The sequence below is a fragment of the Anopheles arabiensis genome, chromosome 2 (genome assembly GCF_016920715.1).
Source record: "Anopheles arabiensis isolate DONGOLA chromosome 2, AaraD3, whole genome shotgun sequence".
In the NCBI taxonomy this organism is placed as follows: domain Eukaryota; kingdom Metazoa; phylum Arthropoda; class Insecta; order Diptera; family Culicidae; genus Anopheles; species Anopheles arabiensis.
The window spans coordinates 60637818-60698765 of record NC_053517.1 but is presented as its reverse complement, the minus strand read 5'-3'; the positions used below and the strand labels follow the sequence as shown (position 1 = coordinate 60698765).

The 60948-nt window shown below is 40.5% G+C and overlaps 3 protein-coding genes and 1 long non-coding RNA gene across 11 annotated transcripts; 2 read left to right on the top strand and 2 right to left on the bottom strand.

The window, feature by feature from the left end:
* Positions 1 to 305: 305 nt before the first annotated feature.
* Positions 306 to 5841, top strand: LOC120905998. Of its 6 annotated transcripts, XR_005739979.1 has the most exons (7): positions 375 to 391; positions 654 to 740; positions 1694 to 2131; positions 2490 to 2718; positions 2817 to 5244; positions 5306 to 5384; positions 5454 to 5841. It is a non-coding gene; the product is annotated as an uncharacterized LOC120905998 (long non-coding RNA). The 6 variants fall into 6 exon arrangements; XR_005739981.1 differs by lacking the exon at positions 654 to 740 and having other exon boundaries at positions 306 to 391; XR_005739982.1 differs by lacking the exons at positions 375 to 391; positions 654 to 740 and adding an exon at positions 1469 to 1502.
* LOC120905972 (selenoprotein V-like) lies at positions 1632 to 2493 on the bottom strand. Its single transcript, XM_040317340.1, has 2 exons — positions 2231 to 2493; positions 1632 to 2068 (listed from the first exon to the last, which is right to left on the bottom strand). The coding sequence occupies exon 2, from the start codon at positions 2037 to 2039 to the stop codon at positions 1659 to 1661; it is 381 nt and encodes a 126-aa protein (XP_040173274.1). The 5' UTR covers positions 2040 to 2068; positions 2231 to 2493; the 3' UTR covers positions 1632 to 1658.
* Positions 5842 to 14317: 8476 nt separating the features above from the next.
* Positions 14318 to 17923, bottom strand: LOC120905870. Its single transcript, XM_040317146.1, has 3 exons — positions 16612 to 17923; positions 16476 to 16553; positions 14318 to 15122 (listed from the first exon to the last, which is right to left on the bottom strand). The coding sequence occupies exons 1-3, from the start codon at positions 16981 to 16983 to the stop codon at positions 14682 to 14684; spliced, it is 891 nt and encodes a 296-aa protein (XP_040173080.1). The 5' UTR covers positions 16984 to 17923; the 3' UTR covers positions 14318 to 14681.
* A 13446-nt stretch (positions 17924 to 31369) lies between these two features.
* On the top strand, positions 31370 to 47008 carry LOC120905841 (U4/U6 small nuclear ribonucleoprotein Prp3-like). 3 transcript variants are annotated; one of them, XM_040317088.1, is made up of 3 exons: positions 31370 to 31528; positions 31651 to 32867; positions 46199 to 46312. In XM_040317088.1, coding segments are annotated over exons 2-3 (909 nt in total). In that variant the 5' UTR covers positions 31370 to 31528; positions 31651 to 31959; the 3' UTR covers positions 46200 to 46312. The 3 variants fall into 3 exon arrangements, with proteins under 3 accessions (XP_040173022.1, XP_040173005.1, XP_040173013.1); XM_040317071.1 differs by having other exon boundaries at positions 31378 to 31528; positions 31651 to 32857; positions 46199 to 47008; XM_040317079.1 differs by having other exon boundaries at positions 31378 to 31528; positions 31581 to 32857; positions 46199 to 47008.
* The last annotated feature ends 13940 nt before the right edge of the window (positions 47009 to 60948 follow it).

Sequence of the window (60948 nt, the reverse complement as noted above, 5' to 3'; positions counted from 1 at the left end):
ATTAGCAACATTCATCGCATTTGACAACTGCCGTCGATCCTGGTTTTGTGCTTTTTTCTAAAGCCTCGATGCCCAATTGTTCTACATGACGACACCTCCTTTCTACCCACTTTGGGCTCCGGTATAAAAATCGGGGAGGGCTGGTGCGGGGTAATGAAATTTGTATGCAGAGAGTGACAGATGTCCCCCACAATGTCGCCCAGCAAAAGCGATAAAAATCAACCTTCTAAATACATTATCCTTGCGGTGTATGTAGAAACGCTCTCATCCGAAATCTTTTTGACAGCAACCCGAAAACTCAAAATGACAGCATTGTAGGTGTCAACAGGAAAAGGAAGAGCATTATCACAACAAAACAAAATAAAACAAGCATAAAGCCGGCATTGTAAAAGTACGGTTGTTATGTTCTTTCAAAATATTAAATAAACACGATGTGTTTAGTTGGAGCTTGGACGCTAAATCATGCGCAGCGCGAGCTGCGCAATCCTTTTTATTCGAAACTGACAGCATGTCAAGACGGATCGCTATCGCTTAAACCGTGCACAACGGTTTCAGGTCATGGCAATGTTGGTCATAATGCCATAACACGGTATTAATTATCACTTATTTTCTGTGTTAATATTAAATAAACATTCATGTGTATATTATTTTAGCAGAACCAAACAAAACATTTAAAAAAAATGAATGTAAATCAGAACGGATCAGGACCGGGAACGGCGTCAGGACAGCGATCGAAATCGGTAGGGGAAAGCGGGGCAAAATGGGCATGTGGGGCAAAATGGGCACCCTCTATTTAAGCATTTTTTGACTACAAAGATACTTTCCAATGCTCAAAATGTGTTCATTAGAGTGTTCTATAAACACCATGTAGTTTTCATAACCCTTACATAACAAATAACTAAGAAAATTGCAAAATAAGGTTTAGCAGCATATTGATGTAATTTTTGCCACTTCGAAAATAAGCTTAAACTAATGTCACAGGGATGCGTTGACGTTTTTCATGATATATTTTTAAAGATATGATATTTCTTTACAATTTGTCTGAAGAAAGCAAGGCGATTGAATGCGTATTTTTTAAAATATAACAAAAAATACAAAAAAGCTTCACGTGGGGCAAAATGGGCAGTTACGCTTGGGGCAAAATGGCCAGATGCTTTTGACATACGGCGCTTGGTGAGGGTATGGTGTTGTATTTGTCGCCTCAAAATGATAACAGACACAGCTTCATAAGATTCGATTTTGTATATTCAAACGTTTAAAAACTGTTTTAATCTTGATAACATATTTTTGGAAGAATTTTAAGGGGTTTTCTGACCAGCAAATCAAAAGATAGAACGAAAAATACATTTCACGAAACGTGCGCAAAAGCATAGACCATTACCTAAGCGCAGTTGTTGTGGCCCAAATTGCCCCAGTGTTTTGACGTTTCACAGTTTGTTTACATATAAGCATTTTGCCCCAGGGCTATGCCCATTTTACCCCGCGTGTCAAAATAGCTTCTCGTAAAACATCAACTTTTATTTTACATTATTTTCATGTTTTTAAGTTGTTTTCATTCTATGTGGCAATTTAAATCCAAAGATAAATGGTTGAGGCATACATTTATGAAAGAAAAATTGTGTTTTGTGGAATATTCAAAGGAATATTCAGTAAACTGCTTAACATGCCCATTTTGCCCCGCTTTCCCCTACAGCAATCGGGACCTGGACTAGCAACGATATCAGTACTGACACCGATATCAGGACGAGTACCGGTATCTGTACTGGCACCGGTATCAGGACGGGCACTGGCATCAGGACAGGCACCGGTATCAGGACGGGCTTCGGGAATAGGGCTGGCATCGGGATCAGGCCTGGCATCGGGAGCAGGACTGGCACCGGTATCAAGACTGGCACCGATTTCAGGACGAGCATCAGGATCAGGACGGACACCGGTATCAGGACGCGCTTCGGGATCAGGCCTGGCATCGGGATCAGGACTGGCTTCGGGAGCAGGACTGGCATCGGTATCAGGACTGGCACAGATTTCAGGACGGGCATCGGGAGCAGGACGGGCTTCGGGATCAGGCCTGGAATCGGGAGCAGGACTGGCTTCGGGATCAGGACGTGAACCGCGTAAATATATGCGTGAGGTGAGTATGGGTGTACTTAATTAACAACGGCTGAGTGACTATGTTGGATGAGGTTAAAACTAGATCGCTGCAACTGCCGTTGCTCGTAGTAGTGCTTACATGGTTTAAGAATTTACCCCAGGGTATCGCCACACTTATCTTGCCTCTTGCCTCTTGCCAACTTGCCTCTCGTAAACTCATTACTAAACCGGTTTTTTTTAATTTTTCCTTTTTTCCTGCACCTGTGTCTATTGGATCGTGTTCCTCCATGAATCCAATTATCTCATTTTCTATGCCGGTTTTCTTTAGTTATTATCCTTATTATGTTTTAGAATTAAAACACCGTACGTCTTATTAATTTTTTTAACTACTATTTCAGGACGTGGAGCTCTGCTTACGGATGGCTAATGCGGTAGAAAAACAGAACATCATCTACAATAAAAAATCTCCGCATTACAAAAACCGAGACCGTCAAAAAGATAATGGATGTGTGTCGCAGAAGAGGTCGGGTTGACCATGGCAGAGGCCAAAAAAAATGTGGCACAACATGCTGGCCAAATATCGGTCACACCGATCCAAAGTGCGCCAGAGCATGCAGACCGGGTCAGGTAAATTGTTTTTGTTTTTTTTTTTTTTTTTGTCAAGCTTCGTGCTGAACCGTATTTTCTTTTGTATTGTTAAAAAAAACTATCAATCCAATACATAGCTTATCCTGATGATGATGATGATGTTGAAATATCCCACACCATACATAATGCTACTGACGGAAGTGTTGCTCCGTCGCAGTGCCTAACGCTGGTGCTAAACACGGTTATATTTTTCCTTTTGGATACCGGAGAGTGTCTCCGAAGAACGTGCGATTTTGTTAATGTTGTGTAAACGCGCTTTCGTTATTTAGGCTCTGATAGCTCATATACTGTTAAGTTGATGACCGTATATAGGTTAGCTAACAGTGCACTTTTGTTGGAGGTTTTTTTACTTTTTCTTGAGGTCGTAAGCCGCCATAGCACTTCTAGGTGCCATAGCACTTCACCCGTCAAAGGATCTAGGTTGACGAATCGTTAAGAGATCATTATTATTTAAAAAAAAAAACAAAAGTAAAATACAAATGTTGCTATAAGCAAACATACTCAGGTGAACGCGTCTGCATTTCGATCCCGCAACTCCTCCAAACATGACCAAACCAGCACTGCACACCACAAAGAATCCAGCAAACCAGCACCTTACCCGATTCCCGCACTAAAAATGCTTAATCTTCCATATCATCCCATTAAGTGGTGGTGGTGATGAGAAGAGAAATTAGAGATGATTTAACATCATTTAAAACTCTTATTAATCCGTGTTTTTTCCAGGCGATTTCTATGACTGATGAGGAAACTCTTCAGCTCATTGATGTCATCTTTCGGCACTCCGCTATTTGGGACAGAAAACACCCACAGTATAAAAATATCAATCGCAGAAATGATGACTGGAGCGTAATTTCTGTTGAAATAGGGCGTCTGTTGCGTACGACCTCATTATGAAGTAAAAGCATTTATGCGGATGTAGCGAAGTAAAACACTTCAAGATAAAACACCTTAAGTTAAAACAAAGTTCAAGCAAAACACGCCTCAAGCGATAGCGCGCGCTTCAGAAAGCAACAAACATAAACAGGTAGTCAACCGTTCTCACGGTTCAAACGAGGAAGTAACTTTACGCAATTCATAAACCATAAACATGTCACATGTCGCATTAAGTATAAATACATCTTGTTATCAAAATAGTCATAGTCACAGTTAGCTGACCTATATGCGGTCAGCAACTAAATAGCATATAAGAGATGAAAACCTAAATAAAGTAAGCGCATTCGAACACAAACCTCAGAATCGCTCGTTTCTTAATAGTCGGAGGCACTCTCCGGTCGACGAAGGAAAAATATACCCGACTCGGTGTAAAGCACCGGCGTTGGGCGCTGCGACGGAGCAACACATCCGCCAGCAGCATTAATGGTGGCTCCAGAGAGGAACTAACGACCTCCTCGTAGTGAATAGCACGTGATTCAGACCAGCATAAGCGCCGAAGCACCGTGAGTGAAATAGAACGGCAACTAAGTGCGTAAAACAGCAAGTCCGCCAAAAAACCGCGAGTGAAAGTGCGTAAAATAGTGAAGATCACAACCGTGAGTGAAATAGATAGGCAACAAGGTGCGTAAACCAGCACGACCGCCAAAACACCGCGAGTTAAAGTGAGTGAAATAGTAAGGATCACAACCGTGAGTGAAATAGATCGGCAACAAGGTGCGCAAACCAGCACGACCGCCGAAACACCACGAGTGAAAGTGCGTAAAGTAATAGGAATCAGCACCGTGAGTGGAATAGATCGGGAATAAGGTGCGTAAACCAGCACGACCGCCGAAACACCACAAATGAAAGTGCACAAAGCATTAAAATCAACACCAGGAGTGAAATAGAACGGCAAATAAGTGCGTGACTAAGCACGACCGCCGAAACACCATAAGAATAAGGTGACATCATAAACAAAACCCGAGAACCGTTAGCGAACACAAGAGCACGGAGGGTACCGACAACGATATAAACAAACCAACGGCAAAACGTCAAAAAGCCAAATCACCCAAATGACAATGGGACCCCCTAAAAATTGGTCAAAAAATGACAGATTTTTGACAGGATCGGATTTTGGTTCGGATTGAATCAAAATCCGATCTTCTCAGAGGTGAGCGAATCAATAGTGAGAAAGCCATGGTGAGTAGCCATAGTGAATTATCGAAAAAAAGCCAAATCTCACGCCTTTCAATGTGCGTTTTTGTTTCGTGTGGCCATGGCTGCATATACGTCATATCTGTTGTACCTGCGGTGTGTGTTGTGTGGTATTGTGTGTCGGTGTGAATTTTGTGCAGCGTGTGGAAGTTACTGGTGGAAAGTGGGTGGAAGGGACAATGTGTAAACTTTTATTGTGTTGAATTTAACCGCGGTGTGGCTGGTGTCGATCCATGTGCTGGTGTTCATCATCCCGGGTGTGCTGTACATAGGCTATTCCTCGCGCGCTAGGACGATGCAGTTACAAAGCAGCAAAATGCGGCGCTCAATGAACGACGGTAGTGCGGTAAAATCATGCATAGCCTGTTACGCGGTAAGGTACTGTTGTATAATTTGTAGTGCTTTATATGTGTGTAAGGTTTTTTTATACTATTTGCAGGTGCTTTTTGAAGCGTTTGTTTTAGATTTCTGCTCTGATTTTATAGTTAGTAACAAAGATCAACCTAAATCTGGATTATGTAGGTATTTATGGTGTTTTTTTGTTTATTATTTAATTTCGTTAAAATTATTTTTGCTTGGTATTTCAGATTAATGATGGTAAATTTGGGATCGTCAAATACGGCTAGTGTGGAGTAGGACATGTCCGTCGCGGAGTCGTAAGTTCAAGTATAGAGTGGATCGAGCCCCGTCCGGCTGCAATGACTGATTTATCCAGCTGCGTCGTATTGAATGAGTCTCAAACGTTGTAATAGGCTGGCATGATCGAGCAGGTCGTTACACCTAATCGATAAAGTTTTAAAAATAAAATGCGATAAAAACTAATACGGTTGAGATAAATTTGAAAAGAAACCCCGATTTGTGGGGATGATTTGTTTTATTTAAGTTGTATTATAGAGCGCAATATATGTATACGTTGAACTTAAGTTTAGTAAAGTAAATATAACTATTAGTCAAATATATTGGGAATACGCTTAATCTGTGTTCTTTGCGTGTATAATATTCACCGTAAAATTATGTTTTGTTAAACCCGACCCTTTGGCACGAATCGAACCAGACATCCAACTCGAAGAAACGTATAGAGTTATATGGAGGTGCTCTGATAGACATCTCGAACAAACAAGACTCGAACCTGTTGAATGAATGGAATATTTTTTTATGTTGGATGTCGTGTTAGATTAGTACCAGAGGGCCGGGTAGCTATCGGCTTCAGTTTTCCTGTTGAGTGCTATACTTGAACTTGCACTCCAGCTATACTATCCCTAAATATTAGTGTAATAAATAGCTTGATTTAGTTTAATATATATTAGGTCGCAAATACACGATATGCGTTTCCGCGGGCGCGTTCAAACGCGCATAACAGTTCCGCAGAGATATTCAGAATGAGCATCTTTGCGTTTCCGTTGTAGCACATTCGAATGACATTTAATTCCTATGGCTGGATTTTATACGCGTTTCCGCGGGCGCGGAAACGCGCGTCGTGTATTTGCCGCCTTAACCTTTTTCAATCTGTCGTGTACCATTATGTTACAATACCTTCTCTGAATTAAACATATAGCTTTGATCTCATTTGACTGAATATTCTATCCTATTTTCTATATTATCCTATCTGCTTGTAATCGACAAGACAAATGTAGTCGTCCTGCGAGTCTATAATGAGCATGTCTATTAATGATGTGTTTGGTTGATAGATAGCACGATGCTGGGCAAGATTTTCGTATTGTATGTTATCCTATCTAGCTACTGTTTTGACCCTTTCCTCATATGTCTATTATATTAAAATTTCAGCTCATAGCGATAGCACTTGAACGTCTTATGAAACTTGAAAAAAAAAACGTTGTCAAAAAGTAAGCTGCATTCCGTTATGTATGCTGAAATGACCATATTATTTTTTTAATTATTTAATTACGTCAAAATTTACCATGTACTGGAAAGGTATAGTTTGGATGATCTTACCATTTTAAAATTGTACAGTCTGATCATGAGCAATCGAATCAGAAGGGCGCGAGGAAATGGTTGGCAGACCGGGACAATTTTGTGCAGCATACGCTAAATAAAGAAACAAAATGCATTATTAATATTATTTTTAGTAGGTTCAATAAAAAGAAGACTGTTTTTTTACCTTAACAGTATAATTTCCCTTATAATTGTTGGCACAACACGGGGATGTATAGTAGTTTAATCGAGTTGGTTTATGCCGTCCGTCCATAGTTGCATTCTTTTTTCACTCGCTTTTTGCCATCAAATATCCGCTGTAGAAGAATCTGAAACATTAGGACGATAAAGCATAACTAATTAATCTTTTAACAATTCCTGTTCCGAACATCTTCCACTGTTTTAAATGATAATTTCTTATACTTATCTGGTTTATCCAGCTATTGCATTTTGCTGTCACCCTGTTGTCTTACTGCTTTCTTCCTTCATTATACGTTCGGCTATTCACGGATATATCTTGCAAAACACTTGCACTGCAGTAAAATGAACTAAATAAACACTGTAATTGCCACAAAACCGGTATATTGCACAGGGAATCGCACTAATTTTAAATTTCAGCATGAAACCTTCTTCCAAACAAAACACTTTATGCCGTCTCGCGAATCATCACATATACACACACATCACACAGCCACACACGGAGCCCTCACCATACGGCAGACCGTTCAACTCATATGAGCAAGATCGGCAGCCGATCCAAAATCCGACCTCACTATCATGTGGTAAGGCATCTCATCGAATCGACGGGGCGCGCCAGATCGTCTCATGAGATAATTTGGCGCTAGCCAGAATGCTCACCATACAAACTTCTGTAACTCACCATGCCGATGAGAAAGACAATGCTCGCTCAGTATGGAGGAGGCAGCCGAAGACAGCGTCTCAGTATGGAAACGTCAAGCTGTCATCGGGCTCGCTATAGTGAGATGCTGTCCGATTGTCATTTGGGCAGCAAAAGGCTACGCCAACGTAGTGACCATTCGGTGGTTACACAGCAAGGTCGGCGACAACGAAATAAAAACAACGAGTAACAACAAACAGCTTAAGTTTCAATGGAAATAGCTGATTAAAAACATCGAATTAAACAACAACGAGTAGGCTTACTCGGTTCGGAACGGACAGCAAGCAGTGACTCATCGTCAGGTCCGACAAACAAAACGAACAGCGAGCGACAAGCGGCAAGTCCACCGGCGTCTCCAAGCACCAAGCAGCAAGCAGCGACTCATCGCCAGGGCCGGCGAACAAAACAAACAGCGAGCGGATAACGGTCAGTGGACCAGCGACTTCAGGCAGCAGACAGCGATCGCAGACGTTCCAAGCAGCAGAGCGGGTCCGGCAATAACGTGACTGAAGAAAGCATCCAACCTACTAGAGACGACTATACAGCAGTAGCCGGACCAGAGAAGAACCCACCAGATCGACTAGCATCATCAGCAAGCGGACATCCGTGATACGGCATACGAAAGCATCTCAAACGCTGAGTGAGTAACAATGGAATTTATTACTAATCCAAACGGTCATTGTAAACTTTGTACTAACAAAGATGAGTGGGGGAAACAAGTTAGTTGCACGGAATGCGACAGGTGGTTTCACCTGAGTTGTTTGGGGGTAAAGAGTACCCCAAAGAATTTCGTATGTTCAAAATGTAAGAAATCTGAAGAAGAAAGGAAGGAGATAAAGAAGGCTCTAGAAGAATCACAAAGACTTTGCGAATTATTAAAGGAAAAAAGAGAGAAAGAATTAGAACAAAGTAATAACAATAAAAAGGATTTGGAGCGGTTACAAGAGGAATTAAACGAAGCCGCAAACGACGGGAAAGAAATGCGAGAAGCATTAATTCAAACAGAGAAATTATTGCAGGAAAAGATAGATAATGAAAAACGAAACAAAGAATCACAGAAGCAGCAAGAAGAAGAAATAGAAAGATTGCAGAAGACTCTTGAAGATCAAATCATAATAGAACCAAAAAAGCAGGAAACAAAACAATTGCTAAGCGATAAGGCTCTGAAACCCGAAACAAGCGAGGAAAATATTTCGCTTACCGAAAATATTAACAGACTTGTAAGCGCACTAACTGCTAGTTCTTCTGCTGGCAAAAGTACGCTTATGGAACTTTCTGAATTTGATGGTAGTTATAAACTATGGCCTCGATTTAAAACGGCCTTTGATGAAACAACTAAGAAAGGACATTTTTCAAAGCTGGAGAATCTGAATAGACTACAGCGATACTTAAAAGGGAATGCATTAAAATCAGTCAGTGGTCTCATGTTAAGTCCTGATAATCTTGATAAAATTATCGACCGATTAGAAAAACTTTATGGTAACCCCGAAAGCGTCTACAAGTCTTTGCTTAACGATCTCACAGCTTGCAGGCACATTTCAATAGAAAATCCAACATCAATAATAGAGTTTTCCAACGCGTTGAATAATATGGTAGATAATATGAATTTACTGGGGAGAACACAATATTTAAATGATCAGAGGCTCCTGAGCGACCTCATAGCACGGCTATCAACAGATCTTAGAAATAAATGGATTGCAAAAACATTAAATGACCAAGAGATTCACACATTAAGTGATCTGGCACTATGGATAAAACCAACCGAGGACCTAGCGGCAGTTTTGGTAGCAAATGAAAATGGTCAGAAATTTCGAGGGCACCGATTAAATGCGCACTTACATCCAAAGATGTATTCTAAAGACAATCATTGTCTGGTATGTGGAAGAGCTCATGAAACAACTCAATGCCAAGAGCTCATAGATAAGCCAGTATGGCAGAGATGGAAACTGTTAACCCAAAAGGGCATTTGTACTAATTGCTGCAAATACAAAAACCATAAGGCAATTAGCTGCCGCCTTCCTGCTCAATGCAGACTGGAACGTTGCTCACAAAAACACCATACGTTGCTCCATAGGAAAGAGGAACAATCCCCCTCATACATTCCTCCACAAAGATTAAACTTCCACAAAGAGGACAGAAAGCTTTACTATCAAATCATACCGATCACATTATATCACGAATGTGCGGAAATAAAAACATTTGCCTTGTTGGATCCAGCGTCAGCAACAAGTCTTATTGTTGATGATGTAAGAAAACAGCTGCAACTAACAGGGCCCAATATGCCTCTTAAATTATCGTGGACGAATGGAAACATACAAGACGAACCACATAGTCAAATTGTTTCTTTGAGGGTTCGTGGCCCAAATAATAAAATGCTCAACATCAAGAATCTACGCTCGGTGAAGGAACTCGACCTCCCCAGACAAACGGTAGATGCTAAGAAATTAAGCAAAATGTACAAACACTTCAAAAATATCGATTTAGAAAGTTACTATGATGCCATTCCCACAGTTTTATTAGGTCTCCCACATGCTTATTATACTCAAAGCATTGGATATCGCTCCGGAAAACCTAACCAGCCGGTAGCTCAAGAGACTCCTCTAGGATGGACAATATTCGGAGGAGGAAAACATTATTGGCAAAATGATATAAACAAGTGTAGTCCACTATTTACAATCAAAGATCAAAAAAGAAGAAGATGAAAAATTAATGTCATCACTTATGCAGAAATTTTTCTCAACTGAAGAATTTGGAGTTAAATCAAACGAAGCGCCAATGCCAAAATTAGAACAGCAGGCGTTGGAAATTATGAAGGATACTTTGGCATATAAGGAAAACCGATACGAGATAGGATTACTTTGGAAGGAAGACAAACCACAGTTACCAAATAGCTATCCCCAAGCCCTGACAAGATTAAAATCATAAGAAAGAAAATTCGAAAAGGATGTTGAATTAAAAGAATGGTATCACCGAATTATTGCGGAATACCTAAGCAAAGGATATGCTCGAAAGGCTACCCCTGGGGAGCTGCTCGAACATAACCGGAAGATAAACTACATTCCTCACTTTGCTATAGTAAACAAGAACAAGTTTCCACCTAAGCCTCGTCTAGTATTTGATGCAGCCGCAAAAAATGAAGGAAGGTCACTGAACTCATTTCTCCTATCCGGTCCTGATGCTACCACCTCTTTATTTGGTGTACTCATCAGATTCCGCGAACACGAAATTGCTTGCTCTGGTGATATAAAGGAAATGTTCCACCAGGTAAAGGTTAAGCAAGAAGATCAGTGTGCCCAACGTTTTTTGTACAGAGAATCTCCTAACAAAGACCCTCAGGTCTATGTTATGCAGGTAATGACATTTGGAGCGACATGCTCTCCAGCATGCGCACAATTTGTAAAGAATCAAAACGCTCTAAAATTCGAAAAACAAAACCCAAAGGCGGTGAAGGCAATTACCGATAATCATTACGTAGATGATTATCTGGATAGTTTCGCCAGTATTGAAGATGCTGCCAAAACAGTAAACGAAATCATGACAATTCATGATAAGGCTAATTTTGTTATACGAAACATTGTGTCAAATTCTCATGAATTGATAAGTTCTCTTCCTGAGAACAGGAGAGCGAATAAAGAGATGCATTTTATCGAAAACAAAGATGATACCTACGAGAAAATTCTTGGCATGCACTGGGACACGAGAAACGATACTTTCAGATATAAACTTAAAATTCCACCACTAGAGGATAATCGTCAGATCCTATTCAAACATTAAGGGAAACTGTCGCAGAGAGCTGCATACATTTGTAGATGCCTCAGAAAGGGCTTTCGCAGCTGTGGTATATCTAAAAACAATACAGGGTGACACAGTAAATGTCAATATTTTGGCAGCTAAGTCAAGAGTAGCTCCCACAAAACCACCTACAATACCAAAGTTAGAACTTCAAGGGGCAATACTTGGTGTAAGACTTGCCGATACCATTAAAAAGGAATTGAGACTGAATATAGATGAAGAATTCTATTGGACAGATTCAAAGACAGTACTAGGATGGATCAATTCAGAAGCTCGCAATTACAAACAATTTGTGGCATGTCGGATAGGAGAAATTATCCATCGAACATCAAGAATTCAGTGGCACTGGGTAGCTTCAAAAGACAACCCAGCAGACGAAGCCACGAAACCTAAACAGGGGCACTCGATATGGCTAGAGGGTCCAGATTTCTTGGAACAAAAAACATTAGCAGCCCCCAAATCAGAACAATTTGCTACAAACGTAGAAATCCGACCGGTACACATGATTAGAGAAAAAACGGAGCAAATTAAGGATAGGAAAACGCGTTCAATCGACTGTTGCTCTAGTTGGACACGCTCCAAAAAGAGCAATCGCACTAGGCTTAAAGTTCATTGAAAAATCAGAAAAAGTAGTAAAGCAAGAGTACTCCTCAACAATGGATAAAACAATCCTAGACCGAATAACAACGCTCGCGCTCATACCATTAACTATACTTGCGATTTTTACGATTAAAAGATGTAATAGAAGACGTCAACGTCCTCCGCCGTTTAAGGCACCAACAGAAGCGTAACCTCTCACAAGAAGTTACGGGGGCCGGGATGTTGCGTACGACCTCATTATGAAGTAAAAGCATTTATGCGGATGTAGCGAAGTAAAACACTTCAAGATAAAACACCTTAAGTTAAAACAAAGTTCAAGCAAAACACGCCTCAAGCGATAGCGCGCGCTTCAGAAAGCAACAAACATAAACAGGTATTCAACCGTTCTCACGGTTCAAACGAGGAAGTAACTTTACGCAATTCATAAACCATAAACATGTCACATGTCGCATTAAGTATAAATACATCTTGTTATCAAAATAGTCATAGTCACAGTTAGCTGACCTATATGCGGTCAGCAACTAAATAGCATATAAGAGATGAAAACCTAAATAAAGTAAGCGCATTCGAACACAAACCTCAGAATCGCTCGTTTCTTAATAGTCGGAGGCACTCTCCGGTCGACGAAGGAAAAATATACCCGACTCGGTGTAAAGCACCGGCGTTGGGCGCTGCGACGGAGCAACACATCCGCCAGCAGCATTAGCGTCCAATCACCGTTTTGAAGGAAAAATGGGCATTTCTCCAATCATGCTACAGAAAATACAGGTCGACGTATAATCGGAGTTTTGTGACGGGTTCTGGTAAGTATCATAACAATACATATCCCATCATGGTTTGCATATGATGCAATGCGATTTCTTGATGCGACGACGGATTGTGGAAACACTATGAATACAGTAAGTAATCTTTTTCGACAATCATTAAGCCAAAAACTATCTTCGGACAATTGGATGCCTCGATAAAGAGACTTGAACCAATCGTAGGAAAGGCTATGATAGTTCAAAAGATCTGTGTACTTACATGCTTGCAAATGTTATAACGTGTCTGTAAACATTGTTCATAAGGATTGGTATCAAGGCGTATGAAAAATGGTGTGCCTGTCTTTAAAATTATTTTCGTTGTTTTGTTTCCTGTTGTTCCTTAATTTTCCATATAGTTTGCTCCACGACCTTGCTCAAGCGCGCGCCATATCTTTCTCCTCTCCGATCGGCACTCACGCATCGTGCCGAGCGCGCGTTCGCTGACCTCCCGATAGATCGCACACACACTTCGATCTACGTCCGATGAGTGTCCTCGGTGACGATCTACGCGACCATCAGGTTGGCCCATGATTTAATTTCAGGCATTTCTAGAACTATACTAAAGCACTCAAGTAACAAGCCGTTAAAAAAGTGTGTCTATGTTATGTCTTCGTTATCTTTGGTTTCTTTTTTATAGACGTAACAAGATAGCAGGATAATAATGTAATAATTACAGGATGGGCAGGATGGGCCGGTGGTACAACCGTCAATTCGTACGACGTAACAACATGCCCGTCATGGGTTCAAGTCCCGAATAGACCGTGCCCCCATACGTAAGACTGACTATCCTGCTATGGTAACAATAAGTCACTGAAAGCCAAGCTCACTTCACTAGTGGGGGTACTTGGCAGGCCTTGACCGACAGTGGTTGTTGTGCCAAAGAAGAAGAATGTAATAATACGTAATAATTGCTTTAACGATATGACTGCCGCTCTGTCTCGATTTTCAATTTTTGAGCCTTTCTCTCCGCAGTTGAAACGATCGGTTGATCACGGTTCGTCAACTGTAGTATAATTGTCTACTGTAGAAAGAGCGCGTGAGCGGCTAATAGCATTCTTTCATCCCAAAACGATAATAAACGCAATACAAGCTTAAATACTATGCCGCGCGCCTCCATGTCCTACCTGTACTCCAGCTCGACCGGTTGCTTCTTACACAACCTCGTGTCTGCTCACACGACAAGCACTATGCAGTTCGTGTTTAGCGTGCGATCGATAGTGTGCGCGATACCATTGTTGTGACACGGCCAACAACAGTTTATTCAAACCAATTATCGTGATTTATTGTGATTAGTAACAATTTCAAATATCGGCTTAAACAAACACAAACACGGCACTGGCAATATTCACAAACATGCAACCGCTGTTTCTTTTTTTGTACACAAGATTTTAACACTTATGTTTTATATTAGAAGGAAAAACATATTTTATTTTTGAACAGTGGATATAAAATTAAATTCAATATTGTTGTAGTGGATAATTCAATTATGTTTCAGAAAATTTGCAATATGCATTCGGATTTGCATCATATCTATGCTTGGTCGAGATCTGTTTGCATCCATACTACGCATATTTACATTATTTTCAACTTCATTTGACATAAATTGTCTTATATCTTGTCTTCTTGCATGCTCAGTCCTACGTAAAAAGTTGTGCAAGTATATTGTAGCCAATACCACTTTTTTTGAATTTTCCTCATTTAATTCGAGTGGCTTCCTTAAAACTCGAAATCTCGCACTATGAATCCCGTATGCCATTTCCACGGGACGCCTGGCGATAGAGTGTCGCTGGTTAAAAAATTCGCTCAACAGATCCTCTTTCCGTAAATCCACTGAATGGCCTAAGGCAGTAATGTGTCAATGGGAATGCTTTATCCCCTAAAAACATATAGGGGACATGGATGCGGGATGATTCATGTAAAGGAGTAGGATTTGGAATATCTAATTCGTTGCGTTCTAGTTTTTTGTATAGTAATGAATTTCTGAAAACTCCGCCATCTGAAATTCTGCCTTTGGACCCAATGTCTGCATATATAAAATTGCAGTTGGAGTCAACCACTCCTAACAGTACGATACTAAAAAACTTTTTATAATTAAAATAGTCCGATCCACTATGTGGGGGAGATTTTATCATGACATGTTTGCCATCAATTGCCCCGAGCGTATGAGGAAAGTTCCATTTGTCTTCAAAACCTCGAACAATGTCCATCCATTCGTCTGATGTTGAGGGTAGCTGTAAAAAGAAGTAAAGCAGCAAATTAAATTATTGTTAATTGTGACACTATAATGTCTAATTATGTTCTTGTGTATCAGCTTGCTCTTTTGGAAATTGAGGTGTTAGGAGATAATAACCCTCAACTTGGGGAGTCCGAAGTGGAATTCCCACATTCTGGTACATCCCGTGAAGGGTCGCCACATCCAGGACCGTCTGGTGGATCGCCGTCACGTACAGAACTGTCGCATGGATTCACAACTATTGCCGGGCTGTCACCACGTGGACAGCCGCAGAGCTCAACAATGTATAGCGGATACTCTCCACAAGATGGGCAAAGTCGAATGCCGCGCCGCCTCGCTACACCTCCTCGATCAACTACTCCGCCGAACCAAGCAGTAAAGAACCGGAAAAGGCGTTTGCAAGATATTAACAATGCACTTAACGAGGAGATGATGGAGACGTTGCGGACGGTGGGACAGACAACTAGTAATCTAATAGATCAGCTGAGTACGCCAGGTGATTTTTATGATGGTATCCGTCAGACCGCGAAAAATTGGACCCCCGAACGCCAACGTAGAATTGAAGTACGCATACGGCGCATGGTTGCTGACGAAGAGGACGACAGATTCCTACAATGTTTTGGTTATAGGGCTTGAAGCTCTAATAAGAAAAAAAAACAATCATGTTTTTTGGTATCTATTATGAAGGCTGTTTGTGAATTTCATGTGATATAAAGTACAAAAGAAGAAAGTGAATTAACTATCAGTTATGAATGAATAAATAATGAACTTCAAATATTGCTGGTGTAAGTTCAAATATTTAAATATTTAACCAATAGCGCTAGCTAATAAATGCTACAATAATAAATGATTGAGCCAGTCTCGGAGTACAGTCGTCAACTCGTACGACTTAACAACATGCCCGTCATGGGTTTAATCCCCTAATAGACCGTGCCGCCATACGTAGGACTGACTATCCTGCTATGGAGGGGAATCAATTAGTCACTGAAAGCCAAAGCCCACAAGTTTGGTACAGGCAGGCCTTGACCGACATCGGTTGTTGAGCCAAAGAAGAAGAAGAAGAATAAATGATGGAAACTTAAATTAATTATGGTAATTAGGGCTTTGTAGTAAATTTTCTGTAGATGATACTGTGTAAGTCTTAAACAGCTGGCATTTGCTCAGCTCAACTGAGGTTACATGTATTACCTCAGTTGAGCTGAGCAAATGCCATCTGTTTAAGACTTACATAGTATCATCTACAGATTATTGAACCTAATGAACCTGAAGTATATGTATCGATTAACACATAACAATGAAACAAATACTAAAACAATAAGAATAACGCAAAAAATTAAATATTGATTATTACCTTCACATAATCCCCAAGAAATTCGATAAGACAATCACACACCTCGGGAATGAATTTACCGATTGTTTGAGCTGAAATCTGAAAATGGATAAAAATTAATGGAGAATGTTGGTTTTATAAAGTATGTAATACTCACCCGAAAATGATATTCAAGAGATTTGTACTGATCTCCAGTGGCCAAATATCGTAAAGTAACTATGAGTTTATCTTTGGCTGATACACTCGGGCGCATATTTGTATCCATCTTTTGAATTGCTGGTCCGATTTGCTCTAGTAAAAAGTTGAAGTCGTTACTGGACATCCTCATAAAGTTAATTATTGTTTTGTCCAACTCTTCTTCTAGAATAGTTTCGACTAATCGACTTGCTTGGTTATTTCTTTCAAGAAGCATGGGGCGCGCCCATTCTCTAAGAGGTAGAGGACGACGGAGCGAAACCATATACAATCTTATAAAATTGGACCATGCATTAGCTAATCGCAAAGCAGTAATTTTTTGTTGACGGCTCATTTCAGAAGGTTTTCAAATGTGTTTATTCTAAGTTTAATCAATGGTATAATTCCTTACTATCGGAACGTATACAATAATTGCGGGTTTGATGAACAGTCAACCACAAGCCACATTCAATTGTCATCCGGAGCTCGGATGGTTCAATACACGAACCGCGATTTTCTCGCCTATCTGTCAGATTTTATAACAGAATTGACAGCTCAAGTCATACGCGATTTTCGCGGTACCGCGACGATCTCGGTACGTTTATTTCCAGCCTAAGAATAATCTGTTTTTTTGTTTCTGTTAATCGATCTACCGCACACTTTGTTATTAAATGTATTAGTTGCACACTTTAAGATATGAAATGTATTAGATCTTTCTTTTTTTTGAAAAGTGGTTTTATTATGTTACATTATCGATAATAATGTAAAAAAAACATTTACCCATTGGCTAAATATTGTAAATTATAAATTATTTTCCTAACTACCACGTAGTGCGCAAATAATGCGCAAAACCGCCACAGGCTTGAAATTCTATAGTTTCATATTACGAAATCGGAGGAAATTAGTCGGTAGCTTGATACCATTTTCATTAAATAGTATTTGTTGTATTGTTTAAAACTTATTCTCTTTATTTTAAACGCCACACATGAAATTCACTTTTTAACAATTAAATAAGCGTAGCACGCACGTCTGACCCTTATCGCGGTCCGTAGGAGAGAGCCCCAGTTCGTGTATCGATCTCTTGCATCATGCAGAAGACCGATCACCGCCCACCGGTCACCAGCACTCATAGATCCGCTGAGATTGAAGCTGGCTTTGAAGCTGAGTTGGCGAAATTATTCAACCGATCCGTCGGGTCCCGAAGCCGAAGCAAACCCGAAGCCGAAGCAAAACCCGAATGGGGTTCGGCACGACCCTTCGTTAAAATAGCCCCCTCCCCCTTTTTTGCCAGGATTTCTTACCGAACTGATACAGTGCGAACCATTATATCAATATGATTCGATTTATTGAATATTTTATATAACATAAATACAAAAAAAACACAACACATGCACAATAACCACTGCACTTAATTCTAAATTAACGCACATAATTTAACAAACACTTTTTACACTCGCACAGAGAAAAATCAGCACAGCACTTTCTGCTCCACATCGCTGTCGCGCCTAGTTCTTCTCGCTGCACTGTACGGGCCACCATCTCCAACACCACGACACTGCCACAGGTTTTGTTGTCTCCGTTCGCCGTGAAACACACATGAAATGGAAGAAAAATTATATTAATTAGAAGGGGGGATGTTGGTTGATAATTTTAATCACTTTTACTTACCTTAAATTAGAATGATCTCCATTTTTACGGGGTTTATCCGCTGACCACCAAGAGCTGAAACACCACACAAGCACCAACCTCACTGGACTGAAAGTAAAGCCTACTGCGTGAATGTGTGTATGCGCTTCTGCCAAGCCAACCGCGCCGTACTGCGTGTGTAGCCAAGTACGTGTGTGTGTGTATTTGCACCACTGGACACAGAACACAAATCTCACCGCACAGCAGAGCGTGTGTCGCCAAGTGTATGCATGTGTGTATTTGCACCACTGAATTCTGAACGTCCATCGCACAGCGTGTATCGCCAAGTGCGTGGCTGTGTGTAGTATCACCGTGGACTGCAGAAAACTACCTGCACTAGAACAGAGCGCTGGTGTGGCCAAATGTGTGCATGTGTGTACTTGCTCCACTGAAAGCCGGTATCGCACCAGATTTCGGGTGTCGCCTTGTGCGTGTGTGTGTGTTATTGTCACAGCACACTCGCTCATCATTTTTTTCGTTTTTTATCGCTTGAGCCACTCGATTTCGTTCTTCGCTGATTTTGGCAGCGCACGAAGGGGGTTCGGTTTCAACTTCCAACAACAACAACCACACGAGGAGGCTCGGGGACACTCATCAGGGGAAAATCGCTCAAATTAGAGCGAGAGACAGATAGAAAAAACGAAAGGTCAATATAAAATCTTCGGCTTTTGACTGTTGGGCGATTATCTCTCCCGATCGGCACTCATCCTGTCGGCTTCCAGGGGTAGGCAACCTCTTTTGTCGCACACAACAGTATCAAACCGGCATAGTTTTTGCTGTGGTGCAATAATGAGCAATAATTTGGTCGTGTGCAACAATTGGCGAATGACCCTGCTTATGGTTTCAAGGTGACCATACAAAATAATAACTACAATGCAAACAGGGGTGCAATAAGTTCATCCATTGATTTAATAACCATGTGATACAGGATAATATGTTCACAAAATTATTTACCGTTGAAATTATCCCTAGAATTACATACTTTTAACGTGCTACTGTATCAACGTGTACCATTTCTGTTACTTCAATAACTTTTGCCCTATGTGTTATATTAAAAAAGTTAGCATTTTGCATGCGTTGCAAAATCAACTGAGTTTGTTACAATTCATGCGTGGTTATATGCATTGTTGTTGTTCTTATATGATATATCTTTGAAAGCTCTATGTTTTTTCGTGTTATCTTGTTACATGATATCACTTCAAAAAGTTTTCGGAAGTAGCGTTGTCACAAATGGTATTTTTATAACATACTAATACCTTTTTGCGTGCAACTTGGCTTCTTTGGCCAAGACCATGGTTTGCTGCAGAAAACCCAAGTGCCACAAATCCACTAAACGACCACTAAACGGCTTCTAAACGACTCGAGCACTCTACCTAAACGGAATATAGAAAGACTTCGTTTAGCAGATGGCAAACGACTCATGCATTCTAAAAATAACAAAAAAGCTGGTGGCGCCATCTGTTGGTGGGATACCCAACCAGTTGAGCTTCCTCGCTTAGAGGAGAGCTTTCTCATTTCCTCTGTACTGTTGTATGGTTTCGCAATGAAGTTATGCATCGCTAGAACTAGAACGGCGATACGATTGTTTAAATACTAAACTCCAACGGAAACCACCAGCACTGAAACAAGTGAGATTTGAGTAATGGTCGTTGGTGTTGATACCCACGTATCTGACCACACGACCATTTATATAGATTTTTGCTCAGAAAGTTAGAAGGCTATATAGGTCATGATAAGATGAAACTTGTCGAAACACATTGCAAGAAAAGGATAGCAACATAATGATGATTTAATACGCCATCTATTGATAAAACCAATGAAGCTGCGGAGCTTTCTTTTTTTCTATGGATATTCAATTTTCCAGTCGTTTAAGCTGAATCTGTGGCGCTTGGGTACTTTGAATTTTTATTGTAGCTTTAAGGTAGTGTTTATGTTTTGAACTGAATTAAAATGAAAAATGAATTAAAAACATAATTGAATAATCAGTTTAACTTGAGTTGTATGATGGCATGAATCACAATATAATAAAACATGAATTTTTTAATACATCAAACACTATTCAAACGTATATCTTCAAATAGGGACGTAACACTTTATGTAGGCAAAGACTCGTCTCTTTCACAATTCTACTAATCGAAGAACGAGATACCTGAAATAAATAAAAAAATGTATTTTTCCGTTTTTACGCCATGCTAATCATACCAACACGAAACAAAAATTGCAAGCTACTGAAGGTATGGCCTGTAGCTATGTAGTGAAGCTATATTAGCAATCTTTCTTGAGTGGTGCGATTTCCGGCGCTATGCTTCGCAGTAAAAATTCTATTCTGCGATTCTAATTCTAAAAAATCTTCTGGTTTTACGCAAATGAAGCAATTAATTGTTTCGTTGGTCCGTTCTGTGACAATTTCATTCAACAAACGGTTGCCGTCTTGACGTCGCTGAAAAAACATTAGTCGCATCCGCCTGCTGCGCACAATTAGCTGATTGCGACGCCTTAGCTGTTCCACGTTTATTTCTACCGCCCACGATAGCGAAGCCAACCATTCTTCACTCATTAAAAGAGCATCCATTTTTATCCGGATAAATTTATTCACAATCGATAACAACGCGTAAACGATTCTGCTTGTAAACAAACATTTGAATAGACAGTACTGGGGGCCTTCACGATTCTAGTTAGTTTTTTGTATGGAGTTTGACAGTTGGAGGCTGAAATCATGTAAACACTCTATACAAAACCACACAAAAAACTAGCCTGCGATTTTCAGTCTAGAAAATTTTAGCCTAAAAGCTAGAATTAGATTCGAGTATCTGCTCGAAAACACGGGTTTGTTTACATTTATCCCAAGGTGCATTAAAGAAATCAGGAGATCGAATCTGGAATCAAAGTGTATGTAGTCCAGATGGTATCATAGCATGTTTTATAACCAAATTTGAAAATCACTTTTTGACAGGATGGGTGAAAACTTTTGTTCAAACAAGCTTTCTGAAGGCATGACGAATAACCAAAACACTCTTAAAATCTTCATTAAGCAACAGAAGCGATAAAAATCAGTCTTTTAAATTCATACACCTTGGGATAAGCCCACCTGTATATTATACTCACTTAGATAGCTGCTCGAAAACTGCTATACAATGCAAACAGCTGACAGGCTGAAATTTCAGCCTACGAGCTTCAAACGGAAAGAGCCCCACTGACAGAAAGTTTTCGCTTGCTTCAAATCAAGGTGGATTAATTATACCAGGTGGTGGATAAGGGCCTTTGGGGGGTCGCCATAGTTGAGGGAAAATAATGATTTCTCAGTTTTTTATCATCAAAAATGTCGTGTTTTCACAATGAATAAAAGAATAGATTCATGGAATAAAACAAAATAACACACTTTAATCTGTGTTTTTATGTTCAATAAGAACTCGTTAAGTCCAAAATATATTTTTAAAGAATATTTAATCGAAAAAATGGGGTAGATACAGTGGAACGTCGATTATCCGGGCAGCTCGGGACCGGGCGTTTGCCGGTTAATCGATTTGCACGGATAATGGCCCAAAAAATGTCAAATTCATATAAAAATTAAATAATCCACTAGTTTTAGGATAAATTCACCTTGAATCCATCGAAAAATCGTTAGTAGAATATTATTTTAATTAAAACCTATAGGTTTAACAACTGTTAATGAACAAAAATAAATTTCGAATACACCACTAGACACTACAGAGCTGCACAAAAAACCGGTTGTCCACTTGACTATCGCTGCAAATGTTCGCCGTACGTTTGAACAGCTGTCACATTTATGCGCACGGTCAAGCCGCCCGCCGGTTAATCCGCCCCCGGATAATCGACGTTCTACTGTAAATTATATGAACAAATTTAATAAATGTAAACAAAGTTTGAATCCTGGGGACCTTACGTCAAGTGACGAATTGTCAAAATGTACTAGAGTCCATCACCTGATATTTTTAAATCCACCTTGCAGAAAACGCACGCACGCCCGTATCAACGATTACCGCCTAAGGCTGGAAATAGACGAACCGAGATCGTCGCGGTACCGCGAAATTCGCGCCTTGTTTATAACAGTTGTAGAACAGTTGAACTGTCAAATCTTCCGCGCCTCCAATCGCGCCTGCTGTTTCGCAGAGATATTGCTCGGTATTGCTGAGATTTTCGCGGTAGCGCGAACCGATTATTTTTACTTTTTCTGGCGGATTTGTGTGAAAACTCGTGTCGAGAAATGAGTTTTGTATTTTATTTTGCATACACTATGTGAAATAAATAATTTGATTCGCAAATTGATAGAAAAATATTTCTTCTTGGCACATTCAATCGTCACCAGACCTCGGATGGTTCCATACACGAACCGCGATTATCTCGCCTATCTGTCAGATTTTATAACATAATTGACAGCTCAAGTCATACGCGATTTTCGCGGTACCGCGATGATCTCGGATCGTCTATTTCCAGCCTAAGGCTCCGACTCCGACTCCGGGAGACTCCGGACGACTCCGAACAACTCCGGGCGACTCTGGTCGACTCTGAGCGACTCCGAATCCGGGCGACTCCGGACGACTCCGGGCCTTTTCTGACGATTCCGAACGACACCGGATATTGCAGCGCGGACCTACCTTCCGGAGTCGATTCCGAATTTATCGGAGATGGATCGACGTCGACTCCGGATTTTTGCTAACTTAACCCATCACTTAACTGGACTACTAAATAATTTTATAAACAAAACAAAATGAATGTAAAGAAAGTAATTTCGTAGTTGCTGCAAAACAGGTGTGTGTGGGTCAGTACCAATATGAGATAAAAAGCGTAAACATGCTTGAACTGTTTTGAACACAACTGGAAAGGATTTCACAGTTGTTATTTGACATAAGCTGGCATCGCGAAAGAAATGGCTTAAAACTAACAGTCGCTAAAAATTGCTAGAATTTGGCATCGCGTACGCATTGAGTTCATTTGTTTATTTTAACGACTGGTCCTATGCCACCGTTATGCCCGTGTCTGTGCTCCATCGGATGCGATTTTATCGCAAGGCCTGTTAAAATTTTATATGAAATTTGACAGATAACGTCGGACGTGCGATTTCGTCGTACGACGGAATCAAAAAATTTTGATTTCGTCGGACGCCGCATCCGATGTTATCTGTCAAACTAAAAATGTGGTGTTTTGTAGGAACAATCTCAACTTAATTTTTCACAATCGTTATATTATTAAAATCATCCAAATAATCGCAATATGATACGAAAAAGCGTTTGACAGCACGTGCGATAAAATCGGATGCGATGAAGCACAGACACGGCCCTTAAATAAACGTCTGTTAAGATCGTATACGATACAAATTAACAGTCGTTTACTTAAAATGCTCGAATTTTTTCCCTGTGTTTGCGTAGATGCCATTTCGAGCAGTCGTTAACTGTTTAGACGATCGTTTATTTTAACAGGAATGAACAAATGAACTCGGTTAAACCAAAATGAACTTTAAACGACTGTTAAAATGTGTTCATTTATTCGCGATGCCGGCTATTATAATTACTTCTGAACCTATAAATAATAAGCATTATTGCTCTTTGTAAAATGTTTTGACACATCCATGCCGAACGCAGCGAACAGATACCAGCTTCCCGCTGTGCAAAGCAACGGAAGGCGTTATGCCGTTCTGAGAATTTTATCATGCCCTCTTTTTCTCTCCAACGGCAAATTTGTCGAGCAGCTCGTCGAGCTGCCCGTCCCTGGCTCCGCCTCATACCCTTCGCCTGAGCGCGCTGCCGCTGGTTTGGATGTGTTGGTGCGTCAGACGGCCAATCGCTGTCAGCCGTCGTCCGTGCTTTTTTCCTCCATAGCGCCATCTCTTTCTCGCGTGTGGTCAATACTCGCGAGCTGTTGTGGCGCCTAAAATGCCGTTAACAAACATTGCGGCGATGAAGTTGCATTTTCACAAATCAAACCAAAAAAAGCGATAAGTTCAATTGCTGCAATGTAAAATTGACTACAGAATCGCTAGTTTACGCTGGAGGGTTTGTTGTGCATCGCGCAGAACTCTAATTCGCATTGACACGTTCAGCCTTGCGCTGATTTTCGCACTTTCCGTTCCACCAGCATCAAGAACGCAACCTGATTGTGAAACCAGCATCCTGAATGGGGGGGCGGGAGGGTGGCCATGGGATCCCTACGATCATTAGTCACAGGCCCTAAAATTGTTGTCGCCATGGGGGGAGGGGAGGTGCAAATGGTTCTCAAGCCACGGAGCCCTAACGACCATCTTTCCGGGGACCCTTGTCGTTAATACTCTGTACACTTGTAGAGATCATCGGCGACCGCCTAGTCCGCCTACCGTTAGGTCCGCCGCTGGTTCATGACGGTGTTTTTTTTATCGTGGAGGTCCATCCTTCCCCCCTGCCTGCAGCGTATACATCGAGCAGGAGACAGTGTGGCAGTACCCCCGTCGTGGGTTCTAACCGCGTATGAACCGTCCGCCGTAGCAAGGGGTTAGCCACCGGCTCCGGCTACGTGGTACTCAAGTCCTGAAAAGGCCGGCATGATCGCGTTGGCTATTACGCCAATAATAATAATAATAATAATAATAATAAAAAGAACTTAGCATAGTAGTCCACACCCGGGTAAGAGTTTGTCTTGACTTTGTTGCTGCCGGGTCTACCGCTGTGGCGCGACAAATGCACGGAATGCACTCGACCAAAACATGAACCTACCGATCCGAACCCATTCCAAGGAATTGCCGGTCAATCGGCGTCATGATAACTACTCCAAACCAACAAGCCACCAGATTCTGGACGGACAGGTGCAGTATCATACGCGCACCGTAATAAACAAATCCAGAATCCTCTTTTGTATGGATTCAATTCAAAATGTTGTTTCCACTTGCGCCCGTTAGCTGAATTAGAAATAAATGTGCAATATATCACACGCACGTTTGCTTAGATCGTGTGTCTTTTTAATACCCCCAACAGCAGAGCCGATCGCAAAGATGCCAATGGCCAATGCTAATGGTTGTGTTGTCTCTCAGGTAGCGAGATCGAAAATGCATGGACTTTGTAGCCGCAGCGAATGAAAATGTACGCATCAGAATCAAATAGTTTTGGGGTTTCCAAACACACACACACACACACACACACACACACACACACACACACACACACACACACACACGCACGCGCATGCATGAACGCGCGCACGCCAGCACGCACGCACACACACACGCACGTACGCGCGCCCGCGAGCATGAAAGCGCGCACGCCAGCACGCACCCACGAAAGCGCGCTCGCGAGCACGCACCTCCGAAGTCGCGCAAGCACGCACTCCCCCCACACCACCCCCCCCCCCTTCCCGCACGAGCGAGTACGGCTACCTTATCGGTAGAACGGCTGGTTCAGCTATCTTGTAGCGCATCCTCATTCAAAGCGCCGGGCGGGGTGGGGGATCGCGGCATGATAGAGTGAACGGTCACTTTCTACGCGCTGTGTGTGTGTGTGTGTCGAGACCCGAAAACTCGAGAAAGATTTCGGCACATTAAAAAAAAAATTATTGCCACTATACACTGTGCTACATGATGCTTAGAAGGTCGTTGAAGCATCAAACATGTTCAAATTAAAAAATATTAGATTAGTGTTAGACGTTCTCCTACGCTTGTGTTAAATAGGCTTCTTCACCCTCAACTGGCAGGGGCATCGAATGGTCTCATCAGCAGCGGCACGAAATAAAATAAACCATCAATACACCGATAACACTTTAAATCCCAATCCCGCTTCTCCCGCATCGTTTCAAGGTCACACACAAATTAATAAATGCTAACACCTACCAATAACAATACACAACCGCAATGCATGCACATATGAGTATCAACGCATACACCGCAACAGCCAATCAGCTGGCGGCGGAAGGCACGGGCAGAAGCGCAAGTAAGGCAGGGCAGGGCGAGGGAGGGAGAAGAAGCGGACGAAAAAATGGGTGCCAATATTTTTAAATTTTTTGACCGTTTTTTTTTGCTCCGCCGCCATAAATAGTTCGTCCATTTCGCCAGCAGATGGCGTAAAACTTGCTCGACCCAGCGCAGGAATCGCTGAAGAACAGCGCGGGAGACCAGCCAAAATCTGCGCTGGCCAGCGCAGATTTTGGTGCATTTTCTGCGCTGGAAACTGCTCGAATTTGCGCAGCGGGTTGCGTCACGGCCAAGCTACACGTACCGGACGACATCGGACGATGCTATAAATCCGTTAACGCCAACTGTCAAATCTCATACAAAATCAGCCCGCTGTGATCCGACACGGCCCGGCCCGACGCGAATCTCTTGTCTGCGGTCCTACGTTTTATGGCATCGTCCGATGTCGTCCGGCACGTGTAGCTTGGCCGTCAAGCATTGCGTTGCGATACGCTACGTTGGAAAAAGTACCAAGCCCTAACTTGAGGGACGCATGTGCTTGCCCACGTTCCTTCACAGTCCTTGACCGAAATCGCATATCGGATGACTGTATTAAAAAGTTGTTTGAACGCTAGGTTTATAAGAACTCTGGTTTCGCTTTTCTTTTATTAGTCTTCATTCCAAAGATTTAAGATTGTAGTTAAATCTAGGTAACGGTGATGATATAGTTTAAGTTGTTTCACCCCACTATCAGTACATTCGATATCGCCCCAACGAACATCGGATGTTTCCCCACCAAAAATCTTAGATTTGGCCCGTACGATAGCCCGAAACTGGTACTTTCCGCGTTGTCATAAGAGTTCACAAAGTCTATGTATCCGGCATCACGGTACCTATCAATTTCACTTCGTTGCGTAGCGAGCAGCAGCAGCATCAGATGCATTGACAAACGTACGCTTCAGTTTACCTGCTCGCGTATCTCGGAACTTGGCAACAATATCTTTAGATAATTCGGCTACCAGACGCATTGTTTCTGGAGGATACTGGCACCCAAGAAGCTCAATGTTCGTAAATACTTGAGCAAGGCAAACAACTTCATCCTCTGGGAAACTATCTTGGTATGATTCCATAAACGTTCTTTTCAATTGCCAGTGCTCGTCACATTCGTAAAATGTTTTGTATTTTTCCACATCAAACGGCATCTTGACGTTTCACTCGATATTGTATGTCGTCTATTTGATGTTATGTACAAAATAAAGCTTTTTCTTTTATTTTGAATGCGGCGCTCTGACACCAATTTAACACTACATCCGACTTGAATGAACCAAGGTGTATGTATTTATAAGGTTAATTTTTGTCGCTTCTGATGGGCGACCAAGGTGTTTTAATATGACAAGGAGAAGTTGTTCAGCAAGGTGGATTAAAAATATCAGGTGGCGGATAAGGGCCTTTGGGGGCAAGGTATGTTTATTTAGAAGGTGAATTATTAGCGCTTTTGCCGGGCACCATCATTGAGAATTGTTACCGTAGTAATAGACGATGCGCAATCTCAGAATGCGCATATATTTATCTGTCAAACGGATCGGTTTGATATATTTATCTGTCCAAAAAAAAATTATATATCTCGGACATATAATCTTGAAAATTTATGCGCAATCTTGGCGCAATCTGAAAATGTATGGAAATGACGTTTATAGCTCAGGGTTGGCTACGCGAAATGACTTATGTTTTGATAAAACCAAGGTGGATTAAAAATATCAGGTGGTGGATTAGGGCCTTTGGGGGGTCGCCATAGTTGAGGGACTTTACGTCATTTTAGAACCGTTAACCATTGGTTTCCGCATACAAAGCTTAGCAAATAGAACAGATTTCTTTGTGTGTCTATTGGCATTTTGTGTGTCTATTGGTTTTATCGAAAAAATGAGATATTTTAACAAAAGATTTGATGATATATTAATGCACGAAATTTAAAATCATGTGAGTAAGAGTTCTAATCTCACGTAAATTGTCCATGCAGCTCGTAGATAATGAGGAATTAATGTGAAAATTGAAAAAAAATAATGCTTTCTTAATTTTTATCATCAAAAATGTCGAAAAAACTAAGAATTATAGAATAAATTCACGGAATAACACAAAATAACACACTTTAATCCATGTTTTAATGTTAAATAAGAACGCACGAAGTCCAAAATATATTTTTAAAGAATGTTTAATCGAAAAAATGAGGTAGATAAATTATATGAACAAATTTAATAAATGTAAACAAAGTTTGAACCCTGAGGACCTTACGTCAAGTGGCGAATTGTCAAAATGCACTAGAGTCCACCACCTGATATTTTTAAATCCACCTTGGATAAAACTAATGAATCTGAGGCTGCGCTCTGGCACCACTCGAACACGACAACCGACTCGAACAAACCCATATAATCATATGGAGGTGCACTGTCAGACACAAACAAACAAACAAGACAAACATGTCAAATCCCATACATTTTTCATGTTCGATGTCGTGTTCGATTGGTGCTAGAGCGCCGGGTGAGATTGCGCATCGTGTATTAGGCTTGTGGCAACGCTCATTGGATGCGATTTTATCGGACGAGATTTATATGGAATTTGACAGATAACGTCGGACATGCGATTTCGTCGTCCAACGTTATCTGTCAAATCCCATACAAAAATTTGACAGGCCGTCCGATAAAATCGCATGCGAAAAAGCGTTGTCACCAAGGATAATGTATTAAGAAGGTTGATTTTTATCGCTTTTGCTGGGCGACATTGTGGGGGACATCTGTCACTCTCTGCATACAAATTTCATTACTCCGCACCAAGGTGTTATAAATGACAAGGTGAAGTTGTTCAGAGCAAAATGACACTTCTCGACTTGACATTTCTCTTCCTAGGGCTCCGGTATAAAAATCGGGGAGGGCTGGTGCGGGGTAATGAAATTTGTATGCAGAGAGTGACAGATGTCCCCCACAATGTCGCCCAGCAAAAGCGATAAAAATCAACCTTCTAACTACATTATCCTTGCTCCGCACCAGCCCTCCACGATTTTTATACCGTGGCCCACGGAAGAGATATGTCAAGTCGAGAAATGTCATTTTGCTCTGAACAACTTCACCTTGTCATTTATAACACCTTGGTTGCCACCGCCCTTAGGCCCGTGTCTGTGCTCCATCGGATGCGATTTTATCAGAAGGCCTGTCAAAATTTTATATGGGATTTGACAGATAACGTCGGACGTGCGATTTCGTCGTACGACAGAATCAAAAAAATTTGATTTCGTCGGACGCCACATCCGATTTTATCTGTCAAACTAAATGTGTGGTGTTTTGTAGGAACAATCTCAACTTAATTTTTCATAATCGTTATATTATTAAAATCATCCAATTAATCGCAATATTATACGAAAAAGCGTTTGACAGCACGTGCGATAAAATCACATGCGATGGAGCACAGACACGGGCCTTAATACGGTGACTTAACAATACTGGTGGCTCCGGTATTAAAATCAGAGTGACCAGGAATACCGGTTTATCTGTATTCCTACCGATTTTTGATATGCCTACCGATTCACAGATGAGCCCCCTAAAACTACCGATTTTTCATTTATCCTACCGAAAATCACAGATTTTTCGTAATACTAACCAAAAAGTCATATAACCATTTCCCAAATCACTTAATGTATAAAACTCTATATGGAAGTCACTAGCAACCAAGGATAATGTATTTAGAAGGTTGATTTTTATCGCTTCTATTGGGCGATATTGTGGAAGACATCTGTCACTCTCTGCATACAAATTTCATTACCCCGCACCAGCCCTCCACAATTTTTATACCGGTGCCCCCGGAAGAGAAATGTCAAGTCGAGAAATGTCATTTTGCTCTGAACAACTTCACTTTGTCATTTATAACACCTTGCTAGCAACCCGAACCAGAAGTTCAACAGAGACAACTAGGGCCCGTGTCTGCACTTCATGAAGTCGAACGCGCTGATAAATTTTTTTATGCAATTTTACAGATAATGTAACCCGGCGCTCTAGCAGCAATAGAACACGACATCGAACATGAAAAATGTGTAGGACTTCACATGTTCGATTTGTGGGTTATCACATCGAACGTGTAAAATCCCATATATTTATCATGTTTGATGTCGCGTTCGATTGCTGCTAGAGCGTCCCAATTATTTGTTGGGTTAAATTCCCTAGTACAATTTTCAGATCGACATTTAAGAAAGGCTTCATGTGACCGATATGAACCAAATCTAAACTATCTCCTTTAAATAAATGAAAGATGTTATTTTCTTGTGCTGCTCTTCATGGGACATGCCCCCCCCCCACTCAACACTTCAAAGCCTACCGAAAACTACCGAAAAATCTTAAACTCCTACCGAAAACTACCGATAAAATTTTGATGCGCCTACCGAAAACTGCAAAAATAATCTGGCCACTCTGATTAAAATCGGGTAGGACTGGAGGGGGGTATAGAAAATTGTATGCGATTTGACCGTCCAAATAGACTTACAGCGACAACTTCGCGCGCGACAACTTCGCGCGCGACAACGTCGCGCGAGACAAAAAGTAGCTCAATTTTGCAAACAGAGCTACTCGTCTCGCGCGACAGTTTTGCTTCATCCGAAATAATCGAATTATCTACTTTGTTTACAAGCCATATTAATGCCAAACGCAAAAAAATAGATTTGAACACATTTTAACCTAATTTTTTGTGTTTTCAAATAAAAAACAAGTTGGTTGACTTAGTCAAATGAGCTACTTTAATCTACACCGAGTGAATTTTTGAGCTATTTTTCGTCGCGCGCGACGTTTTCGCTCTATGTCTATTTGGACGGACATAACAATACTCGATGATGGTGCCCGGAAAACGCGCTAATAATTCACCTTCGTATTAAACACACCTTGCTCTGAAGCACTTCACCTCCTAATATCCATACACCTTGCTTGGTATGCATCAACCAAGGGTAATGTATTTAGAAGGTTGATTTTTATCGCTTTTGCTGGGCGACATTGTGGGGGACATCTGTCACTCTCTGCATACAAATTTCATTACCCCGCACCAGCCCTCCCCGATTTTTATACCGGAGCCCTAGGAAGAGAAATGTCATGTCGAGAAATGTCATTTTGCTCTGAACAACTTCACCTTGTCATTTATTACACCTTGGCATCAACAAATGATCGAATCCCCGCCTGTCATTTCGTTTTCATTTTTGTACAGCACGGCTGATAATTTATTCGGGATAAGCCAATATGTTTAATAAACCCACTTTGCTATTAACATAGCCAGTTGAGCAATTGACAATTACAATTGACGCCGCGCCCCTGTACAGGTAATCCGTGATACTAATTGGTATTGATAGAAACAATATGAATCTAACATAGTATTTTTTCTTGATCTTCACTATGCTCAATTTAATCGGTTATAACTCTTTTGGTGTTCGATTGTGGTTAGAAAAAAATCGGCTACAAGGTCATCAGTTCAATTGATTCCAGCGATACACATACGCTGGTAGAAAATCTATTAATCATTATAAATAAGCGTAAAGCAGCTCGACTGTGTGACTAAATAGAGGATTTGATCGATGACATACGAAATAATGAACCGCACTCGGCTGTAAACGATATCTTCGCTTCATTAATAGGAGACGCTGACAAACGTTTGCAGAATACCCAGTAATTTTCTATCAAAAAGAAGAAGTGTGGTAGCCAACCAACGAATGCAATCAATTCATCTGTTTTAGTTGAAGGAAACAACAAAAAAATGTCGGAAATAGTAAACGGAAATAATATTTCTGCCAACCACATTAAAAGAATGATGGAAAATGCGCAGCGAGAAATCGAGCAACGTAAACGAAAACTAGAAAACATTACTTTGAATAAATATCCAGATGCTTCTACTTCTTCTGATGCTGCTGCTGCAGCAGTTAATGCCAAAACTACAGCCGTTGTGACAAAACCTGCAGATGGCCCTATTGAAAAAAAGACACGCGATCTGTCCGGATCTGTAACAGGAACATCGGACATAGAAAGATCAAGAAAAATTGCCCAGCTTCAAGAACAAATTCGGGCCAAACTTTCTGGAACATTAGTCAATGTTTTACCCCTACAGCCTGCTACTGACAAACCGAAGCCGCTTATACTGGATGCTGAGGGCCGTACTGTAGATGATAGTGGTCGTACAATTGTTGTACCCCAACTTACCCCTACGCTAAAGGCTAATATCCGTGCCAAAAAACGAGAAAATTCTAGAAATCAGCAATTTGTAGAACGTGCGTTTACCGATGAATCAAATGAGACACACTTTCATGATGATCGTATTACATTAAAACCAGCAGGGCGAACTAAGCGTTCATTACGATTTCATGAGCCTGGAAAATTTCAACAGCTTGCTGAAAGATTACGAATGAAGATACAGCTAGAAAAATTGCAGAACGAGATTTCGCAAATAGCGCGCAAAACTGGAATTAGTTCAGCTACAAAACTTGCTTTGATTGCTCCTAAATCGGACACTTACTTAAATGATGTACCCCAAATGGAATGGTGGGATTCTGTCATATTGATGGATGATTTGAATACCTTGAACGCACAGGGAAGTATTGCGATAAGAGAATCTTCGATAACTAACCTCATCGAACATCCGACGCAAATGCGGCCGCCAAGTAAGTATTAGTAAGTTGCATCGATTTGATTGTGGCTTTACCAAATTAGAAACACATTCGGAATATAAGTTAGAAACAATTATATGTCTATTTAATTTAAGTTAGAAACAAATAATATCTATTTTTTGGCGATTGTCCTATTTTCTTTCGGTATAACGTTTAGCCTAATGGCTGGCCCCATTGCCCCTTATGCCATTTCCCGTATGATGTATGTACTCTACTCGCATGAATAGCAGCAGTGCAAAAGGTGTTATTCTATGTCATGACGTAACTCCATTTATGTCTGCACCAGATAAATCAATTTATCGAATATCGAGTTTCTTAGCCAAAATATAATTATGCGTGGGACATACCAAGTTCTTTATAAAAAAATGCATTCCCTCACTTAATTTATCAAGTCCGTTGCGGGTGATTTCTTAATCTAAACTGAAACCTAGCTGGCTCTATTTCTTATGCTTAGCTGAAGCCAGTGAAGAATTCAAAAATTTGTCAAATAATGGTTAAAAATAACCGAGCATCGCACACTTAAGATCTCAGATACGACCTCGGTTAAACCCTTTTAACCGAAAATATTTGCTTAAACTGACAATGGGACCCTTCACGATTCTAGTCAGCTTTTTGTATGGAGTTTAACAGCCGGAGGCTGAAATCATGTAAACACTCCTTATAAAACCATACACAAAACTAGCCTGCAATTTTCAGTCTCTATTATTCTAGCCTCAAAGGTGGAATTAGATTCGAGTACCTGCTTGAAAAATGGCATAACAAGGTGTTGTTTACTTTTATCCCAAGGTGCATTGGCCGGTCTCGTAGTACAGTCGTCAACGCGTACGACTTAACAACATGCCCGTCATGGGTTCAATCCCCAAACAGACCGTGCCGCCATACGTAGGATTGACTATCCTGCTATGGGGGGGAATCAATTAGTCACTGAAAGCCAAGCCCACAAGTGGGTACAGGCAGGCCTTGACCGACATCGGTTGTTGAGCCAGAGAAGAAGAAGAGCATTAAAGAGATCTGGTGGTGGAATCCAGAATCTAAGTGTATGTAGTCCAGGTGGTCGCATAGTATTTTTTTATAACAAAATTTGAACCTCATATTTTGACCGAACAGCTGAAAACTTTTGTTCAAACAAGCTTTCTGGAGGCTTGACGAATACACAAAACACAATGCTTGAAATCTTCATTCAGAAACAGAAGCGATGAAAATCAGCCTTCTAAATCCATACACCTTGAATAAGCCCACCTGTATTTTATACCGACTTAGCTATTTGCATTGTATGCAGTTTTGGAGCAGCTATCTGACAGGCTGAAATTTCAGCCTACGAACTTAACACGGAAAAGGCACCAATAACGGATTACAGGGGTTTCGAGGATTGTACTGACATGTAGGAGAAAGCGGGGCAAAATGGCACTGTTAAGGATATTGCACTATACAGGCGGCCCCCGAGATACACGGTACCTCTTATAAGCGGATTCGAAGATACGCGGTTTTCTAAATTTGACAGTTCTTTGGGCAAATTGTAGTGATTTGACCCATCAATTCTAAAAAGCCAAATATGTTTCCTATTAATCGAATGTAAAAAATAATTTTAAAAGAGTTGAAACTGTCAAAATTATATCAAATAATTAATTTGGTGGCTAAAACCGCCCTCTACTTGCAAAATTACACGAAGATTAGTGATATTTTGGCTGGAAATCACGAGATTCGATTACGCGGAAATTCGAGATACGCGGTATTTTGCGGTCGTTTTCGGTCCCCATTAACCGTGTATCTCGGGGACCGTCTGTATCCTTATGGATAATCACTTTAATACTGTCAATGGCAACCAAAAAACCATCATATTCCAGGCAACCGGGCTGCCCGGGTAGCCAACGACTCTGGGAACATATACAGTGAACCCTCTCTTATTTGAGAGGCGATGGGACTGTCGAATAAGAGGGGTTTTCAAATTACAGAGGTGCAAAGTGAATGAAAGGTCCATCCAAACAAGAAAGAGACAACATTTAGTATGCAGCCTTAACTGTTGCTATAGGAAACTGCGAACAGGATTGCCAATTTGAGCATACATCATTCAATAACCATGGCAACACCATACACAAATAAGAGGGACACAGATTTCAGAGGTTTTCCAAATTAGAGGAACAAAAATGTACTGGAAATCAAGGGACTGTGCCAAATGTTCAAATAAGAGAGGTTTTTCAAATTGGAGAGGTGTCAAATAAGAGAGAGTTCACTGTATTATCTTTTGCATGCGTAATCCAATAACGACGCAATATTCGGATGAAAATTAAACAAACTACAGCGCCTACCGTAACTACATGGATAGTCGTTTTCGTGTTTTTATCAAAAAAGAGTATTAAACAGCTGAAACTACTTTCTTAACTATTAAAATATTTTAATCATACAAATATGCATTCATTCATTTTGTTAATTTTTTTTGTTAAAACATGAAACGAATAATTGAGTGTTTCCAATACACTGATGTACACAAAGGTTATACGTATGTCACACGTAAACGTAAACACGTAAACTTAGGCGTAAATTGGATTTCAGCCATACAACCCTATAATCTTTTGATAGGAAGTTTACGCTCTTCCATACAAATCAAGCGTAAACTTTTTGAACTAGACGCGGATCAATGTGTTCGAGAAATGTGCCACAGATCCAGTATTGCATCCGATGAATTCAGGTATCATCAACGTTTTCAAGCATCATACCGCGGTCTTGAAGTAAAGTGTGAAACCCTGTAAAATCCCAGAAAAAGTTATAATAACACTGTTGGGATGAATTTTCGCTAACCGCCTTTGAAACGGTTCTGAAACTATATTTCAAACATATTATAACACGATCACATTTGATTTCACCTTTTCACTTACTTCTCTCGTCCCTTCACTAATCTGAGTTTTAACGCTTACTTAATATTAATTAATTAATATCCGTGTTACGCTTATGGCTTTGTATTTGCTCCTTACTCCTCGCTGGTTGGATTGCTTCTCCCGTTTCGCTGCGATTCTCTTGACGTTCGCCCTGGATGACTTTCGTCTCGTCAGGGGTGTTTAAACGCCAAGGGTGTCGAACGGTTTCGTCGCAACATACCCCCTCCCGTGAACTCTCCCTACTGGCGCGAAGGAGCTTTTACTGATTGGGTTCACCTACTGCAAGACGTCCAAAACAGCAAGCCTGCTCGCTGATCGTCGTTGTAGACCGTTCGACGTGCGCACTAAAGCCTCTCTAACTCTCCCATCTTTCCCTGGTGTGACCTTTTCTATTTTCCCTCTGGTCCATTGGTCTTTTGGTGTAGTTCCTATTATGATCACAAGATCTCCTATCTTCAAGTCTTCGACTTCTTTGAACCATTTACTTCTTCTTGTAATGACCGGGAGATATTCTTTAAGCCACCTTTGCCAAAACTGTTCGGTAATATACCTCGCTAGTTTCCAACTACTCCTGAGTGTTGCTTTCTGCTCTACTTCGGGTGAAAGTATTTGTTTTGTTCCGTTTGAGTTGCCTAACAGGAAGTGATTTGGTGTTAACGCCTCTTCGTCGGCTGATTCAAGCGGAATATACGTTAAGGGTCTGGCGTTTATCATTGCTTCAGCTTCTAACAATATTGTTTCTAACGTTTCATCATCTGGCTTCCGCGGTGAGTCTATTACTGTACTGATTGCCGTTTTGACTGACCTAACTAGTCTTTCCCAAGCGCCACCCATGTGTGGAGTTGCAGGTGGTATAAATTTCCAGTTAGTTATTTGGCTTATAAATGTAACTGCAAGTGCGCTACTGATCTCTTCTTTAATTTCATTGCTAGTTCCTTGAAAGCAAGTCGCGTTGTCAGACCAAAACTCTATGGGCGTGCCTCTTCTAGCAATGAATCGCTTTACTGCCATAATACAAGATTCTGTGCTCAAAGAATAAACTAATTCTAAGTGCACGGCCCTCACTGTTAAGCACGTGAAGAGTGCTATCCAACGTTTTGCATTAGCTCGACCTACACGCACTAGTACTGGACCGAGATAATCCACTCCGGTGTAGGTAAACGGCTTGGTGAAGGCTGCCAGGCGCATTTTTGGGAGGGAAGCCATCGGTGGCGGCTTCGGATACCTTCTCATCACTCGACAGTACGGGCATGCATCGGCCACCTTCTTTACTAATGCTCGTAGATTGGGGATGTCAAAGCATTGGCGTATTTCGTTCACTACTGTCTCTCTGTTTGCATGTCGATACTGGTAGTGGTACCAACCTACAATAAGGAACGTAAGGTGATTATTTTTGGGAAGTAAAACTGGGTACTTAGCTGCAAAGGTAGCGTAGATTGATGCACCGATCCGTCCTCTCATCCTTAGTACACCTTCTTCGTCCATGAAGGGCCACTTTTTATAGATAGGACTGGATTTGCGGACATTCCCGTGCCGTTCTTCCGGGCCTCCAAGTGTCTTGCTCAGTTTCGTCACCTCTTCTGGGAAGGCTTCGTGTTGCGCAAACTTCCATAGCGCCAATTCTGCTTTACGCAGCTCGTTCTGCTTGAGTATTCCAACCTCCAAAGGTGTACCGGACACTTTGCGCCGCAAATTTTCTATGTACCGAATAGCGTAAGCAACAGATCTAAGAAGTTTCCTCCAGTAGTTGAACCGCGCTAGATCGATTGGTGGGTTCACTGGTCGAATATGTAGATGTGTCGCTCGTACTTCTTCATCGGTATCGGAGACTGATTGTTTTGCCGGCCATCGTGCCTCAGATTCGTGTAGGAAGGAGGGGCCACGTAACCACGGATTGTCCATCGTCAACTCGGGCCCGTTATTCCACTTAGTCGCTAAGTCGGCCACATTTTGTTTCGAGGGCACCCACCTCCAGTCTCGTGGTTCGGTTGATGTCAGAATTTCCCCCAGCCGTACCGAAACGAACTGTTGATACCGTCGAGGATTTGCTTATTGTATCCACGCCAAGCACACGCTCGCATCAGTCCAAAGTATATGGCGTTTTATAGGGAAGGAATGATTATCTCTTATAACGTTTAACATTCGAACTCCTAGGACTGCCGCCTTCAGCTCGAGCCTTGGGATAGAGATGGTTTTTATAGGGGCTACTTTAGTTTTTCCACCTATCAGCCCAACATGAATCGTTCCATCAATGTCTATCCGAAAATACGCAACGGAACAGTACGCGGTTTCACTTGCGTCTACGAACACATGCAGTTGCAGATCATGAAGGTTTTCGGGGTATGGGGAACGAAAATAGCATCTCGGTATGCGTAATTTTTCTAAGTGTGGTAGTAGTTTTATCCACTCCCCCCATCGTTGACACAAGTCGGTTGGTATTTGGTCGTCCCATTCAATACCCTTTACCCACATATCCTGAATAAGAGTTTTTCCATGTACGAGGAAAAACGATATTAGTCCCATGGGATCAAACAGACTCATTACCACCCTCAGAACCTCTCGTTTAGTGGGAATGTGATGTTCGCGGAGAATATGTCGTATATTTTCGTTTGAGGAGAAGGAGAATGTGAAGACTTCTTCTTTTATCTTCCATTTCATTCCTAGGACCGATCCGGTGTTTTCTCCTCTTTCCAACATCAGATCTTTAGAGGTCTCTTCGGCGGGGTCTCCAATACTGTTCAGCACTTCTGCGGAGTTAGATAGGAATCGCCGAAGCGTAAATCCTCCCTTCGAATGTACGTGCTTTACTTCTTTCATTACCTCTATAGCTTCTGCTACCGTGGTGAAACTCTGCAGATAATCATCTACGTAGTGGTTATCAATTATCGCCTTTGCAGCTCGGGGAAACTTTTCTATGTATTCTTGTGCGTTCAAATTTTTTACGTATTGTGCCGAGGCAGGCGAACACGTTGAACCGAATGTCGCTACATCCATAACGTAATCTTGCATATGGTCTGACGGTCTGTTTCTGTACACAAAACGTTGCGATTGGCGATCGGGGTGTCGAACATTTCCATTATGTCGCGTGTGTGTGTGTGTGTGTGTGTGTGTGTGTGTGTGTGTGTGTGTGTGTGTGTGTGTGTGTGTGTGTGTGTGTGTGTGTGTGTGTGTGTGTGTGTGTGTGTGTGTGTGTGTGTGTGTGTGTGTGTGTGTGTGTGTGTGTGTGTGTGTGTGTGTGTGTGTGTGTGTGTGTGTGTGTGTGTGTGTGTGTGTGTGTGTGTGTGTGTGTGTGTGTGTGTGTGTGTGTGTGTGTGTGTGTGTGTGTGTGTGTGTGTGTGTGTGTGTGTGTGTGTGTGTGTGTGTGTGTGTGTGTGTGTGTGTGTGTGTGTGTGTGTGTGTGTGTGTGTGTGTGTGGGTGGACACACACTCACACACACACACACATACAAACGCGCGCACACACACACAATCACAAACACATATAAATCACACATAAACCTGTCCCAACGGGTGCATGCTGCGTTGTAAAAACTAGGGTCCTATCGTTATGTCCGATACTGTACCTCTGGTTAGTTACTAACCAGATCTCCATCCTTGTTGCAACAGCAGGTTACCTTAGGTATAACGTTGTTTTGGTGACCTGCCATCGCTTGGTAAAATTTTCGGGTCGATCCGTATGCCTCTCTGGTTTGCTCGAGTTCCCGCATGTTTCGCTCTTCCAAATCATGCTTGTTGGAGCGCCCAAATAGCATTGGAGCGTTACGTTTCGCGATTTTTGTATGGAGGCGTTACTGCTCGCTACCTGTTCATAACACTGCTCGATAGCAGTCCTTAGTGAGCAGGTAGCGTGTAACATTCTATGTAAGCTCAATGAAAGCTCAAAGCTCAAGCGTTACTTAGCGAGTGCTCGAACCACAGTATAACGCTGTGGGTTCTGTATTCGGATGTAAACAAAAACACACACACTTTTTTAAAATTTCGATGCACATTGTCCAGTACAACGATAAAATGTATTTTATTTAACTATTATTCAATACTTACATGCCCCAATATATGGTTTTACACGTTTAAATACGATTTCAACCATCACTTTGGATGGTATCAACGGATGCCGACGGCGTTGTTGTCTCTGCGTCAGGCACATGTATTGTTGCCGCTTCTACCCCTCGGGTGAATCGTTAGAAAGCTGTATCACAACGATTAAACGCTCTAAATGTACCACTTGTAAAGCGATACAAATAAAATAAAACACATAATACACCGTATAACACACTTCTTCGCAACACTTGCACATAAACACCACTTATCGATGCGGTGATACAATGTCCTGGTTGCAGTGGAAAAATAACAAGGAAAGATTAGAATGCTTTCATATATGACATTATTTTATAATACTTTCCTTTCCATGCTATTTTGTGGTGTATGGCAACGTTGGTTGAGAATGTGCCGATCACGATCACAGCCGGCTTTAGTGATTGTTGTAGAAACTGTAACAAAGATCAATATCATTAAATCTGTATTATTTTTACAATTCATTGTGATTTCATGAAAAAGTAAAGTGAAAAAGTAAAGTAAAAGTGAAAAAGTAAAACATTTCATCTTACCGGCGTCGTATTTCGTCGGCATACACACACACAGCTGCTCGATCATACTCGGACGAATGTTGCCAAATTTCGGGATGAAATGATGTTTTTCCTGTGGAATAATGTGTTCAAACATTAAAAGATAGTTTATTTACTGAAATATGCACAGAACACTTACCTTTTCCCGAGTTTTTACATAAAATTTAACGATTATTCTGCACACAATCTTTACGGGCGGTTGTCCGTGTTTGTTTACGTTTCTAACTTGACAGATATGCGAGCTGTCATGTGACGAAGTCAAATACATTCAAACCTCGCCAATTGCAAGTCTGCTTTTTCAATTGAATACAAAATTCCGAGTTGTTCACATAAATATGAGAAAAAGTCAGTTTATCCACATTGTATAAAATAACAAACATGACAAAATACGCAGACATTAGTCGTGTTACAAAATGTCTTTCTAATAAACAAAATCTATCTTTTTTTTGTAGACATATGATATAAATGCAATTAGCGAGCTCTAATTGTATCATATATATTGCTATTTTCAAAGCGGTTTAAATTAAAACAAACATCAGTGTTTTTTAAATAATCAGAAAGACAATTATAAACTTAATAATGATTAAAATGTATTTTATTACATTTATGTACAACGATAACCTAACTAGTAAGCATGTTCATGCACGTGTGTAATTATTTGATAATTTTTTGTGTGATCCCAATATGAATGTTATTAAGTAAAACAGACAATTTACTCTGTTCCTTTTTCAATTATTCAAGATAAGGTTTTTTTTTAAGTAGAAACATGTAAGTTTGTTTAAAAAAAACATATGTAAATACATATATAAATACACATACATATATAAATAAAAATTTTGAAATATATATATGTATATATATATATATATATATATATATATATATATATATATATATATATATATATATATATATATGTATATATATATATATATATATATATATATATATATATATATATATATATATATATATATATATATATATATATATATATATATATATATATATATATATTTATATATATATACTTATATATACATTTATTCATATGGTATATTATATTATAACATATATAATATACTATATATAAGTTGTTAATATAATTATCTTTATAGCATTATATCGATGGCGGAAACCTTTAATTTTTTTATAAAATTTTACTACAAGTTTTTGTTACTTTTGTTTTAAAATATGTTATCTGAATCGTTATGAAATATCCATCACTCATCTTTTCCAAATTAAGTTAGACCATCTCACCAAGTCAGAATGTATGGGGTGCGTGGTACGGGTAAGAAGAACATAGGGGCGGGGGTACAAATAAACGCATCACAACACCAAAGTCTGGGTGAGACGGCGATGGTGTAAAACGCTTCTTGCTTCAAGCTCTTGCGGTAACAGCGTTAAAGACAACAACAACAACAGAGAATAACGCATCGCGTAGAAACAAACACACCGTTCGTGGGTATGTCAGGGGGGGAAACAACGGGAAAAGCTCAATTCTCTCTCAGCGATGCCGCTTGGGCGGTGAACTCGTTTCTCTTCGCGTCTGAGCCTTGAATATTCCCCTGCGCATGCCCGCGTTCTATGTCGTTGCTGCATTGCTCGGTATGCAGAATTTTTTCGTTCGGTCACCTGTCTGCATTCATCGTCGAACCAGCTAGATTTGGTGTTGCCACGACGTGATGGGAGTATATTCCTTGCACAGTTTGTTATTTTGTTTTTAGAGTGTTCCATCTCTCGCTCGTAGTTTCATAACTGTTTTCTGGTAGTAGAGACTCTTCTCAAGCGGCTTTGAATTCCTGTTGGACAGTAATGTCCCTTAGAGAGTCCGTGTTGAGCCGAGGCTGCGTGTTTTCTTCGCCCCCATTGTTGCGGGGGCGGGCGATTCTACAACGTATCAGTAAGCCAACCAAGTAGTGATCGCAATCGATATTGGCTCCTCGATAAGTTCTTACGTTTAACAGGCTCGACTGTCGTCGGCAGCTTATTGGCGATACATTGGCTCCCTACCGACTTTTGCGTTGAAGTCCCCCAGGATGATTATGACGTCATGCCTGGGGCACGCATCTATAGTTCTAGCGAAGCGGCCGTAAAACAGGTCGTTCTCCTCTTCATCTTTCTCTTCGGTAGGGGCGTGAACGTTTTTGAGGCTTATTTTAAAGAATTTGCCTTGCATGCGCAGGGTGCATAGCCTATCGTTTATAGCCATGAAATCTATGATTACGGATTTCAGCCGGGGACCTACGGCGAAACCCGTTCCGAGCACGCGGTGGCGGTCGTGGCAGCTGTAGTAAATGTCGTAGCATTGCTTACCTCGCCTGTTGTGCACACCGTTCCCTAGCCACCGATTCTCTTGTAGAGCTACGAGGTCCATGCTCAGTGTGGCTAGGGCGTCATCAAGTTGTTTCAAGGCTCCGGCTTTGCTAAGAGTGCGTACGTTCCATGAGCCCATTTTTATCGTTGTCCGGGGGCATTGCGTAGGGTCGGTATCGTTAGGTCCGTTTCGTAATTTCCTGTTGCTTTCCGTAGTCTTAATATTCATGAGACTGGGTGACTGGCCCTGCGCTCACGTGGCCGTTTTATTTAACGTCGGGTTGCCCCCCTCGACGTTCAGGCACCCAGTTTCCCAGGGAACCCACCCCCCACCTGGTTCGCCATATGCCACCATCCACCCAAGGAGTTGGATCTAGCCCGTGTACCCAAGCTAGGATATATGGAGGCACATGTGCCGGTGACCGGTGGCAGCGATGCAGGTCGGCTTATTTTTTTGTGTAATATTAAAAATGCTGAAAAATGATTTTTTGCATCGACAAAACCGATCGTTGTGGACATAAATGAAAAAAAAAATTAATAAAAAACACATGAAAAATGAAGCGCATAAAAACTTTTCTACTTACTAACACATCCGTCACTTTTCTATAGTGACTTGATTGATACTTATCGCTTATTAACTCTTTGATATTTTCTTGCTATTGCCCTGTTTACGTGGTTTCTTGCCTTTTTATCTCTTTTCGCGCGCACGAAACATCGCCTTGGCTGACAGTCCGTTGGAACCTTATTACAGTTTGCAACAATGGGGACCTTCACAATTCTTGTCAGTTTTTTGTATTGAGTTTGACAGTTGGAGGCTGAAATCATGTAAACACTCTATACAAAACCACACAAAAAACTAGCCTGCGATTTTCAGTCTAGAAAATTTTCGCCTAAAAGCTAGAATTACATTCGAGTACCAGCTCGAAAACACGAGTTTGTTTACATTTATCCCAAGATGCATTAAAGAGACCAGGTGGTGAAATCTGGAATCAAAGTGTATGTAGTCCAGGTGGTCTCATAGTATTTTTTTATAACCAAATTTGAATATCACTTTTTGACAGAACGAGTGAAAACTTTTGCTCCAACGAGCTTTCTGGAGGCTTGACGAATACTCAAAACACTCTTAAAATCTTCATTCAAAAGCAGAAGCGATAAAAATCAGCCTTCTAAATTCATACTCCTTGGGATAAGCCCACCTGTATATTAAACCGACTTAGATAGCTGCTTGAAAACTGCTATACAATGCAAACAGCTGACAGGCTGAAATTTCAGCCTACGAATTTCAAACGGAAAGGGCCCCAATACCTGTATTTAAACGAAAATATTTGATACATATCTTTACACAAAATATTTTTTTTACTGAATTTTTTTAAGTCGATGTTTCAGTTTCATTCGGTGCTCAAAAAAATGACAGTTCGTTTACTGAAATCGCAATTAAGCCATTCTCATATTACTGATTTTCAGTAGTTGGTAGCGATTAAAAAATGACGAAATATTTCTTTTAAACTGTGTTTTCTATTGATGCGCAGAGATTACATGTGATCTGTGACTTGTGATTACTGAAATGCATTCAGTAATTTTTTTTTACTGAAAATCAGTAATAACATGACATTTAAGCTGAAAATCATTAAAATATTTTATTACTGAACCGTTTCAGTAAAAAACTTTACTGAAGCAGGATGATCAATTTTGTTGTTCTAGAAATGTAGTAAACAAAATCAAATGGGAATTATTTTAAAACACAAACACTATAGCGCTGACACACAACATTTCTACTCCAATCAATCACCACGCCTCGCCCGTGAATGGTGTAAGCAGGCCTTTAATTAATAAGAATTTTTAGAAGAATAATAATACTAAAAAGAAAATTATTATGTTCAAAATTGTAATGAGTACAACAGTTTCAGGTGAAGTTGCTGGAGGATAAGCTTAAGACATAGCCACATAAAGTGTAGATATGGCATATTCAAGGTGTAAAATTCTTTAAGGCGTTAACAATTACGTTTTTAGGCTGATCAGTGAAGTAGATCAACCCGATGCCTACGTTCATGCTTTTTTCATGAAAACGATGATAAGAATCAAGTAACAACGCACGAACAACCTTTTAGCTGGATGTTAACACTTTGACCGCCGGCCTGACGTCACAGTTTTTGAGTGAGGACGTAGCGCATGGCAAGAGAGCGATGAGAGGGACTGTTTCTCGTGCCATTGTTATCACTCTTTTGTTTCATTGCGATATGCGGCGTAGCACATTTCGTTCTCGTTCTCTCTTTCCTATCTTATTCGTTCTCAAGAGAATCACTGAGCGTCGGATGCATAGCTGAACGGTGAGCAAAACCGTCATGCGAATTTATATGACACGGCGCCTAAAGTGTTAAAATAACAAGTCTTCATTAACAATGAGAAATGTCATATATTCTATTTTACTATCTAGGTTGACCAGATTTTCCGGGGTACGCTTTACGCTATCTTTTCGTGGATCGCTTGTCCCCTTTATTTTCCGCGAGGACCGAGGATGTTAATTTTCGCCCGCCTTATCCTTTGTTTCACATGGAGTTTTTTTTTACCGCGATTATTTTTGCCTGCTTGGCTTGTTTTATTGATTTACCCTTTTCTAACGTTCGTCGTTTGCGGGCGTAGGTTGTTTATGTTATCTGATGAATAGGTGCATGGATCGCTTTCGTGCCTAGCCCGATGTTTTATTGCACCGAGTTGTGCGTATGCAGATCGTGTTATGCTTATTTCGTATGGCGATCCTCGAAAGGATATTATTTATTTAGGATAGCGATAACGATCCCTGAGTAGAATAATTTGCGCTTGTCTTGATTGTTGATTATTCTGTGTCATACTGTTGCAGGTTTGTTCAGCTACATTTGTTATAGAAAACTGGACTTATTTATGATACGCACGTTCGTACAGCGTTTCCTGTCTATGTTTTATTATTTTAGCTAAATACAAAAAGACGGCTTGCGATGTATGTTAATTTTACGCAATCTTGTCTTATCTTTCTTAACGTTTCTTAACAAAGGATAAATAAGAGGAGGGAGTTTTTTAAAGGTAAAGCTATGATTTTAAACAATCACTTCCCCTTATCCGGAATGGATGAAAAATCGATCGGGTATTTCATTTTTAACAAAATGTTCACATCAGAATATCTTGATGAATCCGCCAAGAGAAGCGACAGAGAAGAGGATATAGGGAATAAAGGGGCAGAAAAATCATACCCTGAACTATAAACTATCGATGTGACAAATTTGGCTCAAATCAACGTTTTAGTTATTGCGTGATGCAAAACTACAGACAAAAACGATTCAAAAGAGCTGATCATTTTTATTTATAAGTTTTTTTTGCATTTCTAGGTTGTTTTGTCTATTCCTTTGGCTGTATTCTTTTTAGTATTCATAATATCTTTTCAGATTTTTTGCAAATGTGAATGACGCGTCGTCTAGTATCACTTTAAAACATATATTTGCGGTTTGTACTTTGAAGGATTCTTATTAGTGTTTTGATTTTTTTTATTTCAGATGAAACATCGCGTACCGTATATCTTCCAGTGTTTCTTACAAATAAAGAAAGACGCAAATTGCGACGACAGAATCGTCGTGAAGCTTGGAAGGAAGAGCAGGAAAAAATTCGTCTAGGACTTGAAGCTCCTCCAGAACCAAAATTAAGAATTTCCAATTTAATGCGTGTGTTGGGAACAGAGGCAGTACAAGACCCAACTAAAATTGAGACTCATGTACGTGAACAAATGGTAAAGCGTCAAAAAATACACGAAGAAGCAAATGCAGCACGTAAATTAACTGACGATCAACGACGAGAGAAAAAAATTCGTAAAATGAAAGAAGACACAACATTAGGGGTACATATTGCTGTATATCGAATTCGAGATTTACAGGACCAGCAAAGCAAAAAGTTTAAGATCGAAACAAATGCAAAACAACTATTCTTGACCGGCGCCTGTGTACTTTTTCGCGATTGTTCTGTAGTTGTAGTGGAGGGTGGTCCAAAACAACAAAAAAAATATCGTAGGCTTATGCTCCATCGTATAAAATGGGAAGAAGATTTAGTGAAAAATGCTGATGACAAAGAGATTCCCAATTCATGCGTGCTTGTTTGGGAAGGAATGAATCAGCGTAGACATTTTGGAGAATTTAAGTATAAATCGTTCTCATTAGAAAAAAGTGCTAGAGATTTCTTCCAGAAACATCACGTTGAGCATTATTGGGATTTGGCTTACTCTGGGGCTGTTTTAGAAGCTTCTGAAGACATATAATCAGGTTTTACAATACAAGGCAAAAAATCATTATTAAATAAACTATTTATGAAAATCTCGTGTTGTGGTGTTATTTTCATGATGATCATGGACATTTATCGCATTAATTTAATCCTGTTTCCATCTACGTTCGAATCTCGTGCCGTTTGCATTGAATCGCAAACCGTCTGCTTTGAATCGCATGCCACTACGATCGAATGCGTGCAACCATTGTAGAATCGCGTTCCACTACGGTCGAATCTTATGCCACTACGATCAGATCGTGTGCCGCTACCATTGGACTTCTGAAAGGTAGATCAGTGGCGGGTCAAGCCTCTCCGAGGCCGTAGGCGTTATGGTAGACTCCTTCACCAAATCCATCGACGGGGGGGGGGGTACATTTTTTACTGAAAGCTATTGAGTAATACATGGTTTTGTCGTTTCACTGAATATCAGTAAAACAAATTACTGCAAATGCAGCTATTTATTTATTATGTCAAAACGACATGCCTGAACCTCAAAAGAAAACATAATGCGATGCCCGCTTGCTCGTGATGAACAAAAATTAGATTTGGTAACCGCTTACAGGCACCCCGTTAAAATTTTAGGTGCGTATTCGGCTTGCGGGATTAACGTTTTGGCTAAGAAAAATCTTTACACCACTTTGCTGTTCTTGCTGAAATTTCGTGGTAGCCGTGAGTGTATATCAAATCAACAAACTTGTTTCGACAAAATACAATTCACATCTGTATAAAACTTTATAAAAACAGATATGAACATGAGCAGCATGGACTGCCACCCTGCGCATCAATAAAAACCTCAATTTTAATACTTTTTTTTGCCAATTTTTAATCGATATCAATGACTAGACTAAATGACTGGCTTTGTATGTTAAAGGATTTGGGTATGTTCATATTTTGGGTACTGTGGATACTGTTTCGAAGCGGACTTTCGACACTTGATCGCCTAGGCCAGCTCTGTCAAACTCATTTCATCAGAGGGCCGCAAGTACAGATTTTCAGTGATTCGCGGGCCGCAAAGTTGAGAATAAAAAATATACCTCAATATTTAAATAAAATACTGTAAAATCATTTTTGTTGATAATGATAAGTCCCACCTCTTTCCCCAACACAGGTTTGAGAAGGACTTAAGTATCTTTACGATAATATTACTCTGATAATTATATTAAAATATTTTGTACGAGCAAATGGTGACATCGGAAAACTCTCAGAGGAACTGTCCGAGTCATACGCACACCCAAGATGACCAACATAGTTTCATCAAGAAAAAAAATGGTATTCCCTAGCATCCTTTACGTAGCCCGCCAACAACCAATAAATGGATCTGGCGCACCACTTATCAGGACACAACTGCGACATGCATATGGCCAGTTCCACTAGTGCCAACCCCTGGCCCCAGGGTCTCTGGCACCAATGGCAGGCTCCAAGGCACTACCTTCCGAAACAGGAGAATATAATGTATCCCTTACGTAGCTCGCCAAGAACCAACTAATGGCTCCGGCGCACTACTTATCGGAACACAACTGCAACATGCATATGGCCAGTTCCACTAGTGCTAATGATTGGCTCTAGGGCACTACCTTCCGAAGCAGGTGAACTTAATGTATTGTATGTGGAATTTGCCACTTACAATCATCAATGAGTGAATCCTGTTGTGAACGGTACAAACCGTTAATTCCCCCAAATAGATCCCGAATATCCACTTGTACGCGCGCGTGTCTCAAACCTATGTTGAATCTTTTCTTATATTTTTTCTAATTGTAATTATAGTATATAAAGAAAAATCTTATCAGCATCATAAAGATCGCGATGACAACTGCAGTTACATGGGACATCTACACTTATTTCATTGTTAAACAAATTGAATTTTGGGCCGGTCTGGTGGAACAGTCGGCAACTTGCACGACTTAACAACATGCCCGTCATGGGTTCAAGCCCCGAATAGACTGTGCTCCCATACGTAGGAGTGACTATCCTGCTATGGTAACAATAAGTCACTGAAAGCCAAGCTCACTTCACTAGTGGGTACAGGCAGGCCTTGACCGACAACGGTTGTTGTGATGAAGAGATGAAGAAAAGATGAAGAAGAAACAAATTGACTTTTTGTACTCTTTGCTTCAAATCTGGAATCGTTCCTTATTTAAAAATGTGTGATGTTTTTCATTCATGCTATTTTAAAAAAATGTTTAATATACTTTTAAAGTCACATGCTATTTATTTTATCGTTATTATTGAAATAGGATATTTTTCATTTGTCGCGTTTTTTGCTAATTTCCAAGTCCTAAATATTCTGGTGGTATATTCATTTCTTATAAAAACAACCCGTTGTTTATGAATAATCTTGTCAAATTACGATAATTTTATCCGACGCAAATAGTAAGAACAGATTTTTGGTTTGCAGTGCTTACAGCACTTCTCAAAATATTCTCAAGAGCCAGTTGTACATACCTGGTCTAGGCGATCATACAAACCTTTAGGACGTTGAAATTACCTTACCTTGGAGAGGGCTCACCTTGGGTAGGAGGACATAAGTAGGGGAAAGCGGGGCAAAATGGGCATGTTAAGCAGTTTACTGAATATTCCTTTGAATATGTCACAAAACACAATTTTTTTTCATTAGTGTATGCCAGAAATTGCCAAACAGGATGAAAACAACTTAAAATCATGAAAACAATGTAAAATAAAAGTTGATGTTTTACGAGAAGCTTTTTTGACACGCGGGGTAAAATGGGCATAGCGCGGGGTAAAATGGGCAAAATGGGCATATGTAAACAAATTGTGAAACGTCAAAACACTGGGGCAAAATGGGCAACAACAACTGCGCTTAGATAATGGTCTATGCTTTTGCGCACGTTTTGTGAAATGTATTTTTGTTCTATCTTTTGTTTTGCAGGTCAGGAAAGCCCCTAAAATTGTTCCAAAAATATGTTATCAAAATTAAACCAGTTTTTACACGTTTAAATCTACAAAATCGAATCTTTTGAAGCTGTGCCTATTATCTTTATTGAGGCGACAAATACAACACCATAGCCTCACCAAGCGCCGTATGTCAAAAGCATCTGCCCATTTTGCCCCAAGCGTAACTGCCCATTTTGCCCCAAGTGAAGCATTTTTATATTTTTTGTTATATTAGTAAAAATACTCATTCAATCGCCTTGATTTCTTCAGACAAATTGTATAGGATTATCATATTTTTAAAAATAAACAATGCAAAACTTCAACGAATCCCTGTGACACTAAATTAAGCTTATTTTCGAAGTGGCAAAAATTACATCAATTTGCTACTAAACCTTATTTTGCAATTTTCTTGGTTGTTTGTTATGCAATGGTTATGAAACTTATATGGTGTTCATAGAACACTCTAATGAATACATTTTGAGCATTGGAAAGTATCTTTGTAGTCAAATAATGCTTAAATTGAGGGTGCCCATTTTGCCCCACATGCCCATTTTGCCCCGCTTTCCCCTAAACTCCTTAAATGAGAAGTCGATAGATGATGGATAGGCTTAGTCCTATCCTGACAATCCGAACAAATCTGACCTGCCATGATCGGAGTTGGTTTTATTTATACTCAAAAGAAGTTAAAGGTCGGAAAGTTATCGTTTTCGCTAAGCTAGTTACGTTTGTGTTTTATTGACAAGAACGATGGTTCTAAACCAGGGGTCTCCAAACTTTTCAGTTACCGGGCCGCATTGCTTCACAATCAACTTTGTTGAGGACCATTTTGACGCTACTTTTAGAATGGGTGGAAGTTCAAATCTTGTTTTAATGAGTAAATACTAGCAAAATACATTCAATTTTTGGAGCTTTCTTTTATTGAATCTTGATTTTCGTCTTCCAGAATTAAAATAATAAATTTTGATTGGTTAGTCAGAAAAGAAAGCTTTTTAATTTAACCTTCACTCAGTCATCGCGGGCCGCATTAAAGGCTATTGAGGGCCGCATGCGGCCCGCGGACCGTAGTTTGGAGACTCCTGTAAACGTTATTTTCTCTCCTACTTTACAGTTTCCAGCTCGTGTTTCATAGTACGGACGATTTGTTTTAAAATCGTCATCGTGAGCGTAACATGAATACAATATTTTGCTTTTACGTTAGTGTTTACCTTTACAATGAATACTGAAGTACCGTCTTGCTTCGAATTACGGCCACTTCATTTTCAATCGGTCAGAGCGATAACTTCTTGCACGCGGGGAAAACAATATTTTCATTCGAAAGTAACTGGAAATACCCTGTATTGCAGTATGTTTCTCTCAAGTGATCCGCGGACCACAGGTTGGATACCACTGCTTTAGATCAGCTGCTTTCTAAATGATCGAGCGTTGAGGGCCAGGAGAATGCAATTTTTTACACATACATTATTATATTATTACAGTTAATACACAAAATAACTGGTTTATGATATTATACAATGCGATTGGTTATATTGTTGTTTTTCTTAAATTATTATATCATCCAAGCAAGTTTTAAATTCATTTTATTAAATTACAATTACTAAAATTGATTGTAAATATTGGAATTATAGTAAGCCGTATTTGGGTTATGAGTAATTTAATTATAGTAGCCTATGAATTTGTGTAGTTATAAGTTTTTTGTATGAAATACAATTCATTCTGTTTCTTACCGTACACCAAGCTGGTTTACTGCATTACCTCCAATAGGTTAAGGGCCCTGTTGGCGCTTAAATGGCTGCAAATTTATAGATTGTAAGATTATAGGAAAAGGGTACATAGGATTACGTTAGTATTAGTGTTAGCAGGACTGTCAGGGTTATGACGAAAATATAAAAGGATTAGTAGCAATCAGACAGTCGACTCGGCAACATACTTTTTGGAAATCACTAAAAAATATCACAGTAGTTTATGAGCTATCGTTCATATGGTCCTTCGAACCGGATCCGAAATACGGATATTCTTTGCTAATTTTTTGTGGTTTATGCTATTTGGTTACCGAGCGATAAGTGGGAGTGCAAAGAAATATTGGATTTCTTAGCAGAACGGTGTGTTCTCCACTCCATTCGTGTTGATGCTACTGCTGCAGGAGCCGGACACATTGATGCTACTGCTGCAGGAGCCGGACATCGTTGGTTTGTGTGTGTGAGAGAGAGAGGACGTGAAGCCACGAAAGGAGCTGCGTATCTGTGGGCTGTCGGTAAACAGCAAAAGACGAACTGTGCGACGACGAAAGGTGCGAAGTTGTAATACGGTGAATAGCTGAATTTAGTGCGTGCGTGAACTTTCCATTAATAACATATTTGTGGATAATTAGTGTCAGCGCAGAACATTTTCGAACGCTTGAGTGTCGTTCCACCCCCGTCCGGCAAAATGAGTGTATTTTTTGAGTGATTTGAGTACCGTCCCCCGTTAGCAGTTACTCTTGGAGGAATGAGTTACACCCTCGCGCGAGCCCTCCCCCTCCCCACCCGTAACGCACGGTGCGCTCTGCAGTTCTCAATGTGTTTGTGTTCTTTCGAGCCATGCTACGAACACATGTAAAGATAGTTGTTTCTTTCGTTTCTCGTTTTCTTTCATGAATAGACACGATCGCAAATACGCACTCATTCTAACAACAAACACAAACACGGTCATTTTTATTTCATTAAACACTTTATTGAAACATAAAGTACACTTTCACAACACATTCAGAATCCTTCATACTCACGAATGACGTCATACAGCAAAGTACCGGGTCGAGCCAGGCTGCGGGAAACTTGTCGACAATCTGCGTTGACTCTGTTCAGTAAATTCTTACCTGTCGATCCACGCACTGCATGTGCGTCTGTGCACACTGTTTATTCACTGCACACTTCACCAAAACACACCGGCGCACAAGACTTTCAACGAAATGCGCATCAACGCACAAACACTGCGCGCGGGACTTAGAACGAAACGCGCACAACCATCTCCGGCAAAGCGTCGCGCTGTACTGGTGGTTTTGCACGCGTAGGAGGGGGGACATACGGAGCGATGGTTCGATGCTGTAGTGTAAGCGAGACAACACCACGCAAACAATGAGACCCCAAATTTTGAGTGATACAGGCCGAGGCGTATGAAGAAGCTTGAGGAAGCAAGGAGAAACGCGCTGCGATGAGAGTTCGCATTCTGTTTTACACGCGCGCTTCACTAACACCAATACAAATACCGTGCTTTGACGAGCCGTCTGTGAATGTGTGTGTGTCTTCTTTCAGCGAGCTCAACTTGGAGCTGCTCGTCACATCGTGTTGTCTCGCTTACACTACAGCATCGAACCATCGCTCTGTATGTCCCCCCCTCCTACGCGTACAAAACCACCAGTACAGCGCGACGCTTTGACGGAGATGGTTGTGCGCGTTTTGTTCTCCCGCGCGCAGTGTTTGTGCGTTGAAGCGCATTTCGTTATAAGTCTCGTGCGCCGGTGTGTTTTGGTGAAGTGTGCAGTGAATAAACAGTGTGCACAGACACACATGCAGTGCGTGGATCGACAGGTAAGAATTTGCTGAACAGAGGCAACGCAGATTGTCGACAAGTTTCCCGCAGCCTGGCTCGACCCGGTATGACGTCATTCGTGAGTATGAAGGATTCTTAATGTGTACTTTAGTGTGTACTTTATGTTTCAATAAAGTGTGTAATGTAATAAAATATGACAGTGTTTGTGTTTAGTTTTAGAATAAGTGCATGAAAGAAAACGAAAAACGAAAGAAACAACTATCTTTACATGTGTTGGTAGCATGGCTCGAAAGAACACAAACACATTGAGAACTGCAGAGCGCACTGTGCGTTACGGGTGGGGAGGGGGAGGGCTCGCGCGAGGGTGTAACTCATTCGTCGAAGGGGCACTGTATTTCGACAGCGTAACTCAAATCACTCAAAAAATACACTCATTTTGCCGGACGGGTAGGATAGTCACTCACGCACACCCACTCCACTACTACGGCCACGCAAACAATGAGACTCCAAATTTTGAGTGATTCAGGCCGAGGGGCATGAGGAAGCTTGAGGAAGCAAGGAGAAACGCGCTGCGATGAGAGTTCGCATTCTGTTTTACACGCGCGCTTCACTAACACCAATACAAATACCGTGCTTTGACGAGCCGTCTATGAATGTGTGTGTGTCTTCTTTCAGCGAGCTCAACTTGGAGCTGCTCGTCACATTGTGCCCGTCCGGCAAAATGAGTGTATTTTTTGAGTGATTTGAGTTACGCTGTCGAAATACAGTGCCCCTTCGACGAATGAGTTACACCCTCGCGCGAGCCCTCCCCCTCCCCACCCGTAACGCACAGTGCGCTCTGCAGTTCTCAATGTGTTTGTGTTCTTTCGAGCCATGCTACCAACACATGTAAAGATAGTTGTTTCTTTCGTTTTTCGTTTTCTTTCATGCACTTATTCTAAAACTAAACACAAACACGGTCATTTTTTATTACATTAAACACTTTATTGAAACATAAAGTACACACTAAAGTACACATTTAGAATCCTTCATACTCACGAATGACGTCATACAGCAAAGTACCGGGTCGAGCCAGGCTGCGGGAAACTTGTCGACAATCTGCGTTGACTCTGTTCAGTAAATTCTTACCTGTCGATCCACGCACTGCATGTGCGTCTGTGCACACTGTTTATTCACTGCACACTTCACCAAAACACACCGGCGCACGAGACTTATAACGAAATGCGCTTCAACGCACAAACACTGCGCGCGGGAGAACAAAACGCGCACAACCATCTCCGTCAAAGCGTCGCGCTGTACTGGTGGTTTTGTACGCGTAGGAGGGGGGGACATACGGAGCGATGGTTCGATGCTGTAGTGTAAGCGAGACAACACGATGTGACGAGCAGATCCAAGTTGGTGAGCTCGCTGAAAGAAGACACACACACATTCACAGACGGCTCGTCAAAGCACGGTATTTGTATTGGTGTTAGTGAAGCGCGCTTGTAAAACAGAATGCGAACTCTCATCGCAGCGCGCTTCTCCGTGCTTCCTCAAGCTTCCTCATACCCCTCGGCCTGAATCACTCAAAATTTGGGGTCTCATTGTTTGCGTGGTTTCGTCTAAGTCTCGTGCGCCGGTGTGTTTTGGTGAAGTGTGCAGTGAATAAACAGTGTGCACAGACGCACATGCAGTGCGTGGATCGACAGGTAAGAATTTGCTGAACAGAGGCAACGCAGATTGTCGACAAGTTTCCCGCAGCCTGGCTCGACCCGGTATGACGTCATTCGTGAGTATGAAGGATTCTAAATGTGTACTTTAGTGTGTACTTTATGTTTCAATAAAGTGTTTAATGTAATAAAAATGACAGTGTTTGTGTTTAGTTTTAGAATAAGTGCATGAAAGAAAACGAAAACGAAAGAACCAACTATCTTTACATGTGTTGGTAGCATGGCTCGAAAGAACACAAACACATTGAGAACTGCAGAGCGCACTGTGCGTTACGGGTGGGGAGGGGGAGGGCTCGCGCGAGGGTGTAACTCATTCGTCGAAGGGGCACTGTATTTCGACAGCGTCACTCAAATCACTCAAAAAATACACTCATTTTGCCGGACGGGATACTTGGCACCCAAAGCTGCGCGCGTATTAGTTCAGGTGTCGACAACTTCCAGGGGTACGGAACTCATTGCTGTGCGTTTTATTAAAAATTGTGTTAAGAAGTGCCTAAAGAACAATTATTGGGAGCAAAATGCCAGCAGCAGATAAACGAGTGTAAATGTTCAATTTAAAGAGGGTAGAAATTATGAACACTTAGCAAGATTTCGAAGAGTTTACGAAATCCTTTGATGCAACCATCGATGCATATCAGATACCTAGTCGGTTGGAACAGTTAGAAGAGTTGGTTAGTGAGTTCACGGAATTACGTAAAGCATTCAACGAAACGGTAGATGATTCGGGAGCGTTCGATATCATGCAAAAAGATCGGCGTGAATTTAACAAACGGTCTCACGAAGTAAGGGCATTTTTATTAAAAAATAGTTCCAATTCTGGGGCGTCGAGTGGGTTGAACACTACACAGGTTAACACAACTATTAGTGCAGGAACTCAAAATCATCTGCGCCTTCCTAAGGTTGACCTTCCAAGCTTTGATGGTGAAATAACAAAATGGCTTACGTTCAAAGACAGATTTTCATCCATGGTGCATGACTCGACAGAAATGCCTGAAGTGTTAAAATTGCAATATTTATTATCGGCGCTTAAGGGTGATGCTGCGCATCAATTTGAACACATGCAAATAACGGCCGATAATTATTATGTGACATGGGAAGCTTTGCTAAAACGTTATGATAATTCTAAGGTGTTAAAAAGGGAATATTTCAAGGCATTTTATTCTCTAAAATAAATGAAAACCGACTCGACGGAAGAATTGGCACGTATCGTGAACGAAGCAAGTAGATTAGTCAGAGGGTTAGAACGTTTGAACGAGCCTGTTGACAAGTGGGACACTCCGTTAACAAGTTTATTGTTTTACAAATTGGACAGTAAAACTTTAGTGGCGTGGGAGCAGTGCTCGGTGGATTTCAAAACAGATGAATACAAAAATCTTGTGGAATTTTTGGAACAGCGAGTGAATATTTTAAAGAGCTCTGCGCAAAATATTTGGAATCAATATTCGGCTAATTCGATCATGGTGACCGGCAGGCAGGCGAGAAGAGATGGTAGGAATGTGGCATTACCAGTACAGCAAACGAACAATACATTTAAAGGGTATCTGAAGTGTCCACTGTGCAACGAACAGCATCCTTTGTATGTGTGTGAGAGATTCGAAAGAGCGTCAGTGATAAATCGAGAGGAGATAGTAAGAAAACATGGCTTTTGTTTTAATTGCTTGCGAAAGGGACACTCATCACGTGAGTGTAGATCGGCGTATGTGTGCCAGCAGTGTAAAAGAAAGCACCATTCGAAACTGTGTAAGATAGGAAGATTATCTGAAGTGGAAGTGGTTCCGTCTACGTCAAGATTAACTGCTACGGCTCAAGCAAATTGTTCGAAGAAAACAGTTATATTGTCTACCGCGCAAATTATAATTCTAGATGTTAACAATCAGCCATACAAAGTGAGAGCATTACTCGATAACGGTTCTCAATTAAATTTCATCACGGAGAGAGTGGCACAAGAACTCAGATTGAAGAGAGCCCGCGTGAGTGAACAGATAGCTGGTGTGGGTGGAGCTATTATGAGAGTTGCAGGATCCCACGCAAACAATGAGACCCCAAATTTTGAGTGATTCAGGCCGAGGGGTATGAGGAAGCTTGAGGAAGCAAGGAGAAACGCGCTGCGGTGAGAGCGCGCTTTGCTTTTTGAGTGCGCTTGTCACTAACACAAAACGAACCCAGCGTATTGGAACAAGCCGTGTTTGATTGTGTGCGTATGTCGACGGCTATTTCAGCTGGAGAACTCGTTTTTATTTGCACCCAATTTTGCCGGTCAGTCTGTCTCATTCTTACTACCACATTTGACTTCATACAAAGTGGCAAAGTTTGACGTTTCGAATGTTGATGTTTTTAATCTCCTTGATTCTGCGTGATAATGTGTACAAAAACTTGTTATAGTGAAGTGTATTAATGTGTTTAGTGTTACTTCGACGTGCACAGTTAATTTAAATATGAAAAGTGTTGGAAAACAAAGTGTTGTAGTGATATTTATGCCTGTTTGTACCTCGGCCAAAGAGGTAGACATCATGTTAACAAAGTCAACAAAAGGTAAATAACAACAACATGCATCGAGGTATATGCTCTTTTTGCAAATGTAAAAGAATTATGCCATATGCAAATATTATGTTAGATTTGTGACAAAAGTGTTTTTACTATTATTTACCCGTGTTATTCTATTTCCCTCCCCCGCCTATCCACTTGTGTACCGGTAAAATAATAAAAATCGTGGTATATCGTTGTGTTTTATGTTTATATGGTTTAATATGCGGCTAGTTAATTTCGCTGCAGTGGTTAGCATTCCGGACATGCAGATTATGGGGTTGCGGACGCCAAACGAAATCCGGGGTGCAATAACCGGGATCGCACGTGTACATCTTGGCTTGTACGTCGTGGCTTTGTGATGAGCGGGTCGATCCGAACTTACCGGGTCAGAGTCATCCGTAAGTGACCAGTAGTCGTTCGGGTCGACCCGGAAGGTACAAGTAGGTAAAGTAAGCCCAAGCACCGGGTCGGAAATGCTTATACTTTTATGTACCTACTGATTATTCGGGTTGACCCAAACTCGCTGCACCCACAGGTCGAATTTCATTCCTAAAGTGATCTAGCAACCCTTACTGCAACCATGGTTCGGGATCGATTCCGTGAGACTCCGGATCGTATCGTAAAATTAATCGTATGACCCACCCCAAGTATAGCTGAACCCACGAGAGCAGTAAAGGACAGTTAACACTTTTGTTTGAAACCCGGTTATAAATGCCCGCCTGGCTGGAGGAATTCAAGCGAGACCACCATACAATGCATGCATAAATTATATTATGACATAACATAAGCGATAAAATTTTATTATGAGCGTGATTATTACAATCTAAATTAAAATTAATTAATTAATTAATTAATTAATTAATTAATTAATTAATTAATTAATTATGCCTGTCTCGTGGTACAGTCGTCAACTCGTACGACTTAACAACATGCTCGTCATGGGTTCAAGCCCCAAATAGACCGTGCCGCCATACGTAGGACTGACTATCCTGCTATGGGGTTTATCCAAAAGTCACTGAAAGCCAACACGACAAGTGGTACAGACAGGCCTTGACCGACAACGGTTGTAGAGTCAAAAAAATAGTTCGATCTGGACCAGCCATATGGTAAACGTTTAATAAATAATATCAAATTTAACAAACCCTGTTTTCCATACAAACGCATGCTTTTAAATTGAACTGTCAACCAAGTATCAAGTGTTCAATTTAAAAGCATGCCAACTAATAAGCGTTCAACTACAGTCAGAATTCAATAGTTTGTATCAGAATACCGGTTTTTTTTTTAATTTCACAAAAATCTTATGGCCTGCCGAGAAATTTTTTCATTTTTTCAGTTTTCATTCATTTTTTTGTATGAAAAAACGTGCCAACTAAAAAGCACATACTCAATAGTTAGCATGGAATTGAAGTTCAACCAATGAGTTCAGATTGTTCTGTTATTTTGTTCTTTTGATCAAATAGCCATTGCCCAAGAGAAATGTAATAATAATTTTCTTTACCTGTGTATCTGGCCTGCATAATTGTGTTGCTTAAAAATCAAAATATTACCCTGGTTTATACAAGGATTCAATGGGTAAATATCTAAACATTACACCTGCTAGTGTTTATCCTGTTACATAAGTAGCTTAAAATAAAGGTACTAAATAGTCCGTTACATAAGAAAATAGAAAATCCTATTGGTTTTTGACTCATGATAACTACATAGTTAAATATTGTAGCGCAGAACAAAAAGATTCAACTATAATAATTAATGGGAGAGCATTCAATTATATAACGGAAACCCACTCGTACTATATTTCACCTTTTATGAAGGATATATATGAAGAAAATATAAGTAACCTTCGTACCGATGAAATGGTATTTTTACCCTGGAATATAAAGTGTAAATTAGTAGCTAATAAAACTACTGATAACTGCTTAGTGTTAGTACCCTTTCTCAGGACGTTAACCGAATAAAACATAACAATATATATACATATATACATATATATATATAAAGGTATAACATGTAACTAATCTTTGTATTATTATTATATTATTGCAGATCACAGTCCGTTGCACAAATTTTGTTTGTTGTTTGTATACGGTTTACTTATACAAAATAAATAAAAATCCAATGAAATGCATGCACTTCCTTATACATCACAGATAGTTTTTGAAATACTTCCTGACAGTTTTTTCTAACAAAATGTTTGTATTTATGTTACAAACTTACAGCCACAAAATTACTTTTAAAGCGTAGCAACCGCATCATAATCTCTTAATTTTACAGATGTTAGTATCATGTTATGAAGCATTTAAGTAGTATTTTGATTGCACATTTAAAGTTAATATAAATTTGTATATGTTAAGGCAAGAATTCAGAATATTTATCATAATAGTTCATATTAGCTATGTCATGAAAAAAACATTACTTATAATAATATGTATAGATTATAATGATAGTAGTGCAGTGCATAATTTTTCGACTAGATTTCAAATAAACTTTGGTATCAATATGAACATCTTATAATAACGCTACTTAAGCTCATAATGATAAGACTAAAGTTTAATTATACATTAATTTAAAAATATTCATATGTACATATGTGACAGCTTATAGACGTTTAGGAATACATAACATATATATACAGGTAAACTATCTTAATTAACTAAATTAACTAACTTAAAAATTTTCTATTGTGACAAGTCGATTTCCTTGAACCCTCCAAATTCAAACGTTGAGTAGCATGCTCCAACTTTGATTTCATAAACTTTTCTACAAAAAGGTCATCGACTTCTATCCCCAAGTGATTTTTTCCGACAGCCCTAAGCAAACGTAATACATGCCGGTAATTACAAAACGGTATTTTTTTTACACTTGACCCTTTCCAACTGCATGAAGCGAAAAATGCTCTATCAAAAAGGATATCCAAAGCCTCATGTAACCTATTGAATGCATCCTGACTTGTAATATCAGCATCGATTCTTTGTACATAACAAAAAAAAAAGAATTCATTATTTTCCAACTTAGCTTCCAGCTCATCTAGCTGCTGCACGTTGGACACTACAGTAATATTAAATGTATTTACATTCCTTCGAAGTCCTTTCATAGGATTCATTGTCAAGGAAAGTCCATCTAACAGAGCAAGTATTTGAGCATTTCGAGCATCTTGTCTAATAAGCAGCTTTCGGCAAAGCGGACAGCAGCAAGACGGGTGGCTTTCTTCTTGCGGCTGTGTTGCAGCAAAGCATCATCGCTGGAAATTTCCATCATTGATATAGCTGATGTTGGCTTGAGAACATCTGCGCTGATAATCCTTGCTTGCGGGCGTGTCGCAGCAGAAAAACCACCTCCGGATG

Coding starts and splice junctions, on each gene's coding strand:
- LOC120905972 (XM_040317340.1), bottom strand. CDS start 2,039: ATGCCCGTCCTGAAATCTGTGCCAGTCCTGATACCGATGCCAGTCCTG.
- LOC120905841 (XM_040317071.1), top strand. CDS start 31,960: ATGTCGGAAATAGTAAACGGAAATAATATTTCTGCCAACCACATTAAA. Junction 32,858..46,198: donor GACGCAAATGCGGCCGCCAA/GTAAGTATTAGT, acceptor TTTTTATTTCAG/ATGAAACATCGCGTACCGTA.
- LOC120905870 (XM_040317146.1), bottom strand. CDS start 16,983: ATGAGCCGTCAACAAAAAATTACTGCTTTGCGATTAGCTAATGCATGG. Junction 16,554..16,611: donor CTCTTGAATATCATTTTCGG/GTGAGTATTACA, acceptor ATCCATTTTCAG/ATTTCAGCTCAAACAATCGG. Junction 15,123..16,475: donor TTCTTGGGGATTATGTGAAG/GTAATAATCAAT, acceptor TTCTTTTTACAG/CTACCCTCAACATCAGACGA.